The 71,108-nt window shown below is 39.5% G+C and overlaps 5 protein-coding genes across 6 annotated transcripts in view; 2 read left to right on the top strand and 3 right to left on the bottom strand.

Annotated features, from left to right (window-relative positions):
- The window catches only part of LOC114464533 (disintegrin and metalloproteinase domain-containing protein 10-like), a 19,584-nt gene extending 8,314 nt beyond the window's left edge, over positions 1 to 11,270 (bottom strand). The window contains 8 exon segments of the mRNA XM_028448801.1: positions 418 to 601; positions 680 to 772; positions 1,113 to 1,262; positions 1,988 to 2,088; positions 2,406 to 2,564; positions 2,867 to 2,985; positions 5,626 to 5,776; positions 11,117 to 11,270. Coding sequence (XP_028304602.1) covers positions 418 to 601; positions 680 to 772; positions 1,113 to 1,262; positions 1,988 to 2,088; positions 2,406 to 2,564; positions 2,867 to 2,985; positions 5,626 to 5,776; positions 11,117 to 11,183 — 1,024 coding nt within the window. The 5' untranslated portion in view covers positions 11,184 to 11,270.
- A 1,524-nt stretch (positions 11,271 to 12,794) lies between these two features.
- fan1 (FANCD2 and FANCI associated nuclease 1) lies at positions 12,795 to 19,915 on the bottom strand. Its single transcript, XM_028449869.1, has 13 exons — positions 18,958 to 19,915; positions 18,729 to 18,869; positions 18,170 to 18,371; positions 17,851 to 18,084; positions 17,628 to 17,759; positions 17,438 to 17,546; positions 17,207 to 17,326; positions 16,968 to 17,132; positions 15,887 to 16,049; positions 14,103 to 14,206; positions 13,823 to 14,017; positions 13,605 to 13,733; positions 12,795 to 13,504 (listed from the first exon to the last, which is right to left on the bottom strand). The coding sequence occupies exons 1-13, from the start codon at positions 19,799 to 19,801 to the stop codon at positions 13,367 to 13,369; spliced, it is 2,676 nt and encodes an 891-aa protein (XP_028305670.1). The 5' UTR covers positions 19,802 to 19,915; the 3' UTR covers positions 12,795 to 13,366.
- A 694-nt stretch (positions 19,916 to 20,609) lies between these two features.
- Positions 20,610 to 35,007, top strand: apba2a (amyloid beta (A4) precursor protein-binding, family A, member 2a). Its single transcript, XM_028451475.1, has 12 exons — positions 20,610 to 20,847; positions 22,973 to 23,928; positions 24,092 to 24,130; positions 24,232 to 24,271; positions 24,346 to 24,491; positions 25,623 to 25,709; positions 26,157 to 26,342; positions 27,746 to 27,925; positions 27,984 to 28,196; positions 29,652 to 29,771; positions 29,991 to 30,131; positions 32,318 to 35,007. Exons 2-12 carry the CDS (start codon positions 23,011 to 23,013, stop codon positions 32,387 to 32,389), a joined length of 2,142 nt encoding a protein of 713 aa, XP_028307276.1. The 5' UTR covers positions 20,610 to 20,847; positions 22,973 to 23,010; the 3' UTR covers positions 32,390 to 35,007.
- A 380-nt stretch (positions 35,008 to 35,387) lies between these two features.
- Positions 35,388 to 43,017, bottom strand: duox2 (dual oxidase 2). 2 transcript variants are annotated; one of them, XM_028451407.1, is made up of 8 exons: positions 42,860 to 43,017; positions 40,764 to 40,936; positions 40,276 to 40,333; positions 40,065 to 40,199; positions 38,818 to 39,025; positions 38,049 to 38,263; positions 37,782 to 37,972; positions 35,388 to 35,505 (listed from the first exon to the last, which is right to left on the bottom strand). In XM_028451407.1, the coding sequence occupies exons 1-8, from the start codon at positions 42,882 to 42,884 to the stop codon at positions 35,494 to 35,496; spliced, it is 1,017 nt and encodes a 338-aa protein (XP_028307208.1). In that variant the 5' UTR covers positions 42,885 to 43,017; the 3' UTR covers positions 35,388 to 35,493. The 2 variants fall into 2 exon arrangements, with proteins under 2 accessions (XP_028307208.1, XP_028307209.1); XM_028451408.1 differs by lacking the exon at positions 42,860 to 43,017 and adding an exon at positions 41,958 to 42,003.
- duox (dual oxidase) lies at positions 42,123 to 70,092 on the top strand. Its single transcript, XM_028451406.1, has 34 exons — positions 42,123 to 42,180; positions 42,560 to 42,657; positions 42,731 to 42,814; positions 42,889 to 43,053; positions 45,665 to 45,852; positions 45,947 to 46,148; positions 49,577 to 49,743; positions 50,499 to 50,562; positions 50,847 to 50,943; positions 52,491 to 52,581; positions 53,125 to 53,227; positions 53,320 to 53,492; positions 53,573 to 53,748; positions 54,212 to 54,330; positions 54,411 to 54,548; positions 54,620 to 54,733; positions 54,987 to 55,189; positions 56,692 to 56,877; positions 57,047 to 57,272; positions 58,058 to 58,151; positions 58,227 to 58,402; positions 58,466 to 58,535; positions 58,628 to 58,663; positions 59,003 to 59,181; positions 59,253 to 59,483; positions 59,567 to 59,666; positions 60,085 to 60,134; positions 60,226 to 60,353; positions 60,434 to 60,587; positions 60,669 to 60,901; positions 63,671 to 63,829; positions 63,887 to 64,042; positions 65,874 to 66,002; positions 68,585 to 70,092. Exons 2-34 carry the CDS (start codon positions 42,603 to 42,605, stop codon positions 68,705 to 68,707), a joined length of 4,569 nt encoding a protein of 1,522 aa, XP_028307207.1. The 5' UTR covers positions 42,123 to 42,180; positions 42,560 to 42,602; the 3' UTR covers positions 68,708 to 70,092.
- Positions 70,093 to 71,108: the final 1,016 nt, after the last annotated feature.

The raw sequence follows: 71,108 nt of genomic DNA, 5'->3' as shown, positions 1-71,108 counted from the left end.
ATGGTTCAGGTTCAGTCTTAATTTCCACGTATGTTTTTTTAAAGATTCTCTAATTTTAAACAGGTTTGAGCTGGGTCAGGTGAACCAAAGCCTGGCCTCTGGCAAAGGAATAAATTATGTTTAGAAACGTATAAACCACTTGTTCGTCTACTGTGTGTGTGCACAGATTTGAAAATGTTGGAAGAAATGGGTCTGATTATATCTTTAATTTAGACCATGATTTAATTTTTGGAGGAAAACCTTTTGCGTTGTGAGTCATTGACAGTTTTAGTTTTAATAATCATGCGATTCCACCCTCTCTTAATTAAAGTCAAACATTTCTCTTAACATAACTGGAGCACTTCACCTGACAGCGATGTCTATTGTAGATAGTGTGTATTTCTATCTGGTATCTTTAAGTCTTTATTCAGTGAATACCTGAGGGGGCTCCAACCCAGGCCAAGCCCAGCACTCCATCATCAAAATCTCTGTCAGTGAAGACGTAAGCCAAGCAGTAGTCATCGTGGTTCTGCTCTGAGTTCAGCTCCAAGAACTTCTCCACCCCAATGTTGGCAAAGCGGAAAGGGTTGGACCTGTCCTTCTCATCACTGGTTGTGTTTATCTGAGCAGACGACACAATGAGTTCAGACCAGGGCAGAAATGCACAACTAAATGAACAATGAATTTAAATAACACTCACCCTGATCCTCTTCACCATAAAGCTGATGTTACGGATGCCCATGAAGTCCGTACCCTGATAGATGGCATCAATGGCCTTCACATGACTAGAGATCTGAAAGTGAGAGTCTCACAAACTTAATGTGAATACATACGAATAAATGTTTTATTAACACAATCTATATCACTACTGTGTGTGTGTGTGGGTGTCTGTTATAAGTATCATAATTTATTTTTTTTTAGTTCTAAAATCTCATCAGTTATAATGTAACCCAGGTAAAAAAAAACTGCTTTTGTGCAAGTTTGCTCATCGTCATGTGTTTTTAAAAAACACAAAAACTGTTATTGCACATTAATTATATAAACCTTTGATTATCACAGAAATTAGATTAGGTGATTATCAGCCTTTTTTATTTCAGAAAAAGATGTATACTTTCTGTGTTTGAAGGCAGTACCTGTGCTATGACAGCCTCTCTGCTCTTGTAGTACTTGAAGAAGAGGTGATCAGTTTGAATAAAGAGCTGACATGTGTTCTTCTCAACCTGAGCCATCCTCCTCTTCCTCTGCAGCACCGGGTCGTTGCAGTCAGCCTCTGGGTGGGGCTCCTTCAGTGGCAAATACAACACAAATACAAATGTGCTAGTTAATAAATAATGGCCAGTATTCTGGTGACATGGACAATAATACATTAGTTTAATGGAGCTCTGATGTTATGGTGTAGAGGAAAACATGGAGATGTTTTTCAATTCCGATACGATACCAATATTGCAGCCTTGCATATTGGCCGATATTGATCCGATACAATAGCAGCATGAATCATAGATACTTTTATTACTTATTTTGTAGTGTGGAATGCTAGAAGAAGCTTGATCAAGTGATGTTACTCAAACAGAGAACAATAGTCATTAACAGTAGGTTACTGTGTTGGAGTATGAACCACAGCCACCTATGGATAAAAGTGATGGAGCAGAACATTTTATCGGAGCGCTTACATCGGTGATTTTAGATGCAGTCCGATAAAATCCAATATTCATTTTCTGGTTGATATTTGACCGATATCCGAAATCAATATCAGATCGGGAAAACATGCTGTCTTTTGAGGTCTTTGTTCATGAAAATCCCAAGTTTATAAAGTTTGTACGTCGTTACATGTCAATTAAAAGTTAAAATCATAAAAGTAATTGTATATTCTTTCCAGTGACCTTGCTGGTTTAAAAAGTGTTAGTATTCTATTATGGTGTCAGGTTTACAGGTGAGACACAGTAAAGGATTCCACAGGATATTATGGCCATGAACATTAAGTGAGAGGTTAATTAAGCTTATTGTTCACCTTGAGGGGCTCTTCCACGGCGGAGGCCTGGTACTTCTTCATCCTCTGGAACACAGAGTTGTCAGCGCAGCCTCCCTCTGGGCCGTACTTATGTGGGTAGTCTGAGTGAGAGGATTAGAACACACAATGTTAGTCATGATCAGCTAATAGCAGCTCTTACACACCAGCTTTGCAGTGTTAGCAGTTAATTTCTCTCACATTTCCTCATCATTTGCCCCACAGTCAAAAGCTACATGTACACAGATGATGTGAAATGAGGGGGTGTTAGTGTAGTCAAGTATGCCAGGGTTACTGTTAGCACCAACATAGTTCAGAGTGCTTAGCCCGAGAGCAACATTTCACATTATGTTACTGGCCTCCATCAGCTCTATAGCCCCCATATTTACTGTAAATAGACACATATCCTGTCAGAACTCACAAATATCATCTTCATGGTAGATAACAGAATGGAACGGCACATTTTTGTCCTCCAGGTATCTCTCAGCAGGCTCCACATAGTACGTGCCGTGGTAGCTCTGAATGAAGCCCTCAAACCGACCATCAATGACAGAGCCGTGACTCAGGGTGCCTTTCTCACCTGGGGATCACAATGAACACACGCACGCATGCACGCACACACGCACACACACACACACACACACACACACACACACACACACACACACACACACACACCACACACACACACACACACACACACACACACACACACCACACACACACACACCACACACAACACACACACACACACACACACACACACACACACACACACACACACACACACACACACACACACACAGAGACACACACACACACACACTTACTTTAGCTAAGAAAAATACCAACTTCAATTTAAAACACTGAAATCACACTTACCAAAGATCTCTCCAGTGTAAATATGAGACGTATCAAAAGGAACCTCTTTTCCAGAGACATCCACCTTCAGATCTTGGGAAAACAAAGTAGTGTCTCTCTTCATTCGAAGGTTAAAATGCCTGAAATAAAAATATATAAACACAATTTTATATGTGCAGACAGTGAAGACTTGCCGATGTAAAGTGAAACCTTTACAATAGAGTTCTATTAAAGGTGGACTGGCAGAAAGATGAATGTAAATGATGGCGGGAATTGTTATAGGAGGAAGTTTTAGAAGTTCTGTGTTGCACGATGAAAACTGGAACTCCAATTTCTCAAAAAGTGAAGGAATCCTCCAGAAACAATGTTGGGTTGTTGATAAAAAAAAAAATCACTTATGAAACAAAGGAGACTGCTTTCTTCTGCTCACACAAATGCTGAATGGACAGAGAAATTATTTTTTAACATGGTGGCAAAATAAAACTAATCACTGTGGCTCCAGTGAATTCTTTGAAAATGAAAATCATTCATCTTACTCGCTACAAAAACTCAACTTCCATCAAAATCTAAAGATGAAGGTGTTACACTTGCAAATAAGGAAGTAGTACCCATAGACACATTTGTAAAATAAACAAACATCACTGTAGAACCTGTGGGAATACGGTAGAAAGAAGCAAACTAAAATATATTAAACAGTAAAGAATACAAAGTGCAGCCTTTGCACAACCACTCCTTTAATAAATACATCCAATGATTTCATTCTGATTTCTGTTATGGATAGTGCTTTAAAGTATCTGTGTAGAGGATCAACCACAGCTCTAATCTTATGAGGAAAATGTGAAAGACAAAAATGAATCTGAAAGCAAACCATCAACTATATCAAACACACAGAGACAAACGCTACACTTTAAAAAGCTCTACATGGTCTAAAAATCCCAAACTCTCATCAGAGAACAGTCAAAGTTATTCCCTAAGGCAACATAAGGCTTTCAAAAAATACAAAGGTGAGTTCACAGCCTCCGACATCCTGAAACAAACGATGTCTTACTTACAGTGATAGGCAACGCATCACATGAACACACATTAGATGAAGGGTCTAATGTCATGATCAAACTAGTTACTAATTTGTGTAAGTATGTCTTTTACATCACCTTCTAAATAAATGTAATATCCCTTTAAATGTGGTCTTTGCCATTTAGGAGATTTCAACCAATCAGTGTTCAAGCCGGATTACTCTTGTTACTTCTCAATACACTCTATGGCAGCAGAATACAATTATATAACCTGACATTTTACTGCTTAGTTACGTGTCATCCAGTCCTTGGACGTCATGACGTTATTGCTGACTCTAAGAAACATGGAGGAGAGATAAAATCACTGTATGAAAACCTAACAATAGCAGAATAAACGCATATTTTAATCATTGTTTTCATCTAATATTGTATAAGCATGTCTAAAATCATTCAATAAATGCAAAAGAACAAACAGGCTGCTTTAGGTCTCGGGCTTAGGACACCTCCCAGGATCACATCCTGGTCTTTACATTTTCTAGTAAACTAATGGTGCAACAAACAAACAAACAAACATGAAAATAGCACATAAGTAACAAATGTACAGTTCAGAGATTAAAACAGTATCCACAAGTATACATGTTTACCAGTTAACAACAATGATCCAATTGCCCCCATCTGACATAGTTAATAGTATTTAAGTTTTCCATTTGAAAGCAATGAGTGAAAAAAACATGGCAACATTTGTCCCAGTTTACAAATCAAATGTGTTAGCACTATTATACCACTGTGTTCAAAGACAACATAGATATCATATTTAATTATATTATACACATAATATAATATACATACTGTATATATACATATTGATATATGATAGAATGTTATCGCAGACAGCATGAAGAAGCCTAAACTGTAATAAAAAGACAACTTTGTGTATGTTTTTATCCATGCTATCATTAGCAGGATGTCTTACATCCTGTTCCTGCTAGGAGTGTGATAATATCTCGATACGGCAATATATCACTATATTTTTTCGCATGATCAATTATTGATATGCTTGCGCTAAGTATCGATTTTTTTTTTTAAAAATGTAATTTTTATTTTTTTATCAAAACCTTTTCTGCTTTTTCACTAACGTGCAGGTACGTCTTCACAGAAATGCTGTCACTGTTTGTTGAAGGAACCAATATATTGTTTACTGGAATATTGCATTACAATGATGTCACTGGTATGTTGACACTTATTTACAGAAATGTTGCACTAAAATAGTGTCACTGTTCATAGGACACTTTTTCAATTTATTGTCATTCAGAGATATAAAATAAAAATTGTATTTTTTCACTTAATCTTTTTTTTTTCTTTCTTGTTATGTCATAGATTATCGTAGATTGATTTCTGACCAATATATCGATAATCGCAGTATCGTCACATCGTGAGATAATCGTTATCATAAGCTTTGAGTTGCGTATCGTATCTTGAGGTACCCAGAGGTTCCCAACCCTAGTTCCTGCCTTAAAACAGTGTTCAAATGTCTCAGCATAAAAGAAAAAAAAAAAAAAAAAAATAACAACCTGTGTGCAAGTAAAAATTCACAATTGACTGCTGAAGTGTATGTTTGTCTCTTGTTATGGACCTTTACAAACACAGTCACATGATAAATACATTATAATCACTTCAATTTAACTACTTATCCCACCTTTATAGGAAGAGACATCTTCCTATTTACAGACAGCGTGATGAAGAGATGGATAAGTAAATGATACCAACCTTCCATGTGCATGAAACTCTAAATGAAGGAACTTGTCGTCATGTGACAGCGCCCTCTTGGCTCTCTGGTGGTTGCTGTGCACGTGCTCCGTGCTGTAGGAGAGGCCTTCATAGTGACGGATGTGCTTGTTCAGGGGGTTCCTGTAGTGTCCTGTGCAAAGGCAGCAAAGATATTACACATTTAATTATTATTATTATATTTATTCACGAAATTGATGAATCACAGCTAAAGTGTAAGAGCACATGCACTGGGCATGTAGAAACATGAGGAGAGACAGCCTGTGATTTAGCATCCACATTTTTTTTCAGGTGTTCACACCCCACCCCCAGCATAATCACTGCCACCAGAAAAAGGAGTGGGCTTGAAAAACATGGCCACCCAAAGACCCATTTCACATTATTTCTACTCATATTGCTATTATTCCACTTCCCGTAGACAGTGAATACACAGACCAGTGAAAAGAAAGTATATTCAGTAAATATGTAATTAGGACATGGTAACTGGTAATTATGTATCTAGGTAAACATGGAGCTACTTTACTGTTAGGAAGCATATGAAACATTTAGGTGGTGACAATTCATTTTTCATTGGGTGGTACTAAGACATTCTACATGGTTGAGTGATTAGAAACTGGCCTTCGTAATAACCACTTTACTCATGTTGAATACTGTATGAGATCAAAAATTCTCATTATATGATCCGTGTTTCACATTCACTGTCACAGAGTGTTGACGGGGGTGTGGACCCAAATGCAAAGAGAGAAAGAGGCAAAATGCAGGAGTAGCGTTCCTGGAACCAGTTCATGTTTATTCCCGAACTGAAAACCCAAAAAGACACAAGGAAGCACAGGGAAAACTGGGAGCAGGAGACGAAACGCAGCAGCACACGAGGAGGTAGCGACGACAAAGATCCAGCAGTCACACTGCGTCCAGACACCCAGCTAAATAGTGAGGGCAGCTTGATTGGAAACGGGTCACACCTGGGTGTAAAACATGAGGCAGCTAATCACGCACAACCCAAACACACTGATATCACTGGGAGGTGGAGACACGAGCAGGAAGACCTGGAACACAGAGGCAAGAGTCAACACAGGAGATCATACTAGAAAACAGAATAAACAAAGACTCAGAATAACAGAGAATAACCCAAAACCAATCTCCACACCATGGGAGATGGGGCCTTTCAGGCTATAGCCCCCGGGCTCTGGAATACTCTACCAGAATATCTTAGGGCACCACAGTCTGTAGACTCTTTTAAAAAACAACTTAAAACATTTTTATTTAGTCAACGCTATTGCTGACTTTTATACCATAGGCTGATTTCATTCTTTTTGGTACTCTTAGTTTTATTGCCATTTTACTGTAGCACTTTGAGATTTGTTTGTCAAATGTGAAGTTATAAAAATGTATTATTATTACCTTGGAAGACTGGGATGTAATTTTACTATTGAGCAAAGCTGGTTGTTTTTAATAAAAATGTGGTATTGAACAGAAATAAATGTAGATTTAAAAAAATCCTTGCACAGCTTTCTGCTTTTCACACATTGAAACCACATTTAGGTAACTGAAGGCTTTTTTTGCACTGAATTAAAAAAGAAAAGAAAATAATTATTCCACTTTTAGTATTTTTACAGTCAATGTGATTATTAGTACCATCAGGACATTACGGTGAACACATTTTAACATTGAACATCATTCAGAAGCTCCTATTGGCCATTCTAAATAATACAGATCTACACACAACCTTCAAATGGGTAAGTCTATGCTACGAGTAAAGTGTTAGAGTTATGCTGTTTTTGAAATTTGGGTTTAGTTACTCTTTAAGTAAGGTGGAACAGACATGTTTTTAATTGGAAACTTTCTGTCTCAAAACGAACTACTAATGTTGTGATGTTTGCCTTTAGTAAATCTCACACCAACATGAAAACAAATCAGTCATTTATTTGGGTGGGGTTAACCCATTGAAAAAAAAATATAATCTCCAATAATAAAAAAAAAATGCATTATAAACTATCTGGAAGTCAGCCTTACCACACACTTCCTTTGCATGAGCAGCTTTTTACCATAATGTATGTGCAATAACTAACCTTCCCCCTCAAAGTTTTGGCATGCGGTGTGGGCGTTGGTCAAGAAAGAATGATAGTTTTTGTTTATACTTTTGTTTTGCCCCTCATGTCTTATAAATTAGTCCAGGGCCTGATTACTGAAAAACCCTCCAGATGACATTGTACAGTCACTATTGTTTTTAAGCATATGTTTACCATGCCTTTCTTCATCAAACCATGACTATCCACTGTTTTGAGGGCAACAGATGTCAGTAAAAGTACTGAATCATCACTAGAATGGTGTATGTTCAAAGTTTGATACAGTTTAAGGCCAGTTCTAATAGGATATGGCAAGCACTCACAATTAGTATATGATAGCATCTTTTCAAAGCTAGCGCCAGGATCTGTAATGTAAATGATGAAAATGCCATTTTGGTTGGAGAGGTATTGTTTAAAGACTTTGACCATGGCCAGAGGGATTTTATAGTACCATCTCTAAGAATCTAGAGAAGATTCCAGCAAATCTGTGAAGATGGTGAATCCAAGGTCTGTGACCTGAATACATCTACTCAATCACTGTATTATTAGCCAGTAACAGAGAGGAAGTGTGAGCTTCTACAAAGCTGTTTGTATGAGGTAAGAAGAATGGGAAGGGTTATTCATCTTTCCCAGACGTACATGCTTTTCCACCGACGAGGGAAGTTTTGATTGAAAATGTGAAGCGGGCCCATTTTCAGACAGTTCTATGGAAAAATCCTGGTTCTGACCCACCACCATTAAACCCAGAAGACTTTGGATGGAAAAGGACACAATAAGCAAATCCCTCTGCCCAACTGCTCTTCCAGAGAACTCTAAACCTGCTCCAGATTTCATACGCTTTAATGTAAGATGCCAGGACCACAGTATGCAAAACCACACACAACCAAAGCAATAAATAAAATGGTTTATCAAGTCAATTGCACTTGCAATAAATATTAAACATTGAGGCACAGAGGTATATAGTTGTACATTCCTTAACAGGTAACACTTCCAATTCAGTTAGAACTTTTGTAAACAAAAATGCTAGCAGCCCCGCCTCCCCCATTTCATTCAGTCTTAAACCAAACAGAATGGACCAAATAGTTTCTAGTTTACTCCGTTAATTCTGCAATGAAACAAACATGCTGAGGGTGAACCCCCTTGTCATCCAGCTTTTTTGGAGGCGAAAGACGAGGAAAACAAAATACTTAGACTTAGCTTGGTTGCTAGCCCCGCTCTGCATCCCCGCTTCTCCTCCGCTGGCAGACACCGCTGGTACGAGGCTCCGCTTCTTCACCGGCCGCTGGGTGTAGCTGGCGTAGCAATTCGAAGCTACGTAGTTGGTCAGAGTTGCCGCATCTACCAAACTATAATGGTTTGATTTACCTAAATCTAAGATTGCCTGGCGGTGGTATACTATTTTAGAGTAATTACGCTGTAGGTTCACTAAGAAATTATTAGAACTGACTGAGTTATCTGCTGTTTAATATCCATTGCTAACACTAGTCTCTGCAGGTGCGCCACCAAATAAGCATGAATATGGTAATATACCAAGGCCGGCAAACTTACAGTTCAAAGTTAGTACTTTCCACTGCAAATAATTCCACTCACTTTTTTATTCTATCAATGACTAGTTAATGGATACAAAACTTGCTAAATCACATCTAGATATACATGAGAAGTGCAAACAGTTGTGGTTTCAGGTGTTATAAAAGACTTTAGGTAAGGTGTTTTTCAACCATTGCCTTGGACTCTGAAAGATCATAAAACACTGTGCAACTCAATGTGAACCTTTGCGATTATTCAAAACACAGAATATAATTTTAATAACAAGTTACAATGTCTCCTGCAGTGGAAAAGACTTTCCTGGTTAAATAAAGGTTAAAAAAATAAATAAATAAATAAATAATCGATATGGATGCATTTTGAATCGATCCGAGAATTGCGCGACGTAATATCGCGATATATCGCAGAATCATTTTTTTTTCAACACCCCTAGTATCTACAGAGTGATAAGAGCTTTCATATCAAAGTCTCCAAAACATCAGAAAACTTTCCAATAACTCAAGATAAAGTCCCTACATTTGTCACTAGTCTCTATGGAGAAAAAAGAGTCTCTCAGAGCTCCACAGTTGGACCAGGATACACGTAAGGGACCAGAGGTATAGAAACAGGGAGGGGAGGTGGGAGCGTAGTAGTTTCTATACAAGTCTCACGATTATACATACTGCAGCTTTAATGTCATTCCTCTGTTTACAATCTGTCAGTTTAGTGAGTATGCCATGATCACCTGCTCCAAGGTCTTTGAATGAGATATTGTAGGCCTAGTGAACTGCATACATAATATAAACAATCATTAGATTTAAAGGCTTTGACAAATAATTAGAAACTTCATGTTACCGTCTGACATTTTACATTATTCTTTCCTTTTTACTTGAGGTTTTCAAAGTCTTGCAAACAGAATTATGATAATTTGCTTTGGAAAAAAATGTAGCGTATTCTTTATTCATCCAGCAGTGGGGAAATTTACTGACATGACAGCTCAATAAAAAAAGTGCAGTAAAAAAAAGACAACAGAAGGCAACAAACGAAAGACACCCGAAATAGTGCAATGAAGACAAAATAAAATAATTAAATACAGTAATAGAAGCTATACATAAATAAAATATAAATAGAAAAAATAATCAAAAAAAAAATGAGGAATATATATATATATATATATATATATATATATATATATACACACACATGTTAACAGGCGGAAAATGGCCAGAAAAGGGTTCAACACATATTTGATGTGCTTTATGTAAATTAATACCATGGAATAATAGGAAATGTCCATGTTATGATGATTTGGGCGTGTCGGATATGAAGAGTTAATTAAAATTGCTTAAATGATACCAACTATTAGCGATTCATGATAAGCATCAAAACTACCTGAAAAAAAAAAAAAACTTTATCCGACAAATCCAGGTTCACCCATGTGTCTGCTGGACTAGTTATTGTTGACGTCACAGATAAACTATTTGTATGTGGTTCCGTGCAGGCTTTAGTGTCGTCAGCCCAGCATCGTTAACCGGTCTCCATCTCACTCCTCCTCATAACAATGGCTGTCGGCTAGGCTAGTGTTAGTCCCTCACGATAACAACAAAACCGAGCTCAGGCCAACAGTCACAGCCATGACAACACACGGGGATAAGTTTGTAATATCGCTGTGTGTCAAACCAATGAACAGATCCATGTCAGCTCAGAGGTTCTGGTGAAGACAATGAAAGAGGTCTAAAGGGGTCCAAAGGGTGCAGTCCGCTCCACAACAAGCAGGCCCTGCTCATCCCCTCCGTTAGCGGCTAACGGCTAGCGGCTACCACCACCGCTTCACGGATTCTCAACAAACTTGTCTAATTTTCCCTCAAACATAACTCACTCACCTTGTGTGGAATGAAGGGAGTAGGCAAGGATGAAAACTTTGAAGAAAAGCTGGTGAGACGGATCCATGTTAGCGCATTGATGCCGTTTTCACGGTATTTATTGTCCTAGTTAGACAGGCGCAGACGCCCTGTGTGTTTGTTGCAGCTTCCTCTCCCTGCGTCATGACGTCAGACGCACGCAACACAAGCATCCCCCACCCGGGCAATTCCATGAGTCTGTTACATAGGTCTGCCACAACAACATGAACACGTACCACCCCTTTAATGAGAGGTATAGGAATTATCATCAATAAACCAGATAGGACAACAGCATAATCACACTGATATATACTGTATATACATACTGAACAAATGTATAAATACGTGTACTGTATATATGTTATAATTATAGTCCCACTGTTAGTACAAAGGTAGGCCTAATATTTAGTTAAGACCCCTTTAGCAGCAGTAATTGTCTCATGCCTTCTTCTACATATCTCTACAAACTAAGCTTAGATCAGTGTGAGCTCAATCGATAATCATTCCAAAGATGATCACTCCACTCAAAGACTGCTTCTTAAAGGTGCAGTCTGCAACTCTTATAAAAGTGACTTTTTGTCATATTTACTAAAGCTGTCACTATGTAAGGACAGCTTTACATGAAACTAGTAGTTTGTGTGAAAAAAACAGGCTCATTGAGTCCCCCTTGCTGCCCCTGCAGCCTTTGGTAGATTGCCAGAATGCACTGCGGCCGAGCAAAAATAACCAATCAGAGCCAGAATTGTGTTTGTTGGACTGTCTGACAGCTGTTGCTCACAGTCCCTGCCCCTTTCCCGGAGCTAGAGTGCTGTCTTTTTCACAGTGTATGGTGTGGAGGAGTAGAAGATGGAATTGGTGACTTTTATGCTTGAAAGGTAATTACTGCTGCTTGATTTACATTATGTTTGATTTGTAATTGTTACACTAAAACTCTGTAGTGCATGTGTTGTTTGTGCACGTGCAGCAGCCCCCATGTGGCTGCTGTAAGTGACACTGGGTTGTTGCTGCTGCTGTGGTGTTTGCACATTGAGAGAAGCGCTGCAGTAATATGCTTTTAACAGAGCATGTTATACTACTGTGATGTTGCTGTCGGACTAACGTTAGCTTGTTAGCTCCTCTGAGATAGGGACATTGGAAAGTTTGGAGGCAGGGCAAGAGAGCAGTGGGGAGAAGGAGAGAGGGATCTGAGATCTGCACCGTTAAGCCACTCTTTTGTTATCTCTATTTATATATAATTTCTATTTCTGGCTGTCATTTTACCCACTATTAGAACTGCGGTCGCCCAGTTCCTGGAGCAGAAAAACATCTCCACAGCATGATGCTGCCACCACAATGCTTCAAAGTAGAAATGTTGTTAGCAAGCAGATGAGAAGTGCCTCTTTTTCTCTAGATATTGTGCTTAACATTTAGGCCCAATCTAAGGATCAGATCAGAGAATTTAGTTTTTCCATAAAAACTATAGTCAAAATCATTTTAGAACTCCCTAATACAACAAAATGTGGAAAAAGTAAAGGAGTGTGGATACGTTTTAATAAATATGAATGTGGCTATCATTTTGAACAACAGCCTATAGTTATGTACATTTTTTTTAGTTTTTTCCATTCATGTAAAATACAGACAACAAATCTTGAAAATGTACATTTTATTATTTCAGGTTGTTTTTTTGTTTTTAGCAACAATTCCACTTTGGGCTAATCACACTCAGATAATCACTTATCCAGGACCCAGAGTACTAGTACTAAATACTAGTAGTATAAAAACAAATTATATGAAATCAGTTTTTGTATGTGTATTTGAACTGCATTCTTCAAGAAGAGAGGGAGCATTGTTAACATTTCCTCCATTTTATGACCTTCATTTAACAATAAAACAACTATAATTTGCACCTCTGAAGGATTCACATGTCGAGGCAAAGCAGTCTATTCATAGGTAAATTATCTCATAAACTCCCAGAGCTGTCACACTATTTCTAAGCAGCCAACTACATGAGACTCCTGGTTGCTTGGCGACCAGATTTACTGGGAATACGAAGGAAACACCATCAGATGATCTGTGTGGTGGTTGGATTCAGTAAACAGATCATACAAAGATAACTACATCTCTACTTGTGAGCTCCAAAAGGATCATGGGAAGCATTTCTAAAGACTAACTCAGATAAAGATGTATGTTTGGTTGTCCATCAGCCATCTGGAGCAATGCGTGAGTGGTTTCTCAGAAACTTATTCTGTCATTTCACTCCAGACGAGATCTTTTGGCTCCTGTAGCCTCAACATGACACACCTCCACGTCAGCTCCCAGTTTCTGCAGCTCATCCAACCAGATCTGCTGTTTCTGGGACAGACGGTCATTTGGTCCTTTCACCTCAACCAGCTGTATCATAACACATTATTAGATTATTATTATACCATGTAATCTGAGTCCACAGAAATAATACATCTATGTGTCCATCTTTGAGTCCAGATGATCTTACCTTGTAGCTGTTGTTTAAAGTGCTCCAAACCACAAGATCAGGCAAACCTCCTCGACAGTGTCTGTAGTTTTTGGCCATTCGGGCTATTACTCCACTTAAAAAGGCTCCGCCCATACACGCCACCAGCGTCTGCACATGTAAGAGTAAAAGTATGTTTTACTGTGAGTAAACTCAGTTCCACGACATCACTGTGAGCCAAACATATTGACAGTAGACACCTGCGCCTGGTGCAAAGATGAGAACCTTTCCCAGTCGATGAGTGAACACACTTTGCCGTGCTGGGCGTTCCACACGTCCTCCAACATGTCCTTCAGCGTTTCCACAGACGAGTTACTGAGCAACTCAACCCGACACTCAATGGCCTCCATTCTGTTCTCATAGAAAGAGTCCGTGTGAAGATCCAGAGGACATGGCTGCGACGCAAGACAAGCCAGAGGCTAACGTGTTAGCATCCTGATAGATAGGAAAAAGAACAAACTCCTCCAGACATAAGTTTACCTGGTATGGGTTTCGGAAAACATCGGGAATACCATCCATGAAAATGATATCCCACAGCAGAAGTGCAAATAGTGTTGAAAATGTTGAACCTTCTCCATGAATCCCTGTGAAATATCAAAACCGACATGACTTTTGATTTATTGTTACATCCAATGGTCTGATGTCCAACTCATACCTTTTAATTAAGCTTTAATCAAACCCCCCAAAAATAAAAGGAATCCACAAAACCTAATCAGCTAATGGACATTAGCAGCAAAGTTCAATATGAATAAGTTTGTCAACTTATACTAAGAAACCAAGTACAACAAATGATATTGAGAAATTAACAATTTCATGTATTAAAAACATAATTCACACCTTTTTCCCCTTCAAGCCTGTGGCCTTAGTTTAAACTTAGGTTTTTACTTTCAAACTGAAGTTTTGTTATGTTTTAGTTAGGGCTGGGCAATACATGGATATATCATCTATAAAGATTAGATGCCAATTATTATCATATTACATCATTAAATCAATTATTGAGATTACTGTTTTATATCAATGCAGCTTTTTTTTTTTTTAAATACAAGTTTATTTTGCTTTAAAATAGTAGTTTTATGTGTCTTCATTTTCTCGTGTTCTCCCCAACAGTCTACACTGGCTCCCAGTCAGTCTCAGAGTAGACTGTAAAGTTCTGCTGCTGGTTATAACTGTCGCATCTATGGACACAGGTCAGATAGTGGAGCCCAGAGTTCACACATCAGATAGTGGAGCCCAGAGTACACACATCAGATAGTGGAGCCCAGAGTTCACACATCAGATAGTGGAGCCCAGAGTTCTCACATCTATGGACACAGGTCAGATAGTGGAGCCCAGAGTACACACATCAGATAGTGGAGCCCAGAGTTCACACATCAGATAGTGGAGCCCAGAGTTCTCACATCTATGGACACAGGTCAGATAGTGGAGCCCAGAGTACACACATCAGATAGTGGAGCCCAGAGTTCTCACATCTATGGACACAGGTCAGATAGTGGAGCCCAGAGTTCCCAGCAAACATTTTAGTTGTTTTGGAACAAACTGCAGCAGAGCTGAAGTCATCACATGATATATATATATATATATATACACACATATACATACATATACATATATAAATCAGTTAAAGACTCTTTTTCTCTACTGACTATTACTGAGATTATTTATATTGTTGATTAAATTATTGATCTTAAACACTGTTAAATGTTTGAATGTTTTAATTGATTTTTAAAAATGTTTAATGTTTTCTGTTGCACTTTTTAATCATGTTAAGCATATTGAATTGCTTTGTGTATGAAATGCTCTACAAATAAACATCAGCCATACTGATGTGCCCAAAAAAATGCAATCTGCAGTGAATGATAAAAAATAAGTTCTTACTAACGTTTGGAGCACAACTAATCTCTTCCACTACCTTCAACAGCAGCATAAGGATCAATACAAGCCACACTCCAGGACTTTCTAACAGTCCTGTATCCTATGAGAGAAAAAGACTACAATGACTGATATTTAACCTGTTAATAAATGTGCCTGTATAGCATTTTGCACCAGTAACTTTGACTCAATCATATTTCCGCTAAAAGTTTAAAAAACAAAATGGTTCATATGGCCCAGCCCTAAGTTTACGACATTTTTTATTCTTTTGTAATTCTTAGCAACAGTAGGATGCAAGTGCTTTCAAAATAAAAGTACCATCACAAGGTAAGTAAGGTAAAGAAAAAATAACAAACACATTCAGGACTAATTAAATGTTATTTAGGATCGTCTACCTTGGTCAAAGCCTTGCTGTCTGTAATGTGATAAACACAGATCCTCCACGGGGCAGATTACAGTGGCACGCTCATTTTCCTCGCTATCTTCAGTTGCTGGTAAAATAAACCTTGATTTTCCCATGCCTCCCTCGTGAGGAAATAGTTGTCCTTGAATGGTCACCTGCAGCAGAACAGGTTCACTTTAAACTGCTATAAACTATAAACACAGAATGTACCCCCTGTGGGTCAATAAAGTGTCACAGTGTATAAAGTGTTATCTAAGACGGGTTCTCAACTGGTCTCACCCTGGGACCCACATTTTGCCACGTTCATTCATTCGTGACCCACCTTTTTCATTTTTTAGAACTCGACCAACCAAAGCTAGTATCTAAAAAATAGCTTATATATGAAGTTTTTTTAAACATAAATTTATATATTTTCCTGTGCAACATGTGCCTGTCAAAAGAAAAGTGTGTTTCAAAATAAAAGACAAGTCCATTATGAGAGCCATTAAGTATATATTTATTTTGACTAGCTGTTTCCAACCCACCCAGTACAGGTCCGTGACCCACCAGTTGAGAATCACTGATCTAAGATACAGTCAGGGCATTTATATCAACCTTTAATACTTGATCATTCAAAAATCTACATTTTCTGGCTTTCCACACACACAGCAAAGCTCTATTTTAATGTAGAAATAAAAATGTATATGAATTAACAGCAGGAGTCGATGTGCGAGTGACTGATTATATCTTTGTGATGATCCAATGGTAATAAAGTGTAATTGCTCTTCAACAAGGCTTCATTCAAAAGTTACTTTTCCAAAAGTTAGTGCGATCTTTCCCTCATTCTAATGCTATTATTATTTATATACGTTTTGTTAGCCTGATGAAGGTCCTCTGACCGAGAGCTTGGGAAATTAAATATTTTTACTTGCATTGATCCAAGTGTGCAGATCTTTTTTTTTACACAAATATGCTTTAAGTTCTGGCATTTTGGCAGTTTAGGTCTTGAGTGCAATGATTCTACTTCTGAATGATATTATTTTCAAAAGTGACACAATGTATAGTTGATCGTCAAAGAAACTGATTTCACTCACATGTTTGACATCTTGGAATTGAATCGTTGGCAGTTGTTCAAGTTGTCGGTGGTACTTTTTGTAGGTGGGAGATACTTTCATCCGAGTCGCTCTTAAATGGAGAGAGAGTTTATGTCCTGTGTGCACCTGAGGGTCCAACAGCCCGTCTCTGATTGCATAAATAGCCTGGAGGTGAAAAATAAGGACTTCAGCCTTAAATGATGACGACTGAATAATGAGAAACAGGAAGTGGTGCTGACTTTCTGAGGGTTTTTGAGGTGTTGGTGAAGGTTCAGAGCCAGTCTGTCCCACCATCGCCCCCGGCTTTGTCCACAGTAAACGGACTGCAGCAGCAGCGACTGCAGCTCTTCTACGGCTTCCTGTAATGAACAAAAAACAGCCCAATAGTCAGCTTATTGTTAGCAAATTAACAATGAAGTATGCTGTGTGTTTTAATAGTTTACATGGGAGATTAATTTGACTCAAAAGACCTGGTAGCGACGTAGTCTCTGTAAAATTTCCACCCCTCTGGATAAGATGAGGGCGTAAGCCCAACCTGTGGTGAACCTACGCAGGAACAAGGGCAGCTTCTCCTGGTAACTGTGTGAACGTCAAACCAGCAGAAGAATATTCAAATTTAGCTCAGAGATAAAAACAGTGGATGAGTGTGGTCATGGACACCTGAGGTTGTGGCTTTTCTGCAGCTCCTGCCAGACTCCTCTCGCAGCACAGTAAAGCTCCAGGGCTTTTTCCCACTGACCGCCCTGCATCGCTAAAGTCACATCCAACAGGGCTCGCATGGCGCCTTCATATCTGGAGTGAATAATGGACAGTGCTGTGAGACGCTTTCTGCGTAATCTGCTGATTTAAAAAAATAAATAAAAAGAATGTGGTAAACCCTCACCTGATGAGATCTTCTCTATCCTGAAACAACTTGGTCTCACGCTGCACAGTGTAGCAAGGAAACGCTAGGCGTCCTGAGTTCACCAGCAGGATGGTGTAGAGTTGGTTCTGTCCTCCAGCTGCATTCTCCTCCTCTTCCTCAGGGTCCGTCAGAGAGAAGAGCAGCAGGAGGCGACAGAAGACTGAGCGAGGGCTACGACACAAACGCACACAGGAACCTGCCATCTGCTTCACCCTTTAAATAAGACACAGAAATGACATCATCACTGCATTACAACCTGTGCATGAGTCAATGTACAAGTTCACGCATGTCATCCAACCTTCTGAGAATGACTGCTCCAATGTTGCTCTGAGCAGAGCTCAGAGAGAACATACACTTCTGTTTGCTGAGACGCAGAAGTCCATCAATCAGCTGCTGTTTGTGAGAACCAGAGCTGCTCAGGTGGAACGTTTTAGATAAAGCTTTGAGATCAGGAGCCAGCAGGAGATCCAGGGCCTCCTCAAGGTCCTCCAGGTCACTCTCTTTAACATAAAAAAATAAAAAAAAAACTAAAGAAAATGCAGAAATATGTTATACAAACACACGTCTCTTTGCTTCGTGAGCATCATGTATCCATTGTGTTTTTAACTCCTCACTGAGACAAGCACCGTAGCTTTAAGACCCCAACCCTTCACCTCAAGTCTGCTCTTTCACATCTAAGACATCCCTGACCCCCACCTGGACACCTGCAGTTCTCCTACAGATCCAACAGGTGTGTTGACTCTGAGGTGTGCAGGGAGGATGCGGCCGACCCCTCCCACCCAAACCATAATTATATGATTCCCAAAGGGTGTGGCTTTAAAAATCAAATGATGTTATAGAATATAAATAAGACGTACCATTGTGTAGAAACCCAGCCTGAATCAGCTCCTGAGCCGTGGGAACCAGATCATTATTGATCTCCTCATAACTCACTTTACTGAGTTGAAGCCATTTGAGTTTCCTCTGAAACAGCCTCACGTACAGCTTCTGTCCAGAGACTATGACAGAGAAGGATTATTACAAATACACTATATTTAAGATCTACATCAATCCAGAAATGAAGGACGATGTGATGATTTAGCAAACCTGATAACTTGTTAAACGCATGAACATAGGACAGATCCTCCTGGTTGAACAAAGCCGCATCGTCCTCGTTCTCCAGCACAGTCTCCAGCACAGTCCTGAAGTTCTGCAGATAGTATGGAACCCATGCAGGGTCACATGACCATGGAGGGTTAGACTCTACAGGAAGGTCACATGACCATGGAGGGTTGGACTCTAATGTAGAGAGCTCCTCAGGGTTTATTTCAGCTGTGGTTAGAAGTTCAGTTTTCACCGCTTTATTGATGCTCTCATGTTTTGCATTCTTTGCAGATCCTGTTGACCTTTTTCTTTTTGAAAGTTTGGATGAATTAAAGTCAGATTTCACAGTCTCACAATGATTCTGATCACAGCACAGATCAATCCTATTAGTGGCAGCAGGTTGTAGGTCTGAGTCTCTGAAGTCCTGGATGTTTCCTTTGTGACAGACCTTATCATCTATACCAGTTACTATCACATTATCATCTATACCAGTTACTATCACATTATCATCTGTACCAGTGATCACAGTGGTGCCATCACGTGTTTGCTGTTGTTTGAAGTCAGAACTGGTTTCGGTCTCTTTGATCTTCCGACCTGTAGGAGACTGTTCATCATCATCATCATCATCCCTCACCGACACTGAGCCGTTTCTTCTGTGGAAGTTCGGACACTGGGTATCGATGTGCTCGTTGATCTTCAACCTTGGATTCCGTTCCTGACACAGAGGACAGGTTAGCTTAGGAGGACCTGAGCTGAACAAAGACGTAATTGGAGCTGAAACAGCGGCTTTTTTCCTGGACAACGATAAACTTCTCCTGACTTTTCCGCTCTTAGTGCTGTCGGTCATTGTTGGAAATGGAAAAAAAAAGACACAGAGGCATTTATTTAAGACCTTCAGAGACGAAATGTGGCCTCAAATAGCCACATTCCCGCTTCTCAGGCAGAACGAGCAGAGCACCGAGCAGAGGAACTAATCAACCCCAGAAACATCGATAGTACAGCACTGCACCATAGCCTATAAACCGCACACGTAGCAAAATAATAGTACTAACATTATTATTATTATTATTATTATTATTATTATTATTATTATTATTATTATTATTATTATTATTAAGTCAAATAAATGAAAACATCCATGTTTCAACAAACATGCTTGATCCTTTTCAGGGTCACTTGGTCTGCTGGTAGACCCCGGACAGATAAATGAAAACCTATAAAGTAAATTAATGTATACTATACTGTATATATACTTCATATACTAAACCGCAAAATGCAAATGTGATAATGAGAGCGGAGGTACAAGAGTGAGCCATTTAAAGTGGAAAATATGTCTTCTTTATTGTTTTAAACAAAAATGTTTTTAATTATGAATTATACAAAATCTATACTGCAATGTGTCTTAAAAGATTAGAACACAGATAATAAAATATTATCAATAGGATAACACTGTTTATATATACACACAGTACATACACGATACAATGCTACATTTGTTTTGTGCGCAAACCCAAAAATGGGAGAAAAAACATGTCTCCAGTGATCTTAAACATAGTGAGCCTGTATGATAATAACAATAATTTCAAAATATTATGATTTAAATGAATATTAAATAAAAGCGCTTGCTTTGTATTGGGCAGCAGCAGCAGCACATGATGGTGATGTATTCATCACACAGGTTCCCGGGTGGCTGGGCGGCTTTCTGGACCGTTCTCGTTTTATTGGAACTTCAGTGTCGAGGAGAGTGATCAATGTGATCACATGATCAGGTGATCAACGTGATCACATGATCAGGTGATCAACGTGATCACATGATCAGGTGGTCAATGTGATCAGATGCACACGGCCTGTCCGCACAGAGAGGGTTAACCCTGGCTGCTCTCAATGATGGCGGTAAGAACACACACACACACACACGCGCGCGCATAGCAACAACAGCGTCAGCTGCTGCAGTAGCCTCACTAACCAAGGTGTGTGTGTGTGCGTGTGTGCGTGTGTGTGTGTGTGTGCGTGCGTGTGTGCGTGTGTGTGTGTGTTCATTGTGCACGCGCGTTGGGGTTTTGGAGGATAATAAAATGTAATCTTATGAGTTTATTGGCACTAAAAAGGAAGGAATACGTGCACCATTCATTGGAAGCACCTCCTCCTTTATCTGCTCCTTTATCTCCTCCACCGTTACCTCCACCTCCTCCTTTATCTCCTCCACCTTTACCTCCACCTCCTCCTTTATCTTCTCCACCTTTACCTCCACCTCCTCCTTTATCTCCTCCACCTTTACCTCCACCTCCTCCTTTATCTCCTCCACCTTTACCTCCACCTCCTCCTTTACCTCCTCCTCCTTTATCTCCTCCACCTTTACCTCCACCTCCTACTTTATCTTCTCCACCTTTACTTCCACCACCTCCTTTATCTCCTCCACCATTACCTCCTCCACATTTAGCTCCACCTCTTCCTTTATCTCCTCCACCTCCTCCTTTATTTCCTCCACCTTTATCTCCTCCACCTTTACCTCCTCCACCTCTTCCTTTATCTCCTCCACCTCCTCCTTTATCTCCTCCACCTTTACCTCCACCTCCACCATTACCTCCTCCACCGTTACCTCCACCTCCTCCTTTATCTCCTCCTGCATCAACGAGCGACTGAAGATGAAGAGCAGCTGCAGCTCAAACCAACGACTGTTAATAATAGTTTTCTAATTGGAGAATGGTGGGATTAAAGCAGATATTAGAGCAGATCTCTGCAGGGATGATGTTGTATAGATGATTGATGATGTTATAATCCTAACATGTTTACAACGTGACAAAACACATACAGACAAATAAAGGCAGTTGACAGTTAAATGTAGAGCAAAGTGAATATATGAGTATTATTATATGGAGGAACTGAAATATAACTGTGGCTATTTTCATTACTATTCTTCATATTAGTTGAACTGATTTAATGAATGCTTTGTGTGATAAAAGTTGGCAGTAGCTCTCCGTACGATTGCCGTATAAATATACAGACATTCAATCCGTACGCAGCGCCCCTCATTGGCCAGTTTAAGTCACGTGACTAAACTGTAAACCTAAAAATTGTTGTGACATAGGGTCATAACCTAACCCTACCTACGTACGTGTACTTTGGTACACGTACCATTAGCACCGGGGGTTGTACGTTTGGGAAACGTACGAATAAACACTTTCATAAAAGTTTGACACGTGACTCAAACATTCAAACATGCAACAGTGAATATAATATTTACCAAAGCGACAGTTTTTGAAGTTCTTCTCTCATAATTATCCACAAAAATAAACAATGTCAGAAAGAGAATTACGCAGCAATGATTGCAGTTTAAAAAAAAAACAACAACCATTGTAGAGCTATTAGAAATAAAAAGTTAGAGAAATAGTTGTGTCTCTGTGTTTCTCAGCAGCCTTAGCTCCTAATGTCTGTTTGTTTTTCAGTTACTTCTCTTAAATGTTCTTTTGGAAATTAAAATGGTTCTTCTAGACATTTAATATAGATGGTCTTAAAATAAGTAACACCTCACTGTCAACTCTCATAAATGATCTTCATACTAAACAAAAGCCTTCCAAACTTAATATATATATATATATGTGCATGTATATATGTGTATATATATATGTATGTATATATATATACTGTATATGTATATATACTGTATATATGTGTTATTGTTATTCTTTCATTTTAATTACAGATCATTCTTAACCTCTGAATAGGAAGTAGCTTAGATATTTTACTGGATGCTTTTCAGTCACAATGCAATCAGTTTATATCCTTTATTGATAAAGCCCTCAATAAAGAGTCTAACAACACTATAGAACACAGACCTTATAGAACATTTGCTGTTGGGATACTAAAATATACTTTCAGGGAATGTTGCGCTTGGTTTGCTGCAGACCTGGTCCAGACTAAACCCAATTAATTGCATTTAATTCCTTTACATTTGGTCCTAACTAATACTCTGCTGGTTTGGAGGAGTATGTAAATGTGCACTCTCTGGTGTCCACAGGGTTTTGGATAAAGGTTTGCAGGGGCCAGTGATGGATCATGAAAAGAGACGCAAACCCATCTCCAGTGTGCTGGCCTCATTCTCATCCTGCCAAAGAGAACCAAGAGAACCTGCAAGCTTTGGTGAAAGAAGCTGCAGAGGAAGCACAGAATGACAACACTGACCCACGTATGAACCAAGGTCCTGGGGACATGGGGGACAGGGAGGACGCCAGCTCTGAGTACGATAACGTGGGCTCTGACATCGAGCAGGACTACGACGAGGTTCTGCATTTGAACCGGGACGGCATGGTGGACCTGAGATACTGCAGACAGTCCAGTCCTGAGGACGGTGGCTTTTTAAAGCAGTCAGCTGGTGACGGTGCTACTGATCGCACCCTACACACATCTCCACTATCACACACTCAGCCGTATGAAGTGGATCCTCACTGCACGTCATACCGTGCCCAGGGTTCAAGAGACGAGCCAGAGGGAGGACGACAAAGGTTCTTCCTCAGTGGTAGAGATGAAGAGGTGTTGGATGGAGCCACGTTTGTTGAAGGTTTAGAGGACGATGAAAGCATAGTTCAAAGACAAACCAGCCTTCATCAGGACAAGAAAAATGAACCAATGAAAGCAGGAGAAGTTGAGCCTCAAAGAAGCCAGAATATCCCAGCAGCTGTTGGGAAGAATGAGGTCATTCCCATTGGCTCAAAGGACAGGGAGGGACGAGGTAAAGGACGGAGGAGACGAGGGACTGGAGACGACCTGAGGAATGTTTCTGCAATCAAAGGTTTGAGCTCAGATCAACATCCAAAGAGTGTCTCAGTGCGGTCCAGCGAGCAGCCAGACCAGGAAACAACTCCTGCTCCCAGAACCAGTACCAGAACCAGTCCTCCAGAGACTAAACCCAGGGCTGCTGTCCAATCAGTGGCTCCAGAGCAGACGAAGCAGAGACGGACACAAAGATCCCCACAGGTAAGCAGCTAGTGTTTGGCTGAAGTCACAAAAATAACATTTAATGTATTCTAAAATATATACAGTGAATTTTATTTTACTCATTCCCTTTTAGTAAAGATTTTAGTTTTTTTTTTCAAACGTGTCAAACCAAAGTTCAAACTTGCATGTTTATGTTGAGCAGAGGCCCAGGACAGAAGAAGCAGTAACTGAAACACCTCAGGTAATAAATGAGATTATTCATCACTGTGCATGAAAAACAAACCTCCAGAATGTTTAAATACTGTACCTACAGTAGCTCCAACCTTTCTTCTCATTTTAAAGAATACACAGGAAGGTGCTTCGTTCCCCAGCTTTGAGGACGGTAAATATGACCATGACTAGATCCTGTGACTCTGCTCATCACGTCACAGCTCCTTGTGTTGTTCTGCTGCCCAGTGCCTGGTCCCTGTGAGCCCGAGGATCTCATTGATGGGATTATCTTTGCTACCAACTACCTTGGATGTACTCAGGTGCTGTCTGACAAAAACCCGTCCAAGTCCGTGCGCATGTCCCAGGCCCAGGAAGCCGTCAGCCGCATTAAGGTATTATCTATTCTACACCAGGTGGATTCTAACTAACAACCGCTTTCTTTGGTTTACAAAAATTCATCACATTACTAAGTACACGTGTTCAATTTAAATAATGTGCTCTTATTCTCTACTACAAGTCTGCAGAGAAGCCGCAGTGTTTGCAACTGTCATCACCTTTGGTCACAAATTTTTAAAAAGACAAACAAACAAAACAATATAATGTGTTGCCATTGTTTTTTTTTTTTGTGATTATTTTAATTTTAAAATACACCAGAAATACACTGGGGTTTTTTTTTTGTATTTGGTTTTTCTGTTTTCCTGTTTCTGGTTTTTAAATGAACAAAACAGCAAAAAAAAACAATCAGTTTTTCTATTTTTTTTAATTTGGTTTTGAAACGAAATAACCAAAGATCAAAGGGTACACGGATTCACTATTTATCTGGATTTATTTTACATTAAATAAGAAAAATATTTAAAAAAAAAAAAATATATATATATATATATATATATATATATATTTTTTTTTTTTTTTTAACTCGATTTTGCTAAATAAAAATCTTTTTTATCTACAAATTCGATTAATCAATGAAATCGATTTTTTGTGCCCAGCCCTACATTATAGCCTTTTTTGTTAAAAAAAAAAAAAAAAAACAAGTGTGTATTGTAACATCCCTGCAGTTGTTTTATAGTTGTAGTTTTATTGTTCAATGTTGATGTTGAGAGCAGCCCAATTAGCTTTGACCCGTTTTGTTGTGTTGCCATGGTTACGGTCTACAGTAACTGCACAAGCAAGAAGGTCGTCGTCCTTTTCAAAGTTCTTCGGGACGCTACAGTATGTACATGTACCTGACTATGTATCCAAATTAAACGTTAATGCAAATAGTTAAACAGGAAATTCCATTAGAATCAATTTTGTAATTTGAATGTATTTTTTCATGCCATTTAAAAGGGCACGTTTATTTTTTCACCACACAGTGGCACTGTTTCCTTTTCTTGCTCGTCTTCTTTCATGTCAATGTTTAAAAAAACTTCTTCTCACTCATTGAAACAAGTTGAGCTGCTGGGACACAATGATCGCTCGAAGTGTTTAAAAAAGATGAACGAGTAAAGATTGAAATCTTTGTGTGTGTGTTTGATTTGCAGAGCCAGGACGAAAGCTCCCAGATGATGACAGAAGTGGATTTGTTTATCTCAACTAAAGCTGTCAAAGTGCTGAATGCTGACACACAGGTTACACCTTATTCAATGCATCCGAATATGTTTAAATTTACTCTACAGTTTAGTTTTCAGGTGAACCCCCCCCAAAATGAACATCATAAAGCGACAAAGATGAACTCAAGTGTAAAGAATATGTCTACTGATTAATAGTGGGTTTTTTTTTGTATATTTGTATTATTTTTGCAAATATCTGTATCATATTGGTGTATATTTGTGTTATTATCATTTTTATTAATAGTATTATATATCCTACTTTATTTTATACTACTGTAATGTGTGTGTATCTGATCCCTATTTTTAACAGTCTTTTACCTAATTATACACTTATTTATTGTTTATTCTTTCTTTCGTCTTTGTTAACGTTTTTATTCTTTTATTCGTGATTTCTTTGTTCTGTGGCTGTAACAAAAGCAATTCCCCCCTGGGATTAATAAAGGAATTCTGATTTACTCTCCTCAGGAGACAATGATGGACAGCGCCTTAAGGACCATCTCGTACATTGCTGACATCGGCAGTATTGTGGTCCTAATGGCACGGAGACGTGTTTCTCCTGCTTCCTCAGATGAATTCTCAGAGTCATTTGACTCTGCAGGAAAAGGAAAGAGTCAGTATGGGATGATCTGCTATGTCTTTGAGTCCGAGGATGTAAGTGTGGCCTGAGTTTAGCAAATGACTTACTTTTGTCCTTTGATAGTTTTCTATTTAGTTTCAATGGTAAACATCAGGCAGCTTTGATTTTACAGTACAAATATGCTTTATAATAATAATAATAATAATGGCTTGGATTTATATAGCGCTTTCTTCGAGGAGACTCAAAGCGCGTTACAGAAGCCAGTCACTCACACAGTCGTGGTGGTAAGCTACAATGTAGCCACAGAGGCGTGGCTGCCATTTCGCACCACCCCCAACATTCATGCACAATTCATACTCACTCATACAAGGCAATGTGGGTAAAGTGCCTTGCCCAAGGACACAACGACAATGACTCGGTTAGAACGGGATTTGAACCCTCAATCCGTCGGTTACTGTACAACCCACTCTACCACTGAGCCATGGTCGTTTTGTGACCTCCAGATAAAAAATAGTTTAGAATACTTTGCATATTATCATTTAGTTTAAATGCAGTCAGGCTGGGCAGTGGTAGCCAAAGGAAGTGGGCTTGTAACAGCAGTGTTGCTGGTTTGAATTCCCTGTGTGACCTTGAGCAAGGCCCTTAAACCTAAGAGTGATCGACACCTGCTGATTGCTCATTTCTTGCCACACATAACGCATGCATATTTAACCGGCACATTGGCGGTTAAATGAATCTGTTCCCACACAATTAAAATCTCTATTTTCTTCTAGAATAGTGTTTTTGTTGGTTTAGTTATTTACCAGGGATTTAAAACTTAAGGTTAGCCACAGGTGCAGGAAAGGTGATGGTCTGTAGATGTTGCAGGAGGTGAAGTAGGAAGGTGCTGAGTCAGTGCACAACGTGATTTATTTTAGGTTAACAAATTGTTATATCTTGATTTGATTTGTCATTAATCATTAATAGCATCTGTTAAAAAAAACAACTATTCAATAGTTTTTTTTTTAAAGCTGCAGGTTGCAGACCCCTGCTCTAGTTGGTTGGATTGAGCCCACACACCCTGAGTTGGACATTACTGGATTAGAGGCTTTAGCACCCTTTTGTCTTGAGTTCTGATTGAGTTATTAAATTTGAACAGGGTGTCATCCAGGGCACCGAAAGACAATTTACAGACCGTAATCTACCTCTGACACATGTTTTGGTGAGTAGGGGGAAGCTGTAGCACCCAGAGAAAACCCTGGGAGAACATGCAACTTCCGCACACACAAGTCCCAGTTCAAGCTGTGAGGCACAAGTGCTAACCACCACACACCCATGTCAGCCCCATTCAGTTTATATCATAGACGACTGTAAGTTACCATGGTAACTGATTTAGGATAGGATATTTGTCAAACACGGCCTCATAAATGTCATGAATACTGAGATCATGTGTATTATTTACAGACAGTGATATTGTATATTGTAAACATGATTTCAGGCCCAGTTGATAACTCAGTCCATCGGCCAGGCCTTCAGCGTCGCCTACAGAGAGTTTCTACGAGCCAATGGCATCAACCCTACAGACCTGAGTCAGAAACAGTTCAGTGACATCATCGACTCCCAGGAAATGTACCATGACGACCTCATCCATTTCTCAAACTCGGACAACTGTAAAGAGGTGGGACATGTAAACACCTCGCGTTGAGAATCATGACTGATGTGTGGTTGTCTTCCAGCTGTATGTGGAGAAGCAGAAAGGGGAGGTCCTGGGTGTGGTGATCGTGGAGTCTGGCTGGGGCTCCATCCTGCCAACGGTCATCCTGGCTGGGATGCAGAACAACGGCGCAGCTGCTCGCTCCGGGAAGCTTCGTGTTGGGGACCAGGTCATGTCCATCAATGACACCAGCCTGGTCGGGCTGCCTCTGGCCACGTGTCAGAGCATCATCAAGGTTTTTAACATTTTTTATCACATTAAGTGCTTTAAAAGCCTTGGCTTATTTATTTACATTATGCATTTCATTAATAAGGAAACAATGTGTTTTACACAATTAAAAGTGAATAATTCAGACAGTGGTTATAACATTAGGACAGTTTGGATGAGCACTGATCTTGGACTTTTGGGGCCAAACACAATCACTTTGACAAACATTTAGACCCATTTACTCATTGATCTGCTGAATAAACTTAGAGAAAGTAAGTGACTGTAGTTTTGTGATAAAACACATATATAAAGGTGTGAGTCATCTGCATACACAAAAGAGATGTCATATTCCATCATCTTTTTATTCTCTTTTATTTTGTTTTTTTTATTTTATTCTCTGGCTGCCAATGTTCCAAACATAGCATATTGATATTTAACAGCCTGTAGCATATTAGGAAATACACTGTAAAATGATTCATATTTTTAAATAAATGTGTTGTTTTTATAGAAAGAAAGAAATTGAACTCATTTCAAAGCTTTAGAATAAAAAAAAAATAGATTAAAGCTAAAAGGACATGTTTGACAATATAGTTTATACGTAATTATTGATAAATAACTATATGTAATGTCAACTATTATAGTTAAGTAATTATTTACACTTGAATGAAGAAAGTATCCCTGATTTTGAAGTTGCATCTGGGGGTTTGAGTTTTGGAGGTCACCATGTAAAAAAAAAAAGAAGTAATTCTAATATAAACAAGTCAAGTTTCTTTTTTTTTTTTTATTTTTTTACTATAAAATCTTCTCATAGACTTCTTGTTTCCTAACATGAGTTAGTCCGACAGCAACATCACAGTAATATGACATACAACATACATTATTTCTTTCTTTCTTTAAATCTTATATACTCAATCATTTATCCTTTGCTTAGTGAGCGTAGCGCTCTTTTAGTTATTGTGTAAATAGGTTTAACTTGTTTGATAATACATGTTTATGCTTTTACTATTTGTCCGTGGTTCATGCAATAATGCAATATAATATGGTTTGTTATTGGAAAGTCGACAGTTTGACAAGAATTCACACCCTGAATGACAAGGTATTAATTACTACTTACTGTAAGTGACCTAAGGCACCCCATTTAAATTCATGTAATATTAATAACAAGTGATATTATCATTCTTGTCACTTCTTGTCCACCCCCTTACAGATAAGAAGAAGGAAAACAGTAATACTAAAGTGACAGTAGCAAAAAAATAAATAAAGCAGTGTGAATGAGTTGCTAAAATGTAAAGGGACGGTACAGAGGAGCAGTGAGACTCAATAACAAAATAAATGTTACGGCCGCATTAAGCTTTTTGTACTGAAAAACAAGCTGTAATAGACTATACGTAATACTTGTTTTGCTATGGGAGAAAATGAGTGACTATCTCATTTTGTTTCTTTTTTTTTTTACCACTTTCTGCACGTTTTCTTGGTCCTGCAGGGTTTAAAGAACCAGCTGAAGGTTAAGATGAGTATTGTGAGCTGCCCTCCCGTCACCACCGTCCTCATTAAAAGACCAGATCTCAAGTTTCAGCTCGGCTTCAGCATTCAGAACGGCATCGTGAGTACGCTGACGATGGATCACAATCAGTGTGTGTACATGACTTGTGTGTGTGTGTGTGTGTGTGTGTGTGTGTGTGTGTGTGTGTGTGTGTGTGTGTGTGTGTGTGTGTGTGTGTGTGTGTGTGTGTGTGTGTGTGTGTGTGTGTGTGTGTGTGTGTGTGTGTGTGTGTGTGTGTGTGTGTGTGTGTGTGTGTGTGTGTGTGCTCAACTTCCTCAGATCTGCAGTCTGATGCGAGGAGGCATCGCTGAGCGAGGAGGGGTTCGCGTCGGACACAGAATCATTGAAATTAACGGTCAAAGCGTCGTTGCCATGGCACACGAGAAGATTGTTCAAACCCTGTCCGTCTCAGTGGGCGAGGTAAAACACACACACACACACACACACACACTAGCATAATAAAATTGGACACTTGAAATTAACAAGGGTTCAAAACCAAAAACAAATGAATCATACATTCGCTGTACCTGCTCTACCTCACTTTGACTGCAGCAGGTAACAGTGCTTCACACTCGTATGTTGTGCGCACACAGAGGGAGTGACGCATTGATTATCAGGGCTAGCAATCATAGTAATCACTAACAGCTGTGTCCGCGTCCACCATTAATATCAAATACATAAAATGGTGAAATTACCAACACGGACAGTTAATAATAAGTAAATCTATATAATAATTGGCACATGAATGAGGTTCAAACATTCCCACTAAACATCCCACGTCCAAAATAAGTCGGTATCTGAACGTCATGACCACGACTTCATCTGGACCTTGATAAGACGTTCAACGTTTGAAGCAATTTCACATATAAAATTTAAACAGCCTCGCAATTCCACACTTAGTCACAGACATGTGTGCGTATGTGCTTCTGTTTATTAAAAATCATTATTCAGTATTATCCACAGTCACTAAGTATATATCCAGGTGTACTTCATTAACATTTATACTCTGCGATCTTTTTAAGAAATAATTACTGTCGAGCTCCCATTGAGCAAGTCAACGTTGAAACAACGCGTTTTTTACGGACGTCGTCGGGTCAGGTTAATTTAACGAAAGCACACACAACAAATCACGTCAAAATTGCATATAAATAGGGATGTAACGATTAATCGTAAGGCAGTTAAAAATCAATTCACAGGTGTCATGATTCACATCGATACTGTGAAAATTGAATCGCAGTACTTTTCAGAAGTACTGCACTATCCAGAAGTGTTGGCGGCGGGCGGAATCTGCTAATACTTGCTTTCTGGCCGCCTTCTACTATTAAATATGTTAATAAATGATTCTTTACCCCTTTAGCACCAAAAAATATCTGTAATATTACGTGAATATCTGTAAAAGTCACGTTTTTTCTATTAGCTCTGTCTGCAAGCGCAGCATCTCTTCTTCACTGCAAGATATCTGCATGCCAACCGACCACTGGGTTACCAGCGCCCTCTGCTGGTCCAAACAAATATTTGACCTTAATGCAGTGAAATGACTGTTTTTTTTTTTTAAGTCCAAATGTTAAGGCACAAAATACATTTTCAGTTGCACTTTAAAAATAACTATTATGCAGTTTTGCATTGTTTACTATAGAACCAGAATTTAAATTAATAGGCTTCTTCTTCATTTGTATTATTCCTTTATTTATTTCATCCAAGAGTTATTTTTAGTTAAACTGCATTGTTTTGAATAGTTTATCAAGGAGTTCTTTTGACAATGAAAAATAAAAGGAAAACAGTATAGTTTTTTTTATAGTTTTTTCTCTTTCAAAAAATAAAGGAATATTTTTCAGTCGTGAGAGAATCGTATCGTGAACCCAGTATCGTGAATCGAATCGTATCGGGAGTTGAGTGAATCATTACATCCCTACATATAAACATTACAATACCCCCAAATGTAACGGTATTGTATGCTCTTACAGTGCAAAACAGTTATTAAAATGTATTTTAATGCTGTATTTTGTCATAGTGTTTCAGACGATTAATTTGGTAAACGTTTCAAATAACTGACAATGTACCTTTGAAAAACCTTTCCTATTCGTCTTTTTGGGATGTCTAGAATACGTCTTTTTTGGATGTCTAGACGTCCGAAAAAGACGTTGTAAAAACTTTCACTTGCACCCGCCAAAGACGTCTTCTTAACTTCAGGCCATCACGTCATTTCAACGTTGTTTCAACGTCGGTCTGCTCAATGGGTTTTAAGCTGTGTACAAATTAATTTCATTTTGCTGAATTACACACATTTCATGATTACACATTTCTTAATGCAGTCCAAGTATGATGAGTTGATTTTATTCCCACTAACAACCTATCACAGCTCTTATTAGATTGCATCATACGCAGCAACAGGGTTTACCACACCTCCTCACTAAAATAAAGGTTTCTGTCTACTTCTTGCCCAGAGTTGCTCTCAGAAACTTCCTGACTGACTTTTAAACTTTTAAGCTAAGATTCCTTGCCAGGAAGTTTTAGGCTAAGTTGAATACGGGCACAGGAGTTCCTGTGCTTGTACAGAAAGTGAACTAAATAATTAATAAAAGTGTTTTTTTTTCTCTTCCTCTTAGATCAACATGAAGACGATGCCCGCTGTGATGTTCAGGCTGCTGACAGGCCAGGACATGCCTGTCTACATATAGAGCAACAGTCCACAGGCGGGATGAAGAGAGTTTATTTTTCTATCATTTTTTTATTTCCAGTTCACGAAGCTCTAAAGAACATTCTGTTCTCATTTTTCAGGTTTTCTCTTAAATTACGTTTACATGATGGCCTTACTGTACGTGCGTCTATGGTGAAGAAATGTAGCTTTGTTGCCATGATTAGTTTCTTATAAAAAAAAAAAAAGAAAATGAGTACTTTTATTTTTTATTTTGTCATTTTTATAACATGTTTGGAAAATCTCAAGGACTTGAGCAACGGCCATAAGACTCCTTCAGTATATGCATGTAATTATGAAAAAGAATCAACCAAGGGTTCAGTCTAAACCAGAGCAGTACGTGTTCAACCAGACTATTATATATTATATGTGCTGTACAGACTCTTATGTGTGTATTATAGAGGCCAAAGACACACCTGCTATTCAATGACATGCAGTATTGCTTCTCACCATACGCGGAGTTTGCGGGAATTCAAATCAAATTTAAATGTACATTATATACAAATATTTCAAGTGCCAAAAAGACAGTGACTAGGAAGTATAAAAACAGTGATATAAAATGAAAAGGTTCAGGGAAAAAAACCAAATAAAAAAAAGTTTTAAAGCAGCCGATGACATTTGACCCTCCTGCCTCCCGTAGCAGCTCAGAGTTCTGTTTACAACATGGCGGACACCACGGGTGTTCCGTAGACTCATAAGTCTGTTGTTTGTAGTGATGCACCGAGAAAACAAGCGACTGGAACCGAGAACGAGCAAACACCGCGATCAGTGCGCGCTTGTCTGGTCATAAAGCGGTGGATTGAGCAGTTGTTGTTCCAATCTACTTCCTCCTTCCCCTCCCTGACTAAATTGGTATGGGGAGTGATTTGTCTCAAAAATATTCACAAATAGATCCACAATTTCCACATTTATTGTTTAGATTTTCAGACTTTCACGTATTTTTCAAATACATCCACGATTTTCACTTGTTTTACAGATCCACAAATATATCCACAATTTACACATGTTTTATCATGTATGTGTGTGTATTTATCATGTGTAAATCTTCAATTGTGCTTGTGAATTGTGTAAAGTGCGTTTGTGGATCGACCGCCGTGTACAAACGTAACGCAGCTTTGCTCAGATTCACAGAAGTACACCTGACTGCAGTCCGCAGTTTGGGGCGGAGCTCAATGCGGCATGCTATTGTGCTGTGTGATTCTTATACAGTTAAAAATAATCAACCTCAAAATAAATAAATCGTGCCATATAAATCATTTAATAAAATATCATTTTATAGGCATACAAAATGGATTTGGGTTAGAGTAAGACTGAACGCGATTGGTTTATTGAACGTCGAGCGCTTCGATTAACACACAGCTACTGATCCATGTGTGGAAAGACCCCCCCCCCCGAAGTCTGCTGAAGAATAATTCCATTTACCGACAATAAAAGCAACAAGATTATCTAATAAATTCACTGGTATTTACTGCAGTGTCACCAAAATTACTGTAGCCTTCCCTTGTTTCCTGTTCAAACTAAAACACTTGCTTTGACAAAAATATTTTTTTTCTTAATTTGTATGGATTTGTATTAATAAAATTTAATAATTTCACCCTATTGTACTGTAGACTAATGAAACTCTGTCCAACTGTCAAAGGGGTTCTGTTGATCACACTACAACACTAGAAAAAAAAAAAAATGGTGGTGCTTTCCACACGTGGATCAGGAGCTGCGTGTGTGTGAATCTGAGCAAAGCTGGGTTACGTTTGTCTTAAAAAATAAATGCACTTTACACAATTCACAAGCACAATTGAAGATTTACACATGATACTTCATGATAAATACACACACGATAAAACACGTGTAAATTGTGGATCTGTAAGACGCGTGTAAATCGTGAATGTATTTGTGGATTTAAAAAGCACGTGAAAATTTGAAAAATACATGTGAAAAATGTGGATATATTTGTGGTTTTGAAAAATACGTGAAATTCTAAAAAAAAAAAAAAAAAAAAAACGAAAACACTTAAATTGTGAATCTATTTGTGAATATTTTTGCGACACAGCTCTCCCCATAAGCCGGCGTCGCCTGGCCTCCACGGTAGTGTGCTTGCATTCTGCGAAGGCGAAGACTTTTAATGCCATAATCTAGATTGTTGGACTTTTAAATGTTTTTAATCCTTTTATTCTATCCTACCTGTGTTTAACTTAGTGCTTTATATCTGACACAAAGTCTCTCCCTCCATGTTCAAGTGTATCTCTGTTAAAGCACATGTATCCAGTGTTGTATCATATATCATGTAGAACATCATGAATAATAACACTGCTTAATTTGAGCAACTTTACTCTCTCATTGTTTTAAGTTACAGGAGTTGCTGAACATTACAAGCTGCATTTTGGATTGCAGCAGTTCGTGGATAGTACTGCAGCAAAAATGAAGTAGAACGATTTTATCATGATTTTACAACATTAAACGATGCTTCAATGCACTTTTTGTCTTGAGCATTATCAATTATGCTACTAATCTTTTATGCATTATTGTTTATGTTAAAGACATTGTGGTTGGCATGAATCTCGAGACGTGTCCTATAAATTTAATTTTTCGGCAAGAATCTCAAACTCCGCCTATGGTTTTTGCACAGAGCATATAAAAATGTATGTGACATATACATTACAGGATGAATGTAACACTGATACACCCTACAATACAAATTCACTGCAGAAAACTTAATTGTCTTTATTTTCTTGCAGAGCTACTGCCTGAAAACTAGCTTCAAAAGGTAAAAGACATCAAAAATAGTTGCATAGGTGAGATAAGTCAGTGGAATTGTCAGAATTTTTTGCAAAAAAAAAATATCGAGTCCATTTTCCTGATTATAAGCTTTAAAATGAGCAACCAATAATGTAACTGCAGGAATCTCAACACATGGACATTACAGCAACACGTGAAGACAGAGCAAGAGTTCTCAGTTTTTATTTATGTATTAACTTTTTTACAGCCACTTAAACACATCAACAATTTATAAAACTATTTACAGTTACATACATAAGATCTGGAAGCACTTCATCACAGTCGTCTCTTCAAGTATCGTATCAGAGGAATGGATCATAGACGTTCCTACAAAGACAAAACAATGCCAGTGAATTAAAGGTCCTTTAAGATGTGTTGCTTCCAAGTTTCAATCATATTAACAAGACGTAATAATACATTTTAGATTTAAAGGATTTCTCCCACTGAGTGAAAACCAGTGTGACCCAGTAAGGGGAAAAGGAAATTTAACAGTTAAATGAGATATATAAGAAATTAAATTACATTCACAAATTAGATAAAACATTTTACAAAATAAGAAGTAATAATAAAATGGTATTTATCAGACTACATTGATTTTGAGAACCAATAAATAGTGATGTGCATAATTACCTAAAATAATCACAATTTCAACTTTTGTCATTTATTAAAATATTTTTTTTTGCAAAACATATCGTGAACATTATGACATTCCTTAAGGAGAATGTGCAAAAGTGTATTACAACCTACAGGTCACAGTAGATCAACAAAGACTCTAGACATTCAATACCAGGTATAACTGAATAATATAATATTTGAGTTTTTGTAGAAAAATGCATGTTTAGACACTTTTAAACACAGGTTCAGTCCATCCATCAGGGTTCACTGCCACCTGTACTTCAGTTCTGTTACCCTTACTAAAATAGTACGATTTGGAACAGCAGGTACATTAATTTAAAAAGATGCACATTATGTGTTCTCTGTCATTTTTACAATGGCCTGTGGGCTGGTTTTGAGTGCAGACACAAGCAAACATGCATTTTTTCTATTAGCATCACCGGTTACATTATTCTGAACAGGCTTATTAAAGGCTATCTTATAATAATAATACATTTTCTTTGTAACGCACTTTTCATTCAGGGAATCTTAGAGTGCTACAAGAAAACACACACATTTAAAAACATTAACAATTATAAGCCTTCTTAAAAAGGTTTGTTTTCAATTTAGCCTTATCTTATCTTATCCTACCTTACCCACAACACTGAACTGAGTTTTCTGGTTATAAGAAAGTTAAAGGTATTGTTGACGATGTTTAGCTTCCGGGTGGATCATCAAGCCTATTGGTCCTCCTAATTGTCAATCATGTTTACGAAAGGCCGTTGTACGTGCTCGTGCTCGTGCCCGGTGCGCAACGGGTCCTTTGAAAATGGATTTTCACTTAGCGGTGGCGAGTCTGACATAGTGGGAAAAGTGCAAATCTTCTTTTGTAAGGTAAGCTTGTCTGACCGATGTCCACACCAACTTGTAAACAGAGCTGTGCACGAGGAATACGGGGCTCGTGCACGCTCTCCCGCACATGTAGGCGTGTTGCGCATGCGCGTTTTCTTTCAAAATGTGGAGAGGGCGTTTCTTTTTTAAACATCGTCCACAATACCTTTAATAATTAAAGGCACACTGTGTAACTTTTGACCACTCAGGGCGCTATACCTGTAACTTTCACATCAAGCGCCCCCAGTGGCCCCAAGCGGCACAGCACTGTCGCAAAAAACAACAGTCAGTCGGGCCAGACTCCGCTGTCTTTTGATTGTGTATGCAGACAGTAGTTGACCTGTAATTTCGGGATAAGGATTGGCTCAAAGGACTGGGTCGGTAGAGCTGGGGTGCAAAGCGGGGCTGGGTTTGCGCTGCAGCTGGAGAAGCATCCGCCGCCCTTCTCTCCCCGCCGCCGAAGACCCGGTGCTCAGCCCACCTCGCCGCATTGGTGGCGCTCCCCCCCTACTCCCTGGCCTCGTCGTCCTCCACCCACGGCGCGAGCCCAGCCCTGCTTTGCACTCTAGCCAGACCGACCCAGCCCTGAGAGCCAATCCTTATTGATTTGACTTGCAGACTTTCCTCACTAAAGAATCCACGTTTAACTCAACTATCACAGCGATTAGTGCACCCATTAACTCAACATGAAACTACCATATTGTGCTCTTTTGGCTGTAAACAGAGGCTAACTCGTTTCAGCTGCCCACAGCAATGATGTGAGGTCGAGAAATACCCGTATGTTGTGACGTCATGTGGGAACTATATATATCCGAGTCTGTGGTCACGTGACTGCCGTAAAATGAAACTTTCTCCAGGCCCTTCAGGTCACATGACCTGGCCAAAGACGGTCCGTCTCTCCAAACTTACATAGTCAGTATTTCAAGAGGGAAGCCCCGCTCGGAGCATTGATACTGTCAAGTGCTGTATATTGGCCTGAGGAATCATTTAAAACAACTCATATGGGTCAACTCTTTAGGTTAAAAAGTACACGGTGTGCCTTTAAGTATTTATGAAAGCTTTTGAAAATTGTCAACAACAGTACATCAGAACCTTTAAACCAATCAAAAGCCACTCACCCCTGAGGGCTTTAATGTCATTGGTGAAATAGTGACACCATCAACAAACACTGAATTCACGTAGCCTTCGCTATGGAAAAAACCATCATCTTCGTCGCCGTCGTCACAAACGCTCAAAGCCTCCTTCATCTTCTCCGGTAAGAAAGACTGAAACAGCACTACCACACACCCGATGATGGTGCAAAGCACACCTGAAAAATATGACCGTGAATGACCCAAAACATAATAAAACACTTATGGATTGAAAGGGCAGCTTCAGAAATGCACCTGTAGCCAGAGCTAGCCAGAAGGAATGGCTGAATTCAGCCACGAAGGAGTCGGACCCGATGGAGAAAACACACTGAGGGACGTTCATGATGGTGGAGAAGGATGCCATGGAAATAAAGATGAACGCAGCAGTGGCTAACATCATGTATCCGGCGTACAGGACGACTGGCATGGAGAGGAGGATGTTACTGAGCAGCCAGCAGCAGAACGCTGTCCTGAGGAGCAAAAACATCTATCATTACACATCACGCACTCACTGGATTCAGATACATCAGTGCAATGATAAAACAAGCAAGACTGAGGCTCTCCAGGACCAGGACTATCTCAGCCCTAATGAGCTAAAACTAATTATAGGGAGGTCCAATTATTATTATTATTATTATTATTGTTATTATTATTAATATGTAATGTATGTATTATGAGTGTCAATGACCGCAGAGGGTTGCAGGGGGAGGGGACTCTACAAACATATTATATTTTTAAGGTTTAATTGAACAATATTGAAAGGGAAAAAATCTGAATCAGAATGACTTTAATGATCCCAGGAATTGCATTTGCTACAGTGGGTCCAAGTAGAAATTATAACAAGGTAAAAAGAAACACTAACAAGAGACAGATACATGACTATAAGTTAAAAGTGAAAGTAAACATAGAGATGAGAAAGTATTGAAGAAGAGAACAATTATGTGATTTTGGAATCACATTATTAGTGTTAAAGCCGTAAAATATACAATGTATTGTACATATAATAAAGATGAGTCATAATCACCAGAGGGTGGCGGAGGCGTATCTACCAGAGTATCTGTACTGGAAGATGAGGCCACACGGATTGCTCATAGTAAATTTCTCAGCAATGTAGAGGATGGGGTTTGGTAGACCTCGCTTTAGAGCTTCCTCATAGTCATCATCAATGGTGTCGTGCCAACTGAACATCTCGTTGTAGTTTATGGTCTCGTTGAACTGAATAACAGGTTTACCTGTCCAAAAAAAAAAAAGCCAGAAAACACTTAAAATATCTGATGTCTTGATGTTCTTCAGAGCTCCAACTCAAATTATAGCTGCTGCGTAGTAATGGTCAGGGCCAGACAATTTTGGCCATTACTGAGCAAAGGTTAAAGCAGAACTAAGTAACTTGCGCTTAGCGCTCCCCCTAAAGGTCCTTTTGGTTATGTCACTGTCATAAACACTACACACCCCCCGCCGCCTGCCCCACCCCACAGCTACATGTGCACCTTTGCTCTACCAAGACAGTAGCAAATGATCACTAATACAAAATCCTAATACAACAGTGACACTAAGGCTGCTTTCACACATATAGTCCCATGTGACCATGTGAACAGTAAGAGGAAGAGAGACACGTAAAATAAATGAATGATGTGGGAGTGATACGGAAGGGAGTGTGGAAATGTGCTGACAAAGCGGCTCTGAAAATGGATGGATGAATATTTGTGTGTGTGCTGCCTGATGGAGCGCTGGGTTGTGAGCGTGTGCGCTTGTGCTTGTTGCCGTGACGATGGTATGTGATTTCTGCTGAGCTGTCACTGCATGGAGTTGCTCTGTTCCTTGGACAAAAGTCTTCTCTGCTTTTTTTTTGCTGGCTCCGCCATGATATCAGTTTGAAAAAAGTTAATTTGTAGACAACCGTGTGCAACCGTGTTATAATCTAGCTTTAGTTTGTATTTAGCTGCCGTAAAACAGTACGTGTGGCCATCGGGTCGGAGGCAGGGAAAGTGGCAAATGCTGTTTTCTGGTCAGAGAAGCAGGGCAGGGGGGATGAAAGACCCCCAATCACCCCATAAACACTTGTATTACCCTCACAGGGACTATGAGAAGGATTTATTAAGGTGAAAAAGTTACTTAGTTCAGCTTTAAATGGCCCAGATTTAAATAGTGCTTTTATGACCAACTAGTTCCAAAGTACTTTACTATATCAGTTCATTCACACACCATTAATATATATATATATATATATATACAGCAGCAGTAGCAGTAGCAGCAGCAGCAGCAGTGACTCACCTCTGAGTGTGACGTTAATGCCGTAGAGTCCAACATGCAGGCCGATGTCAGCGTTAACCACTACGTTACTGAAAGACTTGTAGGTGGCGTTTGTGGTTACTTTGCCCTCGGCCCAGTCATTGGTAAAGTTTAAAGCTGCAGGGAAGTCGCATAGAGTGAAAAACAAGAACAGGAAAGAGAGAGTTTCCACAAAAAATATACAAAAACTTACCAACAATCACTCCACCAATAAACAAGCTGATGATTATTCTGAACATCCAGAAAAGCCGCTGTAGAGGAGCATCAGAGAACTTCAGTTGTGTTGAAATATGGAGCAGAAAAAATCCACTGGACTTCAATATTAATTGAAGATATTTAATCTCATTTATGAGCAGTTTCATGTATTATTATCGAGCCCATCACGTGATTATTTTACATAGAGGAAAATTGGTCATTATTTAAAACATGTTCCAGATATCTGTCTTCATACTTTGCACCTTGGTAAGATAATATTCAATCCTATCTTTTATTATCCTATTTAATCTGGAAAATGTTTGGATTTTAAAGCTCTTGCCAATTCTAATACTAAATGTTTGCCTTTGACCTAAAATATGTTTGACAGTCCTGATCTTGAATCTGAGCAACGTTAATGCGTCACATTTTCAGTGACCATTCTATCTCACACAGTAGAGACTTTAGCATTGAATTGGCCGTACTCACTGACTTTCCTCGAATCCCTGGAAGAATTAGAAGAAGACTGATCGCTAGCACCACAAAGACTAGGATTACAGTGAGCAGGCGGTCACTGAAGATAAAAGACGTCCTTTGCAGGGGGTAGAATGGGTAAATATCATTGTAGAAAGTCATCTCTGCTCCAGGTGCAACAGACGACGCTGAGAATGGACAGAATAACAGAGAACGAGTGATACAGAAACTTGCGTTACGTAAAACATGTCATATTTATTCATAAAAATTGTTTTTATACTACTTTCAGCCAATGCTACTTAATGCTGCAGTTTGTACTTTTTTTTGGTTTCATTTGGTCAAAAATCCATAATCACATCTTTGAGCATATTGTAATTCAAAGTGTTTCTGAGGAGACAGTGAATATCTGCTCCTTCTCCTGGTTTTATATTAAGGCTTTAGAAATACAGGCGCGCAATGCTGGATTTCAGCCAATCAGAGATCGTTTGGTAACACTTAACTTTAAGTTTTATACATAAAAGCTGATATTACGCTGTCATTAGCACGAATAAGGTGTCATGAAGGCTGTCATAAAGTGTCCTTTGTTACCGTAACCCCTAACCCTTAACCAACGTAGCTCCAGGTGTCATAATTTAGCGAACGACACTTAATGACAGCCTTATGTATAAAACCTCAAATGTCTACAAACACGTGTGCTCCATCAGCTGTTATGGCCGTCACTATTGGCACGTTCACGTACCATCGATAGTAGAAGTGTGAAAACGTTCCAGCAGACATCTCCAACGCGGCGATGAAGACTGAATAATTTTACTTTGAAACTTTTGCTTGGCTTTCCAAACACTGGTCCAGTTTGCTCCCCACGCACAACCCGGTGACGCTTAGTCACGCCTCTCCAAGGATGATAAGGCGTGTATACGTATATGATAGAGTGATGAAGGAAGGAAACCGATATATTGCAGAATGGCAGATATCGATACTTAATTTTAAAGCCGACACAGCCTTTAGTGATAATGGGCCCATAACATCATGTATCACTAGAGGGAGCGAATGCAGCAAGGACCTGATTAGAAACATCCTTAAGAACTATATGTACCATCATCACACATGGTTAGACACAGGCATGTTTAACTTCTATCTAAAATAAATGACAAACCTCTTTGCTCTGCTCTTTAATGTAAAACAAATGAAAAGCAAAGAGATCTTCCTCACCTGAGAAGCTGTGCGTGGAGAAGAGGAAGGTGAAGTGACTGTGGAGGTGAACGTACACTTGTTTTATAGCTGCTGTGTCACCAGAGGAGGCTTAAAGGAGGAGGTGTATCCATTCCACATACTGAGGTCACATGGGTTTCTACACTGTGCAGCTCATGCTAGTCTGATTACAGTTACACCTTTTCCCACTACTTCCCCCTGCCTTCCTGCACAGCATTTCAAGGTAAGAAGTCTATTCTACATTCTTTTATATAATATAATCAACAGAAAAACAAATATATTCAACATTAAACCTCATTTCAACAAAGTTGAACTTAAACAAACATTTTATTTCTACATAAAATTATACAAAGTTGTTTAAACTTTGGCTGTATTTAATATTGAATAGTTTTGGTTTATTTTTAGGCTATAATAAATAATAATTAATTTTATTTAAAAAGCACCTTTCAGGCCACCCAAGGACACTTTACAATAGAAACTGTGTAATACAACACGTCATTACTTTATTTCGTGATATAGAATTGGAAGTTAGTGAATTTGAGGGCTTAAGTGAGGCCAAAGGTAAATGATGTAATGTGTAACATGTTTTTCTATCCCTGTAGAGCTCCTTCTCTCCTCTTGGCTGATAAAGAATCTCTCGCTCCAATGGATGTGCGTAAAAGGCTGTGGAGAGTTCTGCTTGGTTTGCTCCTCATTGTCGGTGAGTAACGACCCACGTTGCTCTCGTTTCTCTCGGAAATGCATGAAAAGTAACGTGAAGGGGAATCGAACAGGTGGCGTGTGTGAGCGGAGCTGGGAGCGGCCGCGCTTTGACGGCTGGTACCACAGCCTGGGGAGCCCCAGGAGGGGTTCAGCAGGTGAGCACAGACACACTGTGATTAGAGACAGACAGACAGACCTACCGACACAGGGACTGACTCTCTTCATGCAGGGTCGCCCCTGGTGCGGCTGGTTCCTGCTCAGTACCAGGACGGCGTCCTCCAGCCGCTCCACGAGCCGCTGTTGCCCAACCCACGCGCTCTGTGCCGGGCTCTGACCACAGGACCTGCGGGGTTACCCTCCTCCAGCAACCGGACTGTACTGTCCCTGTTCTTTGGTAAGAACAAGATTTTAATAAATAATAGAACAGCGGTATATTGATCTATTATAATGGATCTAAAGTGTTATTGGGTTAGTAAAGGAAACTATAGAGTTGGAACGATACACTAAGTTCACAATACGATACGATAAATCAGGGCCGGCTTTAGGTCATTCAGTGCCCTAGGCAAGAGTGAACTTTGACCCCCCCCCCATTAATGAATGAAAATAGATAAAGTTTATTTACACAGCGTGTACACATGTACTCCGATTTTTTAAAGTAAGATTCGTTTTTTTTTAAAAATGCACTTAAAAATGACTGCAGACATCAGATATATTGTCAAAAGTGCAACTTTATTGCTGTGATTGTCCTCAAGGGTTAAAATACATAGAACAATCCCAAAATAAAAAGTAAATGAGGCTCAACAATTACAAGCTTTAACCCAGGTTTAAGCAAAAGTGCAACAGCAACTTCGCAGTAGCTTCAATTTTCTGATTAAGAAATCAGATAACTACATATTTTATAACATATAACATTACAATTAAAGAAAAGCAAACTCTTCCCTTAGCATCTCAGCATAGTGCGAATAAAAAATTAAACATGCCTGTGGCACACATATAGCCTACTCAAGCGGTAAACAAATGTGAACAAAGAGGGGGCTGGCTCACATCGGAACGCGAAAAAGTCTAAAAAGAAAAAAACTGTGGTGAGGAAAAAATTAAAATTAAATTAAATTAACTTTTTCACTTTAATAAATTAATTTTTTTTTAAACTCGAATTTGCAAAATAAAAATCGGTTTTATCCACAAATTTGATTAATCGATTAAATCAATTTTTTTTTGCTCAGCTCTAACACATTATTATTTGTTTTCAATATCTAGACAAAACAATACAATTGTGTGACACAACAAACCATTAAAAAAAAAATTTATACAACCTATTTAAAAATGTAGAACAATGCACATAATACAATAACATAACACCTACAGGTGTAGTGCAAATGTCTCACGCGAACAATAACAAAAATGGCACAAAATCCAAAAGCAATGTAAAACAGTGCAATCAAAAGTTAAAGTAAGATATAGAATAGATAGAATAGAATGCCTTTATTGTCACTGTACACATGTACAATGAGATTAAAAAAGCCAACTATACTCACAGTGCAAGAAATAAAGAAATACACAATGTGTACAATATAAGCATAGGACATAAATAGTACATGAAAGGAGATGAAGTGAAGTATGTACATTTTGCATAAATAATAAACAACTTCATTGCTATATACAGTGGCTGGTGTATAGCACATTATCTATATATACAGTTCAATTGTGTTACACAACAGTGGCTGAGGAGAGTCCGTGGGTATGAATATGAGATCAGTGCATATGTGAGAGTTCAGAGTGGTTATTGCTTTTGGAAAGAAGCTGTTTTTGAGTCTGTTTGTTCTGGTCTTAATGCACCTGTAGCGCCTCCCTGAAGGCAACAGGTCAAACAGGTCAAAGCCAGAGTGGAAACAGTCTTTGGTGATGGTTTTAGCTCTGTTGAGGCAGCGGGAGGTGTAAATCGTCATCAGGGAGGGGAGAGGGCAGCCGATGATCTTTTGTGCTGCCTTCACAACTCCCAAGAGCCTCTCCCTGTCTGCAAAGGTGCAGCTGCCGTACCGTACTGTGATACAGTATGTGGAAATTTCTACTTTCCTGTTTGGTTTTACTAGTCAGTAACACATATTCTAAAACCAAAGAACACAATGTGCAAACAACACAATAGAATTATATAGAATAGATCAAGAATTAAAATATAATACATATAAATATGGGTTGAACATTAGCAGGTATAGTTATAGATTTTTAATGTTAATATTAAATGAAGAGAAAACATGTACAGTGACTGTTAAGGGTGTGTTTCAACCTGTCGGGAAGGCCGGCCTTGCGATAAACGATAATTGGTTTTTGGAAAGAGAAAAACCAAAAAAAATATTGCAGTGCTTTTTTTTTAACTTTAACTCTGGGCATATGAACATAAATAAATAAAAACAAAACCATAGTAATCTGGTTTCTAGTAGATATAGGCAATATATACCTTCAACTGGTTTAGCCCAGACATTAGTTTTCAAAATATGCAGCGCAACACTTACCCATGACTTCAGTGACGCCAAATCATTTTAAATTTAAATTGACATTTGGAAACAATTTGCAAAGGCAATGGCTATCCGTACGGTTGTCGTATCAATATACCGACATTCTATTCGTGCGCAGCGCCCCTCATTGGCCAGTTTAGGTCACGTGACTAAGACTAAACCTAACCCTAACCCTAAAAATTGTTGCGATATAGGGTTATAACCCAATGCTAACCTTAACCCTAAGACGCTACGTACGTGTACTTTGGTAAACGTACCAATAGCACCGGGAGTTTATTCTGTACGGCAACCGTACGTATAGACACTTTCAAGTGGAAATAGTGCTTGAAAATGCACTACACCGCACAAAACGACTGACGGTTTATTGTAACAACCTGAAATGAAATGTGTAAAAAGTTTGAAATACAACAAAATATACTATTGTTATAATAACAATTATATCAAGAAGAATGACACTTTTGATACGTGTGCTTTCATGATCTAACTTTGCAGGTTACCATGTTGCTTTTGAAGTTTTTGACTCCAGACTTCCAGGCTGCCCTCCTGAGTTCATGAACATTGCAGTTCCTAAGGGAGACCCTGTGTTTGACCCCCAAGGGTCTGGAAAGGTTCTGCTGCCCTTCCAAAGAGGAATATGGGACAAAGAGTCAGGACAGAGTCCCAGTAACCCCAGAACACCAGTAAATAATCCACTGTGTTTAACCGCATATGGTTATAAATGCATTATTGTTATTATTCATTTTATTAATGAGGTGTTTTCCTGTGTGATCTCAGGTCAACCTTGTGAGTGCGTGGATAGATGGCAGCTCTATATATGGCCCTTCTGCTTCCTGGTGCGACTCTCTCAGAAGCTTCTCTGGAGGACTTCTGGCTTCAGGCTCAGAATGGAACATGCCGATTCAGGGCAGAGGAAGAAACAAGGTTTGGAGCGCTGCAGATCCATCGACCGGAGAGCACGGAACCAATGGCCTTTACGGTACTTACTCAAATATATTGATTACGTTACGGTGTGTGGAGCTGGACCTTAGTACATTAATATTTCAAATTCATTTTGTTCTGAGAGGGTTTTGAATGATATCTGTAAAACGATATTGTTTTTTTTTACAATCATTATAAAGCTAAATATTGGTTATTTCAGCCACTATTAGGGAACAGGTTAGTCTTACCTACAGATGCTGTATTGTTGCTATAGTAATCCTCACTTGTGTTAAATGGTAAGTAGACTGTTATGTAAAAAAATGACAAGATAAATAATTTCACTACTTTTTCCTCCTTTAATGTGACCTTTAACCTGTACAATGCAATTGAAAAACAAACTGAAACCTTTAAAGAGGAAAAATAAAAAACTTAGGATAACCTGTTTGCGTAAATACAGTATGCACACCCTGAAACTAATACTTTGTTGCAGCACTTTTGGCTTTTATTAAAGCACTCAGTCTTTTTGGGTAAGAGTCTATCAGTGTGGCACATTTTGATGAGGCAATATTTGCCCACTCTTCTCTACAAAACCGCTCCAAATCTGATAGATTGCGAGGCCATCTACTGTGCACAGCCCTCTTCAGATCACCCCACAGATGATCGGATTCAGGTCTGGACTCTGGCTGGGCCACTCTAAAACATTATTTTGTTGCTGTGGCTGTGTGCTTAAGATCATTTTTGTGTTGAAAGATAAAGTTTCTCTTCATCTTCGGCTTTCTAACAGAAGCCGAGGGTTTTGTGCCAACGCTGCCTGGTATTTGGAACTGTTTATAATTCCCTCCACCCTGACTAAGGCCCCAGTTCCAGCTGAAGAAAAACAGCCCCAAAGCATGATGCTGCCACCACCATGCTTCACTGTAGGTATAGTGTTCTTTTGGTGTTGTTTTTGTGCCAAATATACCTTTTGGAATTATGGCCAAAAACCTCGGTTTCATCGGACCATAACACATTTTCCCACATGCATTTGGGAGACTTAAAATGTGTTTTTTGTAAAATGAAGCTGGGCTTGGATGTTTTTCTTTGTAAGATAAGGCTTCCGTCTTGCCACCCCACCCTATAGCCCAGACATTATTTGAGGTTAATCAGAGGCACTTTAAATGGTGACAGGTGTGTGCTGACTCCAATTTAACATCAGCTTGAATGTGATTTGTTAATTCCGAACACAGCCCCGTCCCCAGTTATTAAAGGGTGTGCACACTTTTGCAACCTCATTCTCTCAGTTTTTTATTTTTACTTCACCTTCCTTAAAGGTTTGTTTTTGATTTTCAATTGCATAGTACAGGTTATACGTCACATTAAAGGTGGAAAAAGTTGTGAAATAATTTATCTTGGTGTCATTTTTTTCATCAGAAAAACCTGGTGAGTGTAGACTTTTTATATCCACTGTATATATTAGAAGATTTGTGTTTCATATTAAAATGTGATAATGGGAAACCCAAATCTTAATAATGATAACTGAGAAAGCTGCAATATAGAGATTCATTAAAATGTTTACAGATAAAGTAGAAGGTAAAAAGTTGAGGGTTTTTTTCTATATTTTGGCTGGTTCTTTTCACATGTTGGAGCAGGAAATGATCCAGTTATTCTTTCCAGGATTTAACAAAACACTGGAGCATATTCCTGCGTATTCACAGCCTAGGGCAGTGTTCGTTTTAACAGCAAGTTTTGATGTAGTTTTAGTCATACTTTCAGACTTTTTTTGTTTTTGTTTTTTGTTACTAAAATGCAACTTAATTTTAGTTCAAATTTAGTCATCAAGACTAATTAAATTATATTCTAGTTTTAGTCAACTAAATGACATCGAGAATGTAGTCGACAAAATCTCTTACAGTATAGTCGACTAAAATACGAAGCGTAAGAGTTCATGCATTTTTTTTTAAAGCCTCAATTACCATTTATCAACCTGACAATGGATGATATTAAGGCTTGTCCTGCCTTACACGGAACAAAAGTAGTAGTTGTGATTGGATTTTGTCCAATGTGAATATTAAAGCTTAGTTTTTGTTAGACGACGAAGATAACAATATATTATAATTTACAGGATTTCCACTAAGAATTTTTTACAGCATAGGGGGATTGCGTGGCGCGCGAGCGAGCGTGCGTCACCGGCGCACAAAATTTTAAAATGTATAACTTTCTGACGGCCAAATTTAGTGAAGTAAAGCTAAAGTTGGGTTTGGTTTTGTTGGTTTTTTAAAACGTTTGTTTCAGCCTTACTTTAAAGCTAAAAGTTATTTGTTGATTTGGTGAAGGTGAAGATGAATGTAGTTATAGAGTTACTTATGCTTGGTATATATATATATATATATATATATACAGAGGACATGCACGCGCACACAGGCAGGGCAGCTAAGGGGCGGCAGGGGTTCTCCGGGTCATCATGTAACAACAGGGGCATCGAGCAGATTGCCTGTATTAAATTGACAGTGCGGCGGATGTATGTGTTTTTCGGTTATAGAGATTCAAAAGAGAGTTTAAACAACCCGTGCACGCCTGGAAGTGGCTTTTGTATCCAAGTGTGCAACAATTATTACGACGGTCCCGATTAATAAAGGAAAAATCCGCCTACGTTGCTGAAAATGGAGTGTAGGGGGCGCCATAGCTCCATAGGGGAGAAAAATTATAATGCCGAGGACCACTACACTCAGCAGCGTTGGCGATAACCCTGATTTAGTTTCCGTTCACATGAATGCTGTAGTCTAGTTATTTTCACTTTAAAAATTATGACGAAAACTTTTGAAAGTGTCTATTCGTACAGTTGCAGTACGGACAACCTCCAGTGCTATTGGTACGTTTACCAAAGTACACGTACGTAGCGTCTTAGGGTTAGGGTTAGGTTATAGCCCTATATCGCAACAATTTTTAGGGTTAGGGTTAGGTAAAGGTTTATGGTTAGGTTTAGTCTTAGTCACGTGACCTAAACTGGCCAATGAGGGGCGCTGCGTGCGGATAGAATGTCGGTGTATTGATACGGCAACCGTACGGATAGCTACTGCCAAAACCTTTAGTCAACAAAACTGACACTGGTCTGGGAAGGTTGTCAATCCATCACGCACACACATACACACACCACACACACGCGCACACACACACACACACAGTGAGTCAGGACAGGTCGAGCCTGACGTTAGTATTGTGTAAAACTGACCAAAGTTAATCCTTACCTCTATGCCTCTGCAGCCATCACCAAACCAGTGTTTTGTTGTACGTTGTCACAGGTGTGTAGTTATAATGTTGGGTTAGCTAACAGTTAGCTCTGTCATCAACAGCTGTGATTCACCTCAGACCACTAATGGAAGTTCCCTTTCCTTTAATGATCAGGGATTGTCATTAATCACCCTAATCGCTATCTGTGATTGCATTGCAGCAATAGTGATGTAAATCAGAGTATTTCCTGTTGTTTGTGTGATCATCTTGTGTTTCTAGAGTTGGGAAATGCCTGGGCCAATGAGAATGTGTTCACAGCAGTGGAGGGGATTATCTGGTTTCGCTATCACAATTATGTGGCCTCCAAACTGCACAGAGAACACCCGGCGTGGCTCGACGAGGAGCTCTTTCAACACACCAGGAAGATTGTTGTGGCCACGTTCCAGGTAGAAGGAAAAGTCTTTCATTTGGTGCAACTTGGATTTAAAGTGGAAGCAAGCTGCCTCCATTCCCTGGAACAAGAACAAAACTAACACTGTTTTACACTTTAAGATGCTGTAAATTCCTTTACTACTAACTTTTTGCTCATTTCTAAACACTGGAGCTGACATTGCACAAGTTGAAAGAGTCTGAGTCAGCATTCAGACTTTATCCTATTTTTCGCATCATCTAACCTTGCTCAACATGGATCTGCAGCTACCACCTCTGCCCGTGTCATCAGACTAACGGGTCTTAGTGGCCTCATTTTCCCATCTATGGAAACGTGACTCCAACAGTGCAAACATGTCTCTTTGAGAACTGAACAAATGTCTTTGATGTGAGCAATTTGAAATGATAAAAAAAATATTCAAATGATGAAAGGTGAAAGCATCAAGCTGTAGGAATGTATTATTAATGATATTAGAACCTGAACCTGTATTCAATCAAACTTCATCATCTTCCAACTGAGGCCTCTTTAAATATAATTTAAAATTTCAGCTTTTTTAAGCTTCACTTCAGACCAAACGTTTATCAGTTTAACATGCACACTGTTTTTATATTGCACCTTTTTAATATCTTGTTTTAATGAATGTTTATCGTTTATTAATCCAGCACATCACGCAGGAAAATTGTTGAGGAAATACTTCTCTCTGTGCCAAGAAATATGCATAGTCATGCACAGTTTTACTGATTTGCTGATCTGACTCTGTGTTAACATCAGAACATCGCCCTCTATGAATGGCTGCCTGCGTACCTCAAAGACCTAAAGCTGCCTCCTTACCCAGGTGAGATGTGTGCGTACATGTACGTACACGTACAGGTGAGCATAGATAATGAGCCATGACCATAAGCCGTGGTGAGGTGAGCTGTTGTTAATGGCACGTTGGCGTTAGCAGAGTTTTCCTCTGCTGAATAAGCACCTGACCAAAAAAACAATATAAAAACAACAACAATAGTCAGAAGATCCTGTCCCATTCAGGATGATCCTGTTCAGTTATTTATCGTGCACTCATTAAGTGTTTTTATACGTTGCCCTTCTTGCTCAGCAGTTTTCCACATTGTTTACCAGGTTACCAGAAGTTTGTTGATCCAGGAATCTCCCCTGAGTTTGAAGCTGCTGCTGCACGGTTTGGCATCACTATGGCTCCACCTGGTGTTTACATGAGGTACTGAGGCCTAACCTTTGCACTTACCAGTCATAATATTGATCAACAACTCTGTGAATGATTTGTTGGTGCTTATTTGCTTATGTTTTTTAATATGTTTATTTCATTAGTTTTTATTGGATAAGAAAAGTTAATGATTTTGCTGCAGTCTTTCTTTTACCTCCGCCAAGGAGGCCATGTTTTCACAAGTGTTTGTGTTGATGTTTGTTAGCAGGATATCTCAAAAAGTTCTGCAAAGATTTGAATTTCATTTGGTGAGCTGATAGAAACTGTCTAAAGGAAGCATGAGTTCTTTTGGAGATGATCCAGCAGGTATTGTGGATACAGTGTCAAGTTTTGGAGCATAATGTAGATGTTTGGATGGTTCTACAGCACCACCCACTGGTTAAAGGTTTGCACTCTCTAATGGCGCGTTCACACTAAACACGTCAAAAGCGTCAGGTGTACATTCACAATATATGGGGGACGCGTTTCTAGGGAGCGTCGGAGGTCCCACTGCGCATCCCGCCTCCTGTGCGGCGCGTTTTGAAGTCTTTCGCTTAGCGGATGCTGTGCGTTTTGAGATTTCAGGCTTTTGATGTGTGTCCGGAGCCTCCAACGCGGCCAACGCAAGATTTGGGATTGTTGAACTTTTGGGGCATTATCGCGGCGTGTCGTCAACCAATCGGGGGCTTTCCCCAACCGTGACGCATTCAGAATGAAAAAAAAAAACACAAAACCCGGAGACAGATGGACAGGAACTCTTCTGCTGGTATAGAGCCCCTGTAGTTGTTGTCCTGGCAGGAGATACGAGCACCAATGCGGGTCAACAGGTTGTCAAACTGGGAGAGACGGAAATAGCGCTGAAAGCAACTCTCGTCCGAGTGCAGCTCTGGTGAATCCTGAAATGGCGCTGAGGCGCCCTTTGACGACGTTTTCTGGCTTTATTTATCAAATAAATAAAATGGCGTGTTCAAACAAGGAACTCCAAATTTTTTTCTCCATTCACCGCACTTCTCTATAGCCCTCTAACATCACAGTGGACACGCTGAGTTACACCAAATACATCTGACCAGAAACACAGCCTTCTCAACACAATAATGTTCCCCACCACTTCACAGTCACTGGGTGACTTTGGACACGCGTCCAGAGCGTCTTCGACGCTGGTGACAAGCGTCTGATGCAATGAGCACAAGTGTCCAACTGCGGGCATGAGCAACAATTTTGATGCCTGAAATGAGTTTGGTGTGAACGCAGCATAAGTGATCTTGTTTATTAATACTTTTTGATTATAACTGCCACCTATTGTGTGTTCCTAAATCAATACACCTTTTGAATATTTTTTTTTTTTTTATATTGAAGTTCAATCATCTTTTTTAAGAAATGTTCTTTCATTTTGGCTGAGGGCAGTGTGCCGAGGTATCTGATATCAAAATGGTTGCATTAGCTTTCCTCCTTAGCTCTAATTGTATTATTGTAAAGTCATAGACAGGTACAATCATGCAGAGGTCCTTTGGGTGACTCACCTTATTTGTCCTCACTTTTGTCTTTTCTTTTAACCATTTTAGGAACCAAAGATGTCGTTTTCGGAAGTTCATCAATATAGATGGAAGTGCATCACCAGCAATGCGTCTCTGTAACAGCTTTTGGAAACGACAGGTAGTTTGAAACATTTATTTATTTATTTATTCATTAAACCTGTATGATTGCAGATAGCGCCTATAAATACAAACCATTGGCTTGGAGGCAGACAACGCATGATAATTGAGGTCATCAATGTGAAGATCTTAAATAATGAAGCAGAAATTAGTTGGATGGTGACGGCACTGCATTGAAATCGGTCAATGTTTGTGAAATCACTGAAAGGTTAAACCTTGATGGATTAGAAGGGAATCTCATTGTAGATGGAGTGCAGCAGTACACCTGTTTGACCTTTTGAAATCCAGTCTCACTCCCAATTCGTCACATATCGACGTTTCGGAATGACCCTTCGGTGTCACAATGTGATGCTAAGGGTCCGTAAGCTTTTTTCTCCGCAACTTTTCAAAATAAGACTTCTAACCCTAGCCCTAACCATAAGTTATGGGTACATTTCTCACTAGAAATGTCATGATTCCATGGGCACCTACCCTTAGCCAAAGGTACCCTCACGAACGTCGATATGTGACAATTTGGGAGTGAGAATGTGTTGACCCTTTCCAGAAGGCCAATGGGAGGACGAGCCAGGATGTGGATGAACTGGTAATGGGCATGGCCTCCCAGATCGCAGAGAGAGAAGACAACGTGGTCGTAGAAGACCTGAGAGGTTTCAAGCATTTCATTTACTCCCATTGCTTATTCATTTACCAGTTAACACCTCCAAGTGCTTCACTCTGCTGTGATCTGATTTATGAACAGACTACATGTACGGACCACTGAGGTTCACCCGCACAGATTTGGTTGCGTCCACGATCCAAAGAGGACGAGACTTTGGTCTACGTAGTTACACAGAGGTCAGAAAAGCTCTGGATCTGCCTCCTGTGGAGAACTTTGAGAGCATCAATCCTGAGCTCAATCGTGCCAACCCTCAAGTAAGAGCCGCCATCAAAGCATCAACACAAGCAGCTAACAGCCGCAGTTCAACTTATTACGTGTTATACGGCTACCACAGCTGATCCAAAAGGTGGCAGAACTTTATGACGGAGACATCTCAACGCTGGAGCTCTTCCCCGGAGGACTGCTGGAGTCCAATGATGGTCCTGGTCCAGTTTTCTCAGCCATAATCAAGGACCAGTTTGAACGCATCAGGAACGGAGACCGGTTCTGGTTTGAGAACAAACAGAATGGGTAATCTCAAGAATCTAGTTCAAAGAAAAAATGGTTACAACCTTGTTTTGAAAGATTATCAAGTGGACTTTAAAAAGGACACTAACATTGAGTGCCACATTCATAGCCCCGCCCACATTGGCAACAGTATCAGAGATGATAATGTTTGTGAAATTACACATTTCCTACTCTAGGACTAGTTCAACTTCCAGTTTATTATTGGTGTTTTTGGATGGTTGCGTCTGTTTAAGTAGCAAAGGGACACACTTAGTCAAGCCAATAATAGTCCTTTCAATCTTTGTTTGTTATACTAGTTTTTGTAGCTGGCATTTCAAAATAAAGCTTCATTACATAACAGGTGCCAGGAACAGACTTTACATAATTACTTTTTTAACATTTGTGTTGAATCGTGGCTATAATTTGATTACTGTCTATGTTGTTGACAGTATATAAACATAACTCTAAACTTTGTGCTGGTTCTCAGCCTGTTTACAGACGAGGAGATCCAGGCGATCCGTAAGGTGAAGTATCGAGACGTCCTCATCGTTGTTACAAGTGCGGGACCGAGTAACCTACAGAACAACGTGTTCTTCTGGAAGGATGGTAAAACCAAAACATGTGCCTGATGAACTTTAAAAGAAAGGATTATTTGTTGATAATAAGGTTTTCTGTGTTGTACTCAGGTGACCCCTGTCCTCAGCCTACACAACTCAAAGCATCCATGCTCCATCCCTGCACTAATGCCACCAAACTGAATTACTTTAATGGGAGCCAAGCAGGCTTTGGGCTATTTATCATTGTTCTTCTCCTCCTCCCAGTCGGTCAGTGCTTCACACTTTCTGTTTCCTTCAGTGATAGCTTACAGTGTAAAGTCCTTACGGTCTGTTCACAGTAAGTTTCCTGGTGGCCTACCTGGTGGCGTATCTTCGGAAACACAGGTACAGGAAGTTCCAGAGGAGAAGGAAAGCTGGTGACAGAGCAGAGGATCCCGCTGTGGGAATCGTTGGTACAAAACTACACAATCTGTGTCTGTATCTGTGATGCACTGACTATAGGGACAAATTAGTATTAGAGGAGTGTCAGAATGATTTAGTTTTAGGGGATCATGTAACACAACTTGTTAAAATGCAACTTAGAAGCAATATAATTATGAAAACAAATTTGCTATGCTTTGACTTGCAATCCAAATTAAGATGCAGAGGTGTTTCTCACAGGAAAAGCTATTTTTTTCTGGTTTATGATGCCTGGTGTCTCCACAGCTTATGAGTGGCAGGGCCCTAAAAAACAGCTCCACCCTGTCAGTCTGGAGGTGGATGAGCAAAAGAGGCTGCAGGTCTTGGACAGATCTGGATCCACTCACCGCTGCCTCAATCTGGGCCATCAGAGCGACCTGGACGTCTTTCTGTCCAACGACTGGCAGTGCAAAGCTCTGCTGCTGGAAGTGCCCAAAGAGTACGACCTGGTGAGTGTCCAGCCTTTGGCAGGTCTTTCTGTAAACGAGGTTCTACCCTTCAAAAGGAAAGTTCATGATTATTGAAAGAAAATAAATGGTAGTTTTGTGAAAGCTGAACATTAAAAACTTGACTCTTACCCAGTGGTGGTTCAGCTCTACAGAAACAGAGAAACACCATTTAACTCATCTGTCAGAATTAGGGATGCACCAATACCACTTTTTCCCAAACCGATACAATATTGATACTTGTGTACGCGTACTTGTAGATCACAAGTACTGATACCGATACTTATACCACAAACACAAATTTTCCGTGTTATAAAGTGCAACGCTGCATTGGCCAAGAAAAAATCCACATAGGCCACACCCTACTGGCTGATGAGGGTGCCCTTCAAACGACTCGGCCAATCAGAACGAGCAGATAGGAGGGCCGCGAGACTCCTGTTCGGTTTAATGGAGGTGCGTGCGTGCGTGTGTGCAGTGGCGCTGCCAGCCTGAATCCTGTACGCACTGTGCAGACAATTTTTTTAAAGGTGTGGAGAAAAAAAAAAAGTTTTTATTTTTAATTGTTTTTGGGGAGGGGATAACCCAAGTTGCTTGAGGTCCAGTGTGAAATATCCACAGTCAGTCATGATTTGGGGTGCATTGTTCTGTTCTGTTCCTCACCCGTTTTCCTCCAAACCCTTGGACCTTGATACCCGAATGAAAGGCACACTTTACATTCATCAGAAAATAGGACCATGGACCACTGGCCAACAGTCCAGTCCTTCTTCTCTTCTTTTTTTTCTGCAAAAACTGAGACGTAAATGGTGATTTCTTCACAGTATTCTAATTTTTTGAATTCCAGTTTTTGTGGGTTTTATGAGCTAGAAGCCCAAATTATGTAAAAATAAACAAATAAATACTTGAAATTGTTTAAATTGTGGGCCCTGAATCTATAATCTATGAAAGTTTAACTTTTTGGAAAGGGCCTGTACTCTGTACATTCAAAATAGATGTAAATGATGCAACCCGACTAGTCGCTCAAAGTTGAAAAATTTGAACTTTTCTAATAGGTTGCGATGGGTGTCGGTTCCTTGTATTGGTGAAGTTTTTGTACTGATACCAGTGGGAAAATTATGGCTGTCTCTGCTGAAAATGATCCTATTATTCAAGTTGTGAAGACAAAAGAAAAATATCTGACACACATAAAAAAACATAAGCAAACATCACCATTGAAAGATAACTCCTCAATTAAATAAAATATCAAAGGGTGTTTGACTTCCTGCTGCATTTTAGAAATAATGAAATGATCAATCACTGCACAGCCAGACTATTGGGCCCAGTTTTAGTTGAAATAGACAAACCACAGCACAACAGCACATTGTTGCTTATATTATATACAGCATGAACACTAGTTTTTCAGTTATGTTTTTGCACATCCTAATTTTACTCCTCCACAAATGAATTGGATATTTAAAACCTCCATCCAGTTTTGTTTTGTCTAATCTTTTCTACACATCGCCTCTCAGGTGCTGTTTTTTGATGATGAGAGCAAACGTGCTGAGTTCATCAAGCATCTGCACCAAGAGTTGGGCGACGTCCACCACAAGATCCGAGTGACAGAGATGGGAGAGAAGGAGTTGCTGAAGGAGGCGTTGACCAGAGAGCAGAGGGCTCAGATTGTAGAAACTTTCATTCGACACGCTTTCTCCAAGGTACACAGGTTCAATCACAAAACACTTGTAATTCCTACTGAGGTTGTATTGTGTTTAACCTCAAGTGGGACAAAGCTAATTGTTGTTGGTGGTGGTGACCTCACAAATTGGAAGATCCTTGGTGATGGTGGAGATGATGTCATGTAATCACACTCTTGCTGGTAAGCAGGTCTTGGAAATAGAGAAGTGTGACGCCGGCGATATGAGTGGCATTACCCGCAAGAAGGCCAGAGAGGTGCTGCAATGCGAGCTGACGGCATCGGAGTTCGCTGACGCACTCGGACTCAAAGCTGAATCCTTGTTTGTGGACTCCATGTTCACACTGGCTGACAAAGACGGGAACGGGTACCTGTCGTTTCAGGAGTTCCTTGATGTCATTGTTATCTTTATGAAAGGTAAAACGAGCAGCTCCACTACAATCCTCATGATTTGGTCCACAGCTATGCTTTAAAAGTAAATAAAATGCTTTAAAGCACAAAGAAAGAAACTGATGAATAAATATTTAGACACTTAAATAAATGGATTCATATGCACATAGCATACAAAGACATTTTGGACAATGCTCAGCTTTTAAATGAGTCGCCCTCAACCCCATCCAGCAGCTTTGGGATGAACTGGAACGGAGATTGTTCTGGCTCTAGCTCCTCCTCCCGCTGCTCATGACCAATGCAATAGGTTTTTTCATATTTACATTTGGGCTTCTGGGAAATGCACCGAGTTGCCATGTTGGTAGTGAATAAACCATTGATTGTATTCCATTGATTTTAACATTGTGCCTGTAATCCGATTACCAACCACTTAAACTGTAACGGATTACAGTTACTCATATTTTGTAATCTGATTACGTAACGCCATTACATGTAATCCGGTACTCCCCAACACCGGGCATGCAGTGCAGTACCCTGTGCGTATGATTTAATCTAAAGACATAAACACATACCTAGGAATGGCTGCAGAGCATCTCTCCAACTATGAAGTTGTGGGAGGTACAGGATAAGTGGGATCCCCAGATGCCCCTCCTCAAAACTTACTACATCTGCTGATAAAGACTTGACGCAGATGGCACAGCTCACCTCAGCTCAGTTTTCTCAGATTTCTTTTTTCCCACTAAACTGATAGTTGAAATGTAGAGTAATTCATTTTGCTAAAATGTCTGACGCTTATTTTGGGGGGTTTTCAGGGTCTGCAGAGGCTAAATCTAAGCTAATGTTTTCGATGAATGACATCGGAGGAACTGGTTTCCTGTCCAAAGAGGAGTTTTCCAGGATGCTCAGGTTCATTTTCACAACCTAATGCTGGCAGATAATGTCTTCGTTGTTGAGCTTTCTCCACTGTTCACATGAATGCAGGTCCTTCATAGAAATCTCCAACGGAGCTTTGTCCAAGAGTCAGGCTGAGGACGGCATCAAGTCCATGATGCAGGCTGCTGGCTTTGAAGACAAGGAGGAGATCTCATGGGAGGACTTTCATTTCCTTTTACGTGATCACGAGAAGGAGCTGCAGTTTTCTCAGCTCAACGTCAAAGGTTGGAGAAGACTTCTTTTTCACAGGTCTGATTCGTGTCCTCTGACATCATCTGTGTGCACAGGAATGGAGAAACAAGGGAGGAAGCGTCTCAGCCGAGACCAGAGAGTGTCTTTTATTCTTCCAGCAAACAGGTATGGAAACCTGTTTACTGCAACAAATCATAATAAAAAGCTTCACGACAATCAAATTTACGATTATTGATTCCCTTCGTCTTTTTCTGCAGCAAGACCGAAGGAACCGAGTTACGACAACGCAAAAAGTAGGCTTCATATTTGATGCTGAAAACATTATAACACTTGGTTTTATGTACATTTAATATAATTCCTGTGAATGAGTTTGATAATTGTTGACTGTAATTAACCATTGCTTAATCCATGCTCTGCTTCCCGTGTGGGCCTAATTTTCTTGCACATTCTTGCCTAGTCAATTTAGAGACTCCATTCATATACACCTTTAGACCATGAGGGTAAACCCCAGTATGAGGCTGAGGCAACATGCTCCATGTCAAGAAGCCTGAGTTTCACCTTCTTGTTATGGTGTACTGTGTTTTTCCCAGTGTTTAGTGTGGAGTAAATGTTAGTTATTGGTAAATTCTCAGGTTGAACTTCAAGTCTCCAGATGTTTATGTGAAGCCCAGGCGGGAGCAGTACATCAGGAACCCTCTACAGCAGAAGGTCCAGCAGTTCAAACGTTTCATCGAGAACTATCGACGTCACATCGTGTGTTTCATCATTGTTTACGGCATCGCCTTTGGTGTGACGCTGGACAGATGTTACTGTGAGTAGAAAGCAATCACTTTTTTCAAGGGGACTTCTCAAATTGGAGCTTGTTCTTAAACTTGTTTACAGACTATGGTCTGCAGGCCGAGGCTACGGGGGTCCCTGAGACCTCAGTGGTCGGTGTCATCGTGGCCCGCGGCTCAGCTGCTACCGTCTCCTTCCTGTTTCCATACATTCTTCTAACCGTGTGTCGCAACCTCATCACTCTGTGTCGGGAAACCTTCCTCAACCATTACATCCCCTTTGATGCTGCCATCGACTTCCATCGATTCATGGCGATGACGGCCGTTGTCTTCTCAGGTTCAGTTATCGGGGATCAGGTTTTGATCCATTTGTCATTGTTTTGAGCTGTTTCTCACCAGTGTTTGTTTTTTTTATTGCAGTCATTCATACTTTGGGTCACGTGGTAAACATTTACATCTTCTCTATCAGTGATCTCAGCATTCTCTCCTGCCTGTTTCCTAAACTCTTTTCCAATAATGGGTAATTTATTTTGCTCAACTTACAAATGTTACAATATAACTAACACTTATTTTGTAACATTCAGGTTCATTCATTATGTGGTTTTTTTTAGATAAAAATTAGATCTTATATTTATTATTCCCAATTTCCTTCAGAATTGAATCTTGTTTATGACAAATTTTTGGATTACAATTTGATTCATTCAGAAGCCTTTGTTGTTCAGTTACTTTTATAGATTATTTTTGCTGGAGTTATAGTTTGTTACTCTATTCTTAGTCCATTCTTTTATATTCCGTCATCTATCAGTTGAATAAATACTCAAATATTTAAATATTTGATATTTTTTAAATGATAAATAATTATGTATTTATATTTATTAAGATGATAGATGGATATATAGATGGATGGATGGATGCATTGATTGCGTGTTCCTTCTTAGGTCTGAGCTCCCCTTGAAGTGGTACTGGTGGTTCTTTCAAACAATTCCAGGTAACCCATGAACTGTTTTGATCCTATGCACACATGACTTCTTCACTTTTTCTGTCACTTTGTTTGCTGCTCCGCTCTTTTCTTTTCCCAGGAATGACCGGGGTTCTGCTTCTCCTGACTCTCGCATTCATGTATGTCTTTGCCTCTCGGTACTTCCGTCGTATCAGTTTTCAGGCGTTTTGGATCACTCACTACCTCTACATGGTGGTTTATGTGCTGGTAGGTGTTTTTCACCTTTAAGGTGGAATAGATGAAGCTCATTAAAGTGCTCTTATAGTAGATTTATTTTAATCCAACAGTTGGTTATTCATGGAAGCTTTGCTCTGCTCCAAGAGCCTCGTTTTCACATCTACCTCATCCCTCCTGCCCTGCTCTTCCTGCTGGACAAACTAATCAGCCTGAGCAGGAAGAAAGTGGAGATTCCTGTGATCCGAGCTGAGCTGCTGCCCTCAGGTAATGCTTTTCCAAGAGTAAACTGGAGCTTTGTTACTTTTAAGATTTATCTTTGGCTAATAAAGGTTTGCTTCCCTGTAGGTGTGACACATCTGGAGTTTAAGCGACCGCAGGGCTTTGTGTATCGTTCTGGCCAGTGGGTTCGCATAGCGTGTTTGATGTTAGGCCCAGATGAGTACCACCCATTCACATTAACATCAGCACCGCACGAAGAGACCCTAAGCCTGCACATCCGAGCTGTGGGGCCCTGGACCAGTCAGCTCCGAGACCTCTACACCCAAGAAAGTCTCATCGAGCTTGGATCGTATCCAAAGGCAAGACATGTTCAATGTCCGCTCAAAGGTTTTTTTTATGGCTACAAACTATTAGTTCCTGGGTGGAAAAGTAATAAAGCACACATTTTTTACTAAACTTTGTTCAAATGATCAGAGCTGAAACATTAAGAGATCTCAAAAATAGAATCTGTGTGTTGAGCTGGAGCTGCTTTAATGTGATTATCCAGAGCTGTTTCAGTGGAATTGTCTGTTTACGTCACATAATTGCTTGGGGTTACTTCAGTGTAAAGATGTTCTACTATTTGCGTTTGATGGTACATGGCAGGATTTGACACTTGGGCCACAGTGAGCTTCTTTCCTCTGCTCATTAATGCTTAATCTAATATGAGGGTTTAATTTTCCTCTCTTCTTATTTCATATTTGTTGCAGATCTAATCTACTCATATATTATTTGATCTTTTCTTATCACATCTTATCTTTGCTGGTTTGAGCTGCATCATCATGAGGGTTTGATGGTCCTTTAATGTGATATTAAAGTGTATATGACATGTTTATGTTAATATTCAAGACTGAAATTATATAATCGATAAAAACAGTCAGCAGAGGCCGGACCCCAGGAATTGCTGTTTTTAAAAACATGGCATTTGCATTCAAACACAGGAGACAAACTTACCTCTTTTACCTTTTTATTGTCCAAGCTGAGCAGCAACAACCATGTTGGAGGCGTTATCTGTCACTAAAAACATATCATTCCACGCTAACGGAAGTCAGTTGCCAGTTGACATTGTCGCCACTTAATCTATAGCACCCGAGCTTTTAATAGCTTTAAAATAAACTATAAAATACTCTTCAATATTTTTTAGTCTGCATTGCAGCCTGAGCATAGACAGTTTTATTTGCTGTATTAACATTAGCAGACTGACTACTTCCTCGTCACTTGGGTTGATACTGATGTGCTGAATGAATCCTTTAAACAGAATGTGTCTGCATCTCATGCACAGATTTACTCACATCTGTGCATGAAAGGCAACAATTTTCAAAGCGTACGTCTCCAAAACTCTAACTTTTATATACATATCACTTGTACGCTGAGAGTTTTTCCCACTGACATCACAGGGATTTCAGCAAACTCAGAAGCGATGTTAGATGGAAATGAAAAATACATTAATTAAAGATTACAGACAAACCATTCATAGAATAAGATGGTGTTAACATAAGATATCAAAAAATGATGTCATATACACTTTAAAGTTCCACATTATTTTGATTTTTCAATGCTTTGCTGCAATATTTAGAGGGGACATATCATGCTAAATCCACTTTTTTAGCCCTTAAATGCATTTTGATGTATATTTAGATTGTTTAGAAGTACAGAAAAGTTCAAATTAGTCTCTTCAGGTGCTCCGTTGATATCTTTATATTCTGTTTTGGTCATATTTTTCAATCTGTTTCGATTTTTCGATTCTCTATTATGTTTTTTGAACAATGACGTCACAATATTTGCAGCGGAACTGCCAAATTAGGACATGGACTCCAGGTCCAACACTTTATTTCTCGCTTTTATTTTGTAGTCCAAGCTCAAGGATGCCGAAGTTACGAGAGGAGAAATCAAAATGTTTGGTTGTTGGATGTAGTAACCCACACGCTTCATTACACCGTCTCCCAGCATCAGAACCTTTTCAAAGTGCCTGGTTGAGTTTTATTTTTTATGGAAATGTTCCCACATCTGTGGGTAAGGTCATTTTTGTGTGCGCGAAGCACTTCAAGGATGACTGCTTCTGCAACCTCCACCAGTATAAAGAAGGATTTGCCAAAAGACTTCGTCTGATTGAGGGTTCAATTCCTTCTATCTTTGGAGACGACGAACAGAGCACTTCGGTAAGCTGTAAATAATGCTAAAAAGTGTGGTGATAAGACGTCCCTGTCATTGTTTTGTTAGCATTAGCAGTTGCACCGTCTTCAGACTTCATATGTTAGCGCTGTGTGCTCGTTTTAGATCCTTGATGATATGGCCTACGTGATTTAATTTAAGTCTAAAGTTTTCATTAGTCATTTCATTTTGCCGTTTTTGTCTTTGAAAAGACTGTATTAAAATGCATTTTGTGACGTTAGCTTGGCGCTAGCTCGGTGCTTGTGTTAGCTCACTTGTTAGGGTTCTGCAGGTTCATCATCTTCATTTTCATCTCGCTCCGCCGGGTCCGACTCTGGCTCGAACGTTTAAGGCTGGATGGACAAGTCTTCTGTTGTTGACATTTTGTAAATAACGTGTGAATAAAAAGTTTTTGCGCCGCTACATAGCCGTATCTCTTCTATCAAACTACAAAAATGGCCAAACAGGGTGGAGTTGAACCGAGTGTCACCTCTGTAACCTGAAGAGGGGGCAGGGTATGAAGTGTCTCATTTGCATTTAAAGAGACCGCACCAAAACAAGTTGCTCTCAGAAGCACATCAGAAAAGGGGTAGAAAAGGGGTCTGTGGAGCTATAATAATAAGGAATTCAGACCCAAGCATTGCAGTTCTGCTTTATATAGACCATAACTGTATGATTTATATCTAAAAAGAAAGGATTTACCACCATGATATGTCCCCTTTAAGGACTGCTTCAATATTACACTTAATTTTCTGCTTCAGCACCTAAAGTACATCATTAAGTTAACTCCTTTATGGATTAAAAAAACAAAAGCAAACAAACTATGTGTTAAAAAGTTTTAAAACCCATTTATTTCCTTAACCTGGGATGGGCAGGAATAAGTGGATTTTTCTCTTCTTTAATCAAGCATAATGACAATGTCCTAAATTTGCCTCCAGCTGTACTTGGACGGCCCCTTTGGTGAAGGCCATCAGGAGTGGATTGACTTTGAAGTGTCCGTTCTTGTGGGAGGAGGGATCGGAGTCACCCCGTTTGCATCTATCCTCAAAGACCTCGTCTTCAAGTCGTCTGTGAAGTCTAAAATCCAGTGTAAAAAGGTGTGTCCCACATTTCATTGTGTGTCTGGAACCCCTCTGACTGACTGTTGTTTGAAGGTGTATTTTATCTGGGTGACGAGAACACAGCGACAGTTCGAGTGGGTGTCAGACATCATCAGGGAAGTAGAGGAACTGGACACCCAGGAGCTGGTCTCTGTCCACACATACATCACACAGGTGGCTGAGAAGTTCGACCTCCGCACAACCATGCTGGTACTTTCAAATGTTTCTCTCTCACTTCCTATGAGCAGAAAGGGTTTGAATGATTTGGTTTTGAATAAAATCTTACCATTCATGTTAACTAGAATTAAACTACCATTTTAAAACCTTTTTTATTTAGTACTTCTCCTCCCTTGGAAGAACTCAAATTCTCCATAATAACAATTATATTAAGGGCCTTAATAACTGAAATTCATAATTCAATATTTGTTTAAACAGGTCATCCTTTTTCTATACACAATGGGGCGGATTTACTAAGATCTGAAATAAAGGGTGGTGAACCAGGACTTCTCTGTCTGCTGCAAAAACATTTAATAATGTAGAAAACAAAATGAACAAATACATTTAAAAACAAAAAACAAAACCAAAAAAAAAAAAAAAATATTCCCCCCCTACTTTAATGTGGGTGCTCCGCTACGTCCTGTAACTTTGCTCTTAAAACAGGCAGATTTGGACAGAAATCGTCCTATTGATCTGTTGTTGCCATTGATCTGAGTTAATGCAGCAACAGAGTCTGTCAATCAGTCGATCAGCACCATTTTAAGACGATCTACTGACCATCATCCAGCAGGTCTGAGCTCCGAAGCAGCGCTTGTCACGCACAATGTCATTTGTGAACATTGTACCATTGTTGCGTAAATTGCGCAGCAGCTCAGCTGATTCTGGCCTGGCAGCAACGCGACACAAGAGTTTTAGGGTCAAAACATGGTGAGGAAGGCAGAGGAGCTCCCTGGAGCGGTGCATCCGACTTCGGAGCTACATCCATGGAGCTCAGCGCGAAGCATCTTCTCTGCACCGCAGCAACACTGGACTCCACACACGCCGCCACGGTTGTCAAGCTTTTTCTCTCCCTCACACACAGGTTACTCTGCAGTTTCTTATTCAGTGGCTGTTAATATTGACTATTGTTTTATTAAATTAATTTTATTATACTAGAACGATTAACTGGAGCATTTTTTCCATCTCCACTGTGTTTTGTGTCAACATTTACTGCAGCTGATTTCTGCGTGTGTGTTTGCACCTGCTTGTCAGTCGCACTATTTTCCGGTGCAGAAACAATCACTGCAAACAGTTCCAGATGATGAAGATGAATTGCATTGCGCCCACTGCATTAATATATTTGCATTTCCTCCTCCCATTTTTTTGCGCCCCTTATGAGATTCGCCCACTTTACATATTCATCAGAGGGAAACGCGCTAAATGGATTGTGGCGTATTGTGATGCGCTGAACCCGTGCAGTCCTGATTCCCTGGGATTTGCACCCCTTATTAGTGTGTGGAGTGACGTTTGCACGTTTTGTTACCCCTAAACCTTTAGTGAATCCGCTCCTATGTGTTTTATTATGTAATTGGGAACTTCCCTGAGGATTACTAAAGTACCATCTTATCTGATATCATCTTAAATATGTAGTGTAATCTGTGCAGAGAAATTATCCACTTCTAGGGAGTACTGTTGCATTTTTCTTATTGAATGATATTATTAGGTTTTTATTTTGTTGTATTGTTTCTGAAACTTACCTGTTGATATGAATGCGTGTTCTTGTTTGGGTCAGCTCATGCAATTAAATATTCAAATCCAGATCCGAGGGCTGCAAAGAGCTTGTAAAGCAGCTCTGAAGTTTAGTGTGGACCTAATGGTTATTAACTTTCAAAACAGCCTATTATTCTTACAAATAGTTCTGAGAATAAAAAGCAGCCAATGCTGACTTTGAAAATGATGTATTTCCGATCGTACTCGGCCTGTGTGGCTAGCAAAGACAGAGGTTAATAATTCATTAAAAAGCTGTACACGTAATTATTTTGTTCTTCATTGTTTGTGTTTTCAGTACGTCTGTGAGCGTCACTTTCAGAAAGTGTGGAACCGCAGTCTTTTCACTGGCCTGCGCTCCGTCACCCACTTCGGTCGTCCGCCCTTCATTTCCTTTTTCAGCTCACTGCAGGAAGTTCACCCTGAGGTCAGTCCGTCCTCCTTCTACAGCACTTTGCACTAAAGTTCACCTGCTGCTGATCTGCACGATTTTAGTCAATTTAGTTTGAGTTTTTTTGCACTTCATTAGCCTAAACTATATGAAAACTAATAGGATGGCAAGTTCACTCATTGTGTCCTAAAAGCTTATGTGTTTGAGGCAGGGAAAATCAGAATCAGATCTCAGCTTTTGCAGCTCTAAATGCTTCATGATGGAGAAATATCAAAACTACACAGCATATGTTTTCTGTTCATTGGGCTGCAGAGCCTCAGTTCAGTCAAGGCGCCCAGCATAACCCCAAAACGCTAATAACGTACATGTGAGCATCAGAGCCAGATCACAAAGTAAAAAAGCTCTCCTGGTCAAATAAATGACCTTTTCCTGACAGGGTGTGTGTCAACACCTATAAATAAAAGCACATGGAGACATTGGGATGTTTTAAGCAATGATGTGTTGGTAAACCTTCAGTGAGAATCACACATTGATTATCTAACCATTTATGTTGAAAAAAAAAACCATCCTTTTACAAGGCTTGACATCAGGTAAGGGTTCAGACCTGGTTTTAACCCCCTGCTTTAATTGGATGAATAAGGTATTTTTGTTTCCATAATGACTTCATCTTGTTATATTTTGTATGCATTTCTTATGTAATTTGAAAATTGGTTAAAGCAGAACTAAGTAACTTGCACTTAGCGCTCCCCCTAAAGGTCCATTTTGGTAATGTCACTGTCGTAAACACTACACACACCCCACCGCCTGCTCCACCCCACAGCTACATGCGCACCTTTGCTCTCCCAAAACGGTAGCAACCGATCACTGAAAAATTCTAATACAACAGTGACACTAAGGGTGCTTTCACACATATAGTCCCATGTGACCATGTGAACAGTATGAGGAAGAGAGACAAGTAAAATAAATGAATGATGTGGGAGTAATATGGAAGGGAGTGTTGGAATGTGTGTGATGTGTTTGTTTGTGTGCTGACAAAGCAGCTCTGAAAATGGATGGATGGATAGATAGGTAGATGGATGGATATTTGTGTGTGTGCTGCCTGATGGAGCGCTGGGTTGCGAGTGTGCGTGCGTGCCTGTTGCGCAAACACACACTGTCGTTGCAGCGCTGCAACAACTGTGTGTGCTGCTGCTGCTGAGCTGTCACTGCATGGAGTTGCTTAGTTCCTCGGACAAAGGTCTTCTCTGCCTTTTTTTGCTGGCTCCGCCATAGGGATGTAACGATTCACTCAACTCCCGATACAATTTGATTCACGATACTGGGTTCACGATACGATTCTCTCACGATTTATTTTACAAAATGGGACTGTACAAAAATGACGACTGAAAAATATTCCTTTATTTTTTGGGGGAAAAAACTATAAAAAAAACTATACTGTTTTTCTTTTATTTTTCATTGTCAAAAGAATCCCTTGATAAACTATTCAAAACAATGCAATTTAACTAAAAATAAATATTGAATGAAATAAATAAATGAATAATACAAATGAAGAAGAAGCCCATTCATTTAAATTCTGGTTCTATAGTAAACAATGCAAAACTGCATAATAGTTATTTTTCTTTTTAAAAGTGTAACTGAAAATGTATTTTGTGCCTTAACAATTGGACATATAAAAAAAACAGTGATTTCACTGTATGTAGGTCAGATATTTGTTTGGACCAGCAGAGGGCGCTGGTAACCCAGTGGTCGGTCAGCATGCAGATATCTTGCAGTGAAGAAGAGATGCCATGCTAGCGGACAGAGCTAATAGAAACTTTTACAGATATTCACGTAATATGACAGATATTTTTTCGGTGCTAAAGGGGTAAAGAATCATTTCTGAACATATTTAAGAGTAGAAGGCGGCCAGAAAGAAAGTATTAGCAGATTCCGCCCGCCACCAACACTTCTGAATAGGTACTTTTAAAAAAAGTACTGCGATTAAATTTTCACAGTATTGATGTGAATTGTGATACTTATGAATCGATTTTTACCTGCCTTACAATTAATCGTTACTTCCCTACTCCATCATGATATAAGTTTGATAAAAGTGAATTTGTAGACAAGCGTGTGGTCTTAATCTAGTATTAGTTTGTATTGGGCTGCGGTAAAGTACGTCTTGCCACCGGGTCAGAGGCAGGAAAGTTGCAAGTGCTGTTTTCCGGCCAACGACAGCAGGGGGAGATGAAAGACCCCCAATCACCCCATAAATACTTGCATTACCCTCACAGAGACTATGGGAAGGATTTATTAAGGTGAAAAAGTTACTTAGTTCTTCTTTAATATTTTGTTTTACTGATCTGCATCATCCATTTGTATGTACTAGTCCAAGTCTTTCAGTTCTCCTATTATTACCACATTGGCCTCTGCTGGAGGTCAATTTAACCGTATTGTCCATGAAGCTTGAATCTTTTTACGTTTATTGTGTGTTTGTGCCAGTTTTGTGATTTCAGTATACCTTTTAGCTAAATTTTCTTTCAAATAGACTTCCGTTAGCTTTAGCTTCCTGGCTTGCTTGGCAGTTTGGTTTCATGTTTGCAAGTCACAAACTGTCCTCATGAAATGCTTATTCATCTTAGGTGGGTAAGATTGGTGTCTTCAGCTGTGGACCTCCAGGACTGACCAAGAACGTGGAGAAAGCCTGTCAGCAAATGAACAAGAGGGATCAAGCTCACTTCATCCATCATTACGAGAACTTCTGACAGCATGTCAGCAAGAGCCATAATACTGACTTAAGCCCAAGGTTACCGTTCAGGACTTTATCTTATCTATCTAGAAAGCAAAGAATCTCTGTCTGTCTGTGTGTATGTGTGTGTGTATTTGCTTTTATTTTGTTGTAAATGGGAATGAATCTGGGATGTGAGTGTGTGGTGTGCAATAATCAGTAATGTGGTATGTCAGCAGTTGTGATGAGTGTGATAGGGATCAGGAGTGAGGGGTGGACAACCACTCTGTAGCTCCTACTGACAGACTGTGGGTGTAATCAGAGTAACCGGGTATGGGAGACTTATCTGTGTCTTACAACCACAACCGTGCCTTTCTGGGCATCGCTGGTCATCCATCCCCCAACCTATTCCCTCTTGTGGAAGAGGTCGGGTGGTGGATAGTGTTTGGGTGCACTGATGGTGAATATCCTCCCTTACAAGTGTGATACATTTACATTATATTAAGTTTCTAAGATATAATGGGACAACGGTGAATTGGTTTCCTCTAGGAGAGTTAGGATTCGAGCTAATGGTTAAGATTAGGGATAAGGTTAAGGATTAGGTTATGGCTTTAGGGCTAAGGGTTAGGTTAAGGTTATGTTAAGGTTTGGGCTATAGGTTAGGTTAAGGGTAAGGTTAAGGTTAGGTTTAAGGGTTTGGGTTAGGGTTAGGGTTAGGTATCTTCAGCAAAAGAACTAAGGGTCAGCTAAGCGTTTTGAGGGGGGTTATTTGTAGCCCCCCTCCCCCTAAGAAAATCCTTTTGGTGTTGGGGTTAGGTGCAATGATTATTTATCTCAATGAAACCCCATGAATGGTCCTAGGACCGATCGAGTTTGGAATAGGGAATCAAAGGCAGTTTTTATTTTTTGTATTTTTGTTGATTTATAGATTTCTGGCTATTTTTCTAGTCATCTTGAGTTTTTGTAGTGATTTTGATTAATGTAATCTGTTTTTTTGGGGTTTTTTTGTATTTTAATGTCATTTTGTATGTTTCCTTTGGGGGCCGCCAGTTGCACGTCTGCACTGGACACTAGAAAAAAAAATCCCCTAACCCTATGTACCGTTCATGATGTACATTCAGGGTAGGCAAGGTAGGCAGTGGCTACCCAAGGGTGAATTGATATTTTATTTTAATCATAATATAATTATAAATTATTTATTTTTCCACTTCCGATAGCCTATAGTACCTATAAGTTTGAAAGTGTCCACATTTTGTGCTTTTCAAAGACCAAATGACTAAACATCGCTATTTATGAGATATGTCAGATGCACAGTCTTGCTCCGCTATAAGGCAGGAGGAGGCCACACCCCCTCCCAAAAGCATATTGCTGCTCTGCCTCTGTTTCCATCGCGTGTTTTTATGTGTTATGTTTCCCGATGATGACAACCATTTACGTCCAAGGGAAGCTCTCTATGCTGCCTTTTGACGTAATTGTGCTATGCTAAATGCTATAAGTACCTTCAGAGTGCATTAGTGAATTGATACAATGTGGCCGCTGCTGCTACGTTTTCTAGCTAGTGGGCGGGATAACACTACAGTCAGGATGACAGCGCTAGAGACGATAAAGAAACTTTCTTTTGAGGAAAAATGACAGCTTTTAAAAGATGGGAGACCAACACCTGAGCTACCTGACCTTCAGCATAGGTAAGGTCAGAAAATTGTTCGTATTTTCTACAGTGAAAGGTAGGATTGGCTTTGTAGATGCGCCTCACTGAGGCTGTTCTGAGTTGTTGTTGTTGTCATTTTCTCTGTGTTTCTGTGCTTCCAACACAAACGACAGATGCGCTGCCGTGTCATGAGATATATCTTGTTGGAGGCCATATAAAATAATTGTTTATGATTCTTTAATGATGTTCTACGATGTTGATTTTGTTAGATGGCTAAATGCTTGTTCATGTGGATCTTGTTGGGTTTTTTCGTTCTTATTATGAATTTTATATTTTGATAAGCGCATTGAGATGACTTTGTTGTAAATTGCACTATGCAAATAAAGTTGAATTGAATTGAATTAACACTTGCCAGCAGACACATATGGAATTGTCATTGGTGTTGACATTGGTGGTCTCAATTTTCCTACCCAACCCTAGTGCTCACGGCACGTCACTGGTACCGTTAATTTTTCCCCCAGTTATGTTTACTGTGAAGTTGGTTTTATATTTGCTTTCAAATGGCAATAAAAATTCTTGAATTTAATTTGACTAAAGCTGTAGAAACCCTGATTGTCCATCTTGCAGTCAGTCTTTTTTAGAAAGTTTTATTTTGAAATTGCAGTTTCATACCCCTCTCTGCCACCAGGAGGCATAAGTGTTACACTTTTCCTGCAGCAGAGACCCTAATGAAGACTGTTGCATCTGACTTACTCATTGTACACATTGATTTTCATCATCATTAAGGCAA

This window comes from Gouania willdenowi, chromosome 6 (assembly GCF_900634775.1).
Source record: "Gouania willdenowi chromosome 6, fGouWil2.1, whole genome shotgun sequence".
Classification (NCBI taxonomy): Eukaryota; Metazoa; Chordata; class Actinopteri; order Blenniiformes; family Gobiesocidae; genus Gouania; species Gouania willdenowi.
The sequence above is the reverse complement of the archived record's forward strand: the minus strand, read 5'-3'. Positions and strand labels throughout refer to the sequence as shown.

Bases quoted from the DNA above. Each gene is read 5' to 3' on its own strand.
- fan1 (XM_028449869.1), bottom strand. From the start codon at position 19,801: ATGACCGACAGCACTAAGAGCGGAAAAGTCAGGAGAAGTTTATCGTTG. The intron at 18,372-18,728 runs GTACGTCTTATT...TTTATGTTAAAG, and splicing joins GGCTGGGTTTCTACACAATG to AGAGTGACCTGGAGGACCTT. The intron at 13,734-13,822 runs GTGTCTACTGTC...TTACATGTGCAG, and splicing joins CATCTTTGCACCAGGCGCAG to ACGCTGGTGGCGTGTATGGG.
- apba2a (XM_028451475.1), top strand. From the start codon at position 23,011: ATGAAAAGAGACGCAAACCCATCTCCAGTGTGCTGGCCTCATTCTCAT. The intron at 24,492-25,622 runs GTATTATCTATT...TTTGATTTGCAG, and splicing joins AAGCCGTCAGCCGCATTAAG to AGCCAGGACGAAAGCTCCCA. The intron at 27,926-27,983 runs GTGGGACATGTA...GTTGTCTTCCAG, and splicing joins ACTCGGACAACTGTAAAGAG to CTGTATGTGGAGAAGCAGAA.
- duox (XM_028451406.1), top strand. From the start codon at position 42,603: ATGGATGTGCGTAAAAGGCTGTGGAGAGTTCTGCTTGGTTTGCTCCTC. The intron at 45,853-45,946 runs GTAAATAATCCA...GTGTGATCTCAG, and splicing joins CCAGTAACCCCAGAACACCA to GTCAACCTTGTGAGTGCGTG. The intron at 59,484-59,566 runs GTTCAGTTATCG...TTTTTATTGCAG, and splicing joins GACGGCCGTTGTCTTCTCAG to TCATTCATACTTTGGGTCAC.
- duox2 (XM_028451407.1), bottom strand. From the start codon at position 42,884: ATGAAGAGAGTCAGTCCCTGTGTCG. The intron at 40,334-40,763 runs GTGAGTACGGCC...GCTCCTCTACAG, and splicing joins CAGGGATTCGAGGAAAGTCA to CGGCTTTTCTGGATGTTCAG. The intron at 37,973-38,048 runs GTGCATTTCTGA...CATATTTTTCAG, and splicing joins CTGGCTAGCTCTGGCTACAG to GTGTGCTTTGCACCATCATC.